Here is a 72,089-nt window from a genome sequence, read left to right as displayed (position 1 = left end):
GACATATGTCTCTCATGTCTGGAAAATAATAATATTAATAATAATAACAGCAACAACATGCCAATAACCTATAGATACCTTTGCAAATCTTATTTAGAGTACATGTTCTTTAACTGAATTTTCCAAATATTCAAATATATTTATTTATTAGTAATAGATAACTTTTGCTTAAGTTATTGTTCCAGAAAGCATGTGAAGCACATTTCGTAAATTTACTCATTTCTCAGAAACCTTATGATGGGGAAATTACTATTTCTCACAAATTACAGATGAGAAAACTGAGGCCTACAGAAGTTCAATAGTCTGCCAATACAGAGCTGTTCTAAATGACGGCACTGGCATTTAAACCCACACTGTGGCTCAGCAGTCCTCCTTAACTGCTTTCCTGTGATTTATAATAACCTGAGGACAATCAGGCAAATCTGTTTTGGAAGTTTGCTTCTGCAATTTACTCTATGTAGAAGACAAATGAATTCAGATTAGATCTTAAAAAATTACATAGGCAATTCCTTGTTATTATGCCATTTTTAGATGAGCTACCAGTATGAATGTAAACAAATGTGTTTCAAGTACACACTTTTAAGTTGAGAAATGATTAGCGAGGTGTAGTGGTACGTACCTGTAGTCGAAGCTACTCAGAGGCTGAGGTGGGAAGATTGCTTGAGCCCAGAAGTTCAAGGCTACAGTGAGCTGTGATCATAACACTGCACTCCAGCCTGGGTGACAGAGTGAGACCCTGTCTCTAAAAAAAAAAAAAAAAACCTATAAAATAAATTAAAATAAAATAAAATAAAAATAAATAAAATAAGAAGTGAAATAACTTTGTCCTCAAACAAAAACCAACATTTGCCTCAGTTATTTATTAGGTATCAGCCTCAATAATGAATTGCTGAGTCGACATTTTCTTTCACATATTGCTGGAATAATTTTGTTACTTACAAAACACTAACTTTGTTACTTTATAAGACATTAGTGATGTCTACTAAAAATTATGACTAATTATGAGAATTAAGACAAGGTTTAGTTTAGCAGGGCCAGGGAAGATTTGACTGGAAGTAAATCTTAGAGTCTTCTTGAAGCCTGACAAATCTCTATTTCCAGAACAAGGCAGTATTACACAGATGCATTGCTCATCATTTATTAAGTGGTAATATATCTATAATATACTCTCTCAAATGAGTTATATTTCATAAGTTTTAAAAAAGGTCTTAAAGGGAAACCCTTTACACTTCATGACAGTATTTCTAGAAATTGTATTTTTGCATTTCCACTGTAAATGATTCTTTTAAATTATTATTTTTTTAATTTTAGAAGGTAAAAAAGTATATAAGACTCATCATAGCCTTCTTGTACATAATGACAACACTTTAATACTGTGCTTAGGGCCATTACAAATAGCAGAATCACTAACAAAAAGCACACTTTAAAAAAAGATATTAAGCAGACCACAAAAAAAGACATGTTTACAGAAAAAATTCAAATTAAAAGACAGAACATCACCTTGTTCAATCTCAGCTGAGAATCTGTGCATTGGGTAACTTACATTTTTCGCAGTTCTGAGCAACTACAGAAATGACTGTGAAAGTGCTCTAAGTACCGTCTTGTGGGTTACAAGAAAGCTTTGGCAAGCAGGCAAATTCACGAATATAGAACCCGCAAATAATGAGGATCAACTATATTTTTCATTTAATTTTAATAATATTAATCATGATAGTTTTTCCAAAGTTTTGATCTTTTTTATCTACATATGCAAAGAAATAGTATTATCCAAAAATTTTGGAATGCTTCTCTTCTATTCAAGTAATTAGAATTGCCTTCTTTTTTTGATGTTACCACTTGCATCTATTAGCAAAATAATATAAAATTCGTTTTATATTCCACACATTTTAATATTTCAAAAACAAAAGTTTACAACACTAAACATTCTTTTTAATGGTATAAAAGGAATAGCCAGATAATCAGGGAAACACTATGTGACTACTGACATTATGTGATTCTAGTAACAGGATCACTGAAAGTTAAAGGAGCACATTAAGAAGCATTTAAATTTTAACTGCTCTGCATGGCATTATTTAAAATAACTCACCAGGGTTTTAGTGTGATTAGACAGGTAAATAGTGGTGTAATCAGGTTTGGCTATATACATAAGTGGAATGAATTTTCACTTAGAACATATGTTGTAAGGGGTAATTGAGGTGTCTATAAATATCTTCTAAAAGAGACTTCCTATATGCCCTGGTGATAGAGTCATGTATTTGATTTATCACATAGAGTCATTGAAAAATGTCCTACAAAGAAATGGCTATCTGGGAAGTTTGACAGCCCAATCTTCACTACCTACCATTAAAACTTTTCCAATATTAGTTTACCATATCAATTACTAGCCACCTGTCAAGGCTCTTAAAAGGTGTGGTATGAAAAAGTTCCTAATGGGTTTCTGATAAAGCAAAGATATCAGAATCATAGAGTGGGGGGAAAAATATTTGCCAAACAGATATTTAACAAAGGATTGATATACAGCATAAATAATAATTCTCACATTTTTAAAAAAGTCAAGTGAGACAATTTAATGAAACAGACGATATACTCAGAAAGACACTTTTCAATCAAATATCAAATAAACATAAAATGTGTTCAACATCACTTATCATCAAGATGATGCAAATTAAAACCACAATGAGATACATTTACATACTCACCAGAAGAGACACATTTTAAAATGTCCACACAGCTAAATGTTGGCAAGAATGAGGCACCACTGGAAATTCCATATAATGCTGGTGGAAATAAATACATTAGCTCAATTTGTTTAGAAAATTTGTAGTTGTACCTACTGATGGTAAAAATATATGCATTGTACATGACCCAGAAATTCCATTATTATAACACAAAAAATGCATAAATATATGCATCAGGAAACATGAAGATAATGTTTATAGCTGTGTTTTTCATTATAACCAAAGAAATGAGAGCAATCCAAAAGTTATTCAGGAGTAGAATGGATTATTTTTTGTACCATACTTATATAATATTATGCTACTCACCAATGAAAAATAACTACTGCTATCCTCTAATATAGATGAATATCACAAACAAACTAAAATCAAAAGAAGTCAGTTACAATATAGCATATACTGTATATTTTCATTTATCTAATATTAAAAAACAGATGTAACCAATATATAGTATTAGAATATGATTAGTTACCTTTGGGACATATTGTTGCTGGGAGGGGCTGGATAGAGGCTATTTGGATAGTGGTTTGTTTCCAATTTCCTTTTCTTTTTGTGCTTTCCTTTCCATTGTGTCTGCTTTATTTAAAAAGCTACTTAAAAGCTAATTAAAATTTTTTATTTTATTTTTATTTATTTTATTATTTTATTAATTTAATTTAATTTTTTAAATTTTATTTTATTAAGTTTAGTAAGTGGGAAATTGTTTATTCATGGTATAATTGTTTAAATTTTAGAAACTTTAAAGAGGGGTAAGCAACCCAGCTCTTGACAATCACATGATATCCCAAATTATATATTCAGTGTAAGATCTTTAAATTGGGTTTCTGTTAAATATTATATCCTTTAAAATAAAAGATGACAGGGTCATCTTCCATCGGATTATTTCCTGCAAGCTAATATCCCATACTATAGCATTTTTTTCTTTAATAATGTTTGTTTGTTTTAGAAAATCTGCCAGATATTTTATGTGCTATTTAGCTAGAATTACACTGGTTATAGACGACCACATGGTCTGTGGTCCGACTCAAGACTCAATCATTCTTGACCCTGATGAAAATTTTCAGAAAGCCAATTATTTAAGGTATAGCACTTTTTAAGAATTATTAACAAAACGCTTATGATTCTAACTTGAACTCTTATTTTTCTGTGCTACATAGCCTGGGTTTTTTTTTTTTTTTTTTTAACTGTTATTACTTTCCTACTATAGATATTAACTACAATTTTAAGTTTTTTTTTTTTTTTTTTTTTTTTTTTGAGATGGAGTCTCGCTGTCGCCCAGGCTGGAGTGCAGTGGCACTATCTCGGCTCACTGCAGGCTCCGCCCCTCCGGGTTCATGCCATTCTCCTGCCTCGGCCTCCCGAGTAGCTGGGAATACAGGCGCCCGCCACCACGCCCGGCTAATTTTTTTGTATTTTTAGTAGAGATGGGGTTTCACTGTGTTAGCCAGGATGGTCTCGATCTCCTGACCTCGTGATCCACCCGCCTCGGCCTTCCAAAGTGCTGGGATTACAGGCGTGAGCCACCGCGCCCGGCCAATTTTAAGTTTTAACAAAAAGTTCTTAGGAATGCTCTTTAGGCAAAGCAAAGCAATATGATGATTAATCCTAACTAAAGTATATTATCTTCTAAACGTGTGTGTGTGTGTGTGTGTGAGAGAGAGAAACACATTGACTCCAGTTTCCAAGAAAGTAGCCTATTACTCAGACTGCTATTTTTAATTTCACATAAGCATGCATGGTTGGGCTTAGCTAATTATAATATAGACCATAAACCTCACTTACCTTAACTTTTTTTAAACATCTTACATCTAACTGGCAATATAGACTAGATATTTTGACATGGTGTTTCTGGACACTTATCTACTTTAGAAAAAAGAACAAAGAAAGAAAAGGCAGGAAATGCTTATAAAAGCCCTTGTCTTCGTGTCTTTGTTTTCTAATTCCACATTAACATATCACAACACATTTTTACAGGCAATCACAGTTAATAGAATTTAGCTACCTATCTAACCATAAAAAAGCCTGTTTTGAATATAGTTAATAGTGTAGACTAACTTAAACAATATTTTAATGTTTTGAATATAGTTTTGAATATAGTTAATAGTGTAGCCTAACTTAAACAATATTTTAGTAGAATAATACAATTATGGTGTTGGCCAGCTGTGGTGGCTCATGCCTGTAATCCCAGTACTTTTGGAGGCTGAGATGGGAAGACCATTTGAGTTCAGGAGTTTCATACTAGCCTGGGAAACACAGTGAGACCTTGTCTCCAGTAAAAATAAAAAAAAAAAATTAATTAGCTGGGTATGGTAGCACATGCCTCAAGTCTCAGCTACTTGGGATGCTGAGATGAGAGAATCACTTGAGGCCAAGAGTTTGAGGTTGCAGTGAGCAGTGATTGCACCACTGCACTCTAGCCTGGGAGACCAGAGCAAGATTCTGTCTCAAAATATATATATATAATTATAGTGTTGTCTGATTTTTGTGCTGTAAAGTGTCTCTTATTTGCTGTGAAATCATGAATTTCTAATGTCCATTGTTTTAATCTATGTTTTATTCCCCTGAATTACACTTTGAAAAAAAGCAATATATACATCCCTTTACTTCACCATTGTTAGGCTATTACTTTGTCATAGGCATGACTTTGCCCTAAGCCTACCTTTGCTGTATTATGACTTCAGCATCTTATGCTACATGGTTGGACAGGCTGACTCACCATATTGTTTTCCACTTCTTTCCTTATTCTTTCTCACAACATAGAAAACTTATACACAGTTCTAGAATATATAGCATATATCCTGACAGCAGAAAAGAAAAAAAAAACATAAGCCAAAATAAACTGTAAAATGCTTACTTGGTCATGTATATAGTCTGGGTAAATGTTACAAAAATAACATATTCTAATAGTGTAAGTATTTATCATTTCTTAATGTCCACATAACAAGTTGAAATGGTTTTATTCATATTTGTAAAATTTCATCACATCTAAATATGAAGGCATACACGTAAATGTGATATGGTTTGGCTGTGTCCCCACCCAAGTCTCATCTTGAATTCCTACATGTTGTAATTCATGTGGAGGGAGGTAATTTAATCATGGAGGCAGGTCTTTCCTGTGCTGTTCTTGTGATAGTGAATAAGTCTCATGAGATCTGATGGTTTTAAAAAGAGGAGTTTCCCTGCACAAGCCCTCTTCTCTTGTGTGTTGCCATGTGAGACATGCCTTTCAACTTCCACCATGATTGTGAGGCCTCCCCAGGCATGTGGAACTTAAGTCCATTAAACCGCTTTCTTTTGTAAATTACCCAGTCTCTGGTATGCCTTTATCAGCAGTGTGAAAATAGACTAATACAGAAAAAGATGAAATACTTGCCACACTCTCCTAAAGTTATTTTTTTTAAATGGATGGTGGGGAATTTTCTTTCCAGGAATAAGAATGAAGTGCTCTTCATATGAAATGATGGTTAGGAACTGTTTAAGGGGACTGAAGAACTCATGTGAAGGAGCAAAATACAACTGAAGGGGTTAGGTGGAAAAAACAGGGCTACAACAACTTCAGTTTCTTCAGGTCATATAATGGTTGATTTATAAGCACACCATCACTTTATTGTCAAAACAGAACTGTGAGAAACATCTTTTAATAATGATTTAAAAGACACAGAGATGACAAGTTTCTCACACAACTATTTAAATGTCAGGGTTGGAAAAGGAACACAGTTTGTCTAGCTTTCTTTCCCTGGTTTTTAACAGCTAAACTGCCTGCCACAGGACACAGACCTCAGTGTAATGCCTGAATACTCGTGTATTCACAGCAAAGATTCCATTTTTAATTGAAGTACAATTTGCATGCAATAAATGTACAAGTTTAATTTTGTTACTTTGATGAATTTTCATATTAACATACATCCATAGAATCACTATCCAAAACAAGATGTAGAATATTTCCATGATCTCCAACATTTTCTTCAAGCCTTTTTTTAGATATTTTTTTTAATCCATCCCTGGAGACAACCATTTTCTATCCCCCAAAATTATTTTTGCCTCCTTTGGACGTCAAATATACAGAATTATACAGTGTGTATTTCTCTGTCTGGCATCTTTCACCCAACATAATGTCTTTCTGAGATTCAGCCAAGCCGTTGTATGTATCAGTAATTTGCATCTCTTACTGATGTGTGATATTGCTTAGCAATGATGGTCTAAATGACTATACCACTATTTGTTTAAACATTTCCCTACTAACTGATATTAGTAATGTTTCCAACTTTTGCTCTTAGGAATAAGACCTTTTGCATGATTTTGTACAATATTTGTGCTTTAAAAATTTTTCTGGTTATGTGTTTAAATTTATTTTATTAAATTATTGAGTATTAGAATTACTGTAATATAAGGGATGTGTATTCAGTTACAAGAAACTACCTAACATTTATCTAAGGTGGTTGTGCCACATTTCACTTCCACCAGCAAAGTATGTGTAGCACAAGGATTGTGTATTAGTATTTTTCTCTTAAGAGCCTTTTTATTTGCACTAGTTACATAACCAGAAAAAAAGCCTGTTTTGAATGTTACTAAAAATGTTACCCAACTTAGACAACATTCTATTAGAATGATATGATATATAATGTTTCTAATTTTATTGCTATAGGAGATAATCTCTTATTTGGTGTGAAATCATGGATCTCTAGTCTTTAAGATTTAAAATTTTCCGCTGGGTGCGGTGGCTAATGCCTGTAATCCCAGCACTTTGGGAGGCCAAGGCAGGCGGATCATGAGGTCAAGAGATCGAGAGAGACCATCCTGGCCAACATGGTGAAACCCCGTCTCTACTAAAAATACAAAAAATAGCTGGGCATGGTGGCGTGCGCTTGTAGTCCTAGCTACTCGGGAGGCTGGCAGGAGAATCACTTGAAACCGGGAGGCAGAGATCGTGCCACTGCACTCCAGCCAGGTGACAGAGAGAGACTCCGTCTAAAACAAAAATTAAAAAAATTAAAATATTCAATAGATAAAAGTAGGATAATCCATATATTAAACAAATATGTTATTCCTCTACTATATTGTGGTACTACAACCTGCTATTTTAAAAATACAGTAGTGTTACTATTGTTCTCATTGTTATTACTACTGTTTAATAGGCACATCTTAGAATGTGAATCCTACTCCACAAAAGTAATTTGTTTCTTTAAAAATTAACTATGAAAAATATTTGTCAATTTGCTTTATTTTCTCAGCTCCAAAGCCCATATTCAGAGATTTTGCCTGATGGGAGAAGCAGACCATTAAACAGATAGCTTCTGATCTGTTCCCTAAAGAACTGATTTCATTTGCTATAGAGTGTGGAAAAAGTTCAAACCTAAGGGAGCTTTCACAAGCAGTGGTGGTTTCAGTAAAAGGCAATTCCGAAAAGATTGGTAAATTTACTGAAGACACAGTTTAAACTGTAGTCAGCTAGTTTGCTGAAGAGAGCTGGGAAAAGTGATAGCCAGAAGAAGCTGTCTGACTTTAGAACTTAAATCATACACTGATCTCAGAAACTACTCCTGCAAAGTAGCCCTTTATAATTGGATTAGGCTATCAAGGAATTTATATATTCAGAAAATTATTGAATACAATAGAATAATTAGCCAGAAATTAGTGGAAATTCTGGGTGTGGTCAGGGAAAGAAAGGAAGAGAGCCCTGCCAAAACCAGTGTTATTTCAGGGTAGCTGTGGGCGTATTCAAAGTCATGTCTCTCTGAGGAGCAACAGTAGAGGTTTAACAGAGGGATGAGGAAAAGACTTAGCTAAAATAATCTAATAATCTTGTAATTTATTTTGAAAAATAAATTAAGTAAAAATGACAAGCCCGGAAGTAGGGAGACAAGAATCCAGAATTCCTACAATATTATGAAAAATATCTTCTTTCCAACAAAACATTTGCAAGACATGAAACAAAGAGGAACATATGACTAATCCACTGGAAAAAAAAATGAACTGCTTGTGAGAGCTAACAGATGTCAGATTTAGTGGAAAAAGGCTTCAAAATAGCCATAATACTTATGTTCAAAGAATTAAAGGAAGTCATAGTTAAATAGGAAAAATAATGTATGAGAATCACATTGCATCACACAGAGAATATCAATAAAGGGATATAAATTATAAAAAAGAACCAAAGGAAATTCTGGAGTTCAAAAGCATAACTGAAATAAAACATTTATTAGAGGAATTGAACAGTAAATTAGAACTGACAGAAAAATCAGTGAACATAAAAATAGATCCATAGAGATTATGCAATCCAAAAAACAGAGAAAATAAAGAATAAGGATAAATGAATATAAACAGGGAATCAGAGGAATGTGGAACCCCATTAGACAAAGCAACATATGCATAATGGGAGTACAAGAAAGGGAGGAAAATAAGGGGAAGATAAAATTTTTCAAGAAATAGTTCGGGGTGAAAACATCTCAAATTTATTGAAAAACACCAGCCCTCACATTAAGGAGGCTCAATAAATTTTAAATGGAATAAATGCAAAGAGATCCACTAATCAATATACAATAGTAAAAATGCTAGAAACCGAATGTGAGAAGAAAATTGTGAAAGCAGCAAGAGAAAAAATGATTCATCACTTACAAGAAACCCTAAGTAAGATTAATAGCTGACGCAGAAAAGATCAAGATATGAAGACAGCAGGGCAAATGTATTCAAAGAGCTCAAAAAAAAAAGAAAAACAGGCTATCAAAAATGTTACATTTGATGAAGCTGTTAAACCTGAAACCAAGATAGAAGTATCTCAAGCTAAAAACACATGAAAAAACTAGGGAATTTGTTGCAAGCATATCTTCCTTAAAATAAATACTGGCCAGGCACAGTGGCTCACGTCTGTGAGCTCAGCACTTTGGGAGGCTGAGGCAGGTGGATCACAAGGTCAGGAGTTTGAGACCAGCCTGGCCAAGATGGTGAAACCCCATCTTTACTAAAATACAAAAATTAGGCAGGCGTGGTGGCAGGTTCCTGTAATCCCAGCTACTAAGGAGGCTGAGGCAGGAGAATCACCTGAACCCGGGAGGCAGAGATTGCAGTGAGCTGAGATCATGCCACTGCACTCTAGCCTGGGTGACAGAGCAAGACTGCACCTCAAAAATATATAAATAAATAATAAATAAATATAAATGGAATTTTGTCAGCGTGAAATCAAGTGACCAGTGACCCTAGAGTATAATTTGAATGCATACAAAAAAGCAAATAATCCCAGTAATTATATAATTACAAAATATAATAGAAATTTAATATTTATTTGTCTTCTCTTTACTGATTTGAAAAGCAGTTGTATAAAATAATATGTATACAACGTAATGTTGAACCTGTAACATATAGTAATGCAATATTTTTTTCCAATAATAACCTAATAATGGTGAGTAGTAGCTAAGCTCCATTAGCCTAAGGAAATAATGCCATATGGTAATTCAAATCCATAAAAACAAATGAAGAGAACCAGAAATAATAGACAGTTGATAAAGAAAAACTATAAATATATAATAGCCTTTATTCTCTCAGTATTATATGTGTAATATGTATCAGACAGAAAATAATATGAAAGACAGAAAAACATAAAAAAGAAACAAGAAAGAAATGCAATGAAAAGGACATAGCAGTAACTTGGTAATATTTAATCTAATCATATCAACAATCACTTTACATGGAAGTGATTTAAATAAGCCACTTTTAAATTTATTTTTATTATTTTAAGTTCCAGGATACATGTGCAGGATGTACAGATTTGTTACATATGTAAACGTGTGACATCTTGGTTTTCTGCATCTATCAACCCATGACCTAGGTATTAAACCGAGCATGAATTAGTTATTTTTCCTGATGCTCTCCTTTCCCCCTACTCTTCCCACTCAAACAGGCCTCCATGTGTGTTGTTTCCCTCTCTGTGTCCATGTGTTCTCACTGTTGAGCTCCCACTTATAAGTGAGAACATGCAGTGTTTGGTTTTCCCCTCCTGTGTTAGTTTGCTGAGGATAATGGCTTTAAGTTCCAACTATGGCCCTACAAAGGGCATGATCTCTTTCCTTCTTATAGTGGCATAGTATTCCATGGTATGTATGTATCACATTTTCTTTATCCATTTGATCATTGATGGGTATTTCGGTTGACTCCATGTCTTTGCTATTGTGAATAGTGCTGCAATAAACATACAGGTGCATGTATCTTTATAATAGAATGATTTATATTCCTTTGGGTATATACCCAGTAATGGGATTACCGGGTCAAACTATATTAATGGTTCTAGGTCTTTGAGGAATCACCACACTTTCTTCCACAATGGTTGCACTAACTTACATTCCCACCAACAGTGTAAAAGTGTTCCTATTTCTCCACAGCCTCACCAGTATCTGTTGTTTCTTGACTTTTTGATAATCTTCATTCTGACTGGCATGAGATGGTACCTCATTGTGGTTTTGATCTGCATTTCTCTAATGACCAGTGATGTTGAGCTTTTTTCATATGTTTGTTGGTCACATGGATGTCTTCTTTTGAGAAGTGTTTGTTCATGTCCTTTGCCCACTTTTTAATGGGATTGTTTTTTCTTGTAAATTTGTTTAAGTTCCTTATAGTTGTTGGATATTAGACCTTTGTCAGATGGATAGATTACAAAAATTTTCTCCCATTCTATAGGTTGTCTGTTCACTCTGATAATAGTTTCTTTTGCTGTGCAGAAGCTCCTTAGTTTAATTAGATCCCATTTGTCAATTTTTGCTATTGTTGCAATTGTTTTTGATGTTTTTGTCATGAAATCTTTGCCCATGAGTACGTCCTGAATGGTATTGGCTAGATTTTCTTCTGGAGATTTTATAGGTTGGGGTTTTACATTTAAGTCTTTAATACGTCTTGAGTTAATTTTTGTATGGTGTATGGAAGGGGTCCAGTTTCCTTTTTCTGCATATGGCTGGCTAGTTCTCCCAGCACTATTTATTAAATAAAGAATCCTTTCCCCATTGTTTGTTTTTGCCAGGTTTGTCGAAGATCAGATGGTTGTATTAACATATGTGCAGTCTTATTTCTGAGTTCTCTATTCTGTTTCATTGGTCTATGTGTCTGTTTTTGTACCAATACCATGCTGTTTTGGTTACTTTAGCCTTGTAGTACAGTATGAAGTTGGGTAGCATAATGCCACCAGCTTTGATTTTTTGCTTAGGATAGATTTGGCTATATGGGCTCTTCTTTGATTCCATATTAATTTTAAAGTAGCTATTCCCATTAAATTACCATTTACATTCTTCACAAAATTAAATAAGACATTTAATACCAGATTGCCAGATTTCATTTTAAAAGACTAGAAGAAACCATATGCTGTCTACAAGAAACTTAATTTTTTTAAAAAAGACATAGGTTAAGGTAATAGGGTGGAGAAAAATGTACAATACAAATACTAATCAAACAAAAGCTGGAATAACTATATTTATTTCAGCAAAAGTAGACTTCACAACAAGGAGGGAATAAAGATTGGCATTGCATAATATAAAGGTGTAAATTCTCCAAGATGTAAGAATCTTAATTGTATGTGTCTAACAAGAGGGTTTCAGGCAATACTTGAGGTAATAATTGATAGATCTTAAAGAAGAAATAGACAAATCAACAATTAGAGTGGGAACCCCAACCTGCCTCTCTCAGTAACCAATAGAACAAATTGGCTTAAGTTCAGTACAGGTGACCCAAATGAAAACCATTAGCCAAATTAACCTGAATGGTATTTTAGGGCAGTCCACTCAACAAGAACAGAAGATATATTCTTCTCAAATCCGCATGGAATTGAACCAATATAGATTATATTCTGAGTTATAAAAAAAACCTTAACAAATTTAAAAGAGCAAAAAGTATACAAAGTATGTTTTCAAACTATAAGAGTTTTAAGCTGGAAATCAATAACAAAATTACCTGGAAAAATTCTGAAATATTTGAAAAGATCATACTGAAATATGCTGAGGCAAAACAAAGCTTAATGTTTTCCAGAAACTGTAAATGAGTTGTCTGACATTTGGAATATTGGAGTTACGACAATGTTAAAAGATTAATGTGAGCTTAGCTGAGAGTGTAAGGTGGGAAGGTGGCAGACATGGAGAGCCTGGGAGGTTTATCATTCTTTAGTAAAGGCAGGCTAGGCTCTAGCATCACCTATAACCCAACTGTAAGCTGCTTAATATAAGATAAATTTATTTCTTATTTATTTAATAACACTGACAAGGTTTTCAGGTATGTTTTTCTTCATGCAGTTATTGATAAACCCTGGTTTCTTCCACATTTTGATTCTTCTTTTCTTTAGTATACCCAGCTAATTGGAAGTGAAAGATTATGGAGAAGCATGCATGGGAAGTTTTGAAAACCAGGGCTGAATGTGTTGCAAGTAACTTCTCCTCAAATTCTATTGTAGAAAATATAGGTAAGTAGCCAAAATACAATAAAATATGTACAATATACTTTAGTTGTGTGGTAGGAAGAGGAAAAGAGAATAGGAGCTCAAATATAAGTGATATCCTCATATTTATGTGAAATGGCTCCTATTGAAAAGCCAAGTAGAACTATGGGAAGAAAATTCTGAAGGAAGAACTTTTTCTTTCCATAGAAGGGAAGGAAAGAAAAATGTTAAAAGGATTGGCAAACACTCCAATCACAAAATGTTATTTCTGGGCTAAAAACATTAGAATGAAAATTAAAGCATCCTCTCAATTTGGAAATTGATAGGACCATATTGAGCTGAACAAGTCACAGCTGCCAGGTAAAAGACAGTTAAGGCAGAGGCTGTATTTAATTCAACTTAGGAGGTAGAGATTTAGAAATACCACGTGTAGCCTCTTTTGTTTAGAAGGTTGATAGAGAAGAAACGAAACTGTTTTTTTGTAGAAGGGAGCTTAAATTTGAAGAAAGGCGTGCATGTGCACATCTGTTCGATTAAAAAGACAATGCCAAGAATGGCTGAAAATACAAAATGGCGGTACTGTTTCTAGTGTGCCAATTTGCTTGTGGAAATCTGACAGGAAGAAATAAATAGTACAGGTTGTACACCGTGGCACTTATTAATTGCCAAACACTTTACACTTACTTTAATAGCCACTAAATAACTATGAGATAAATATTATTATAATGAAATCTTTTTGGAGATGGAAATGTTAAGTAATTTCCATAAGTAAATCTTCACTAATTAAGAATCTGGAATTTAATGCCAAGATATTCTCATTCTGGCAACTTAATTCTTATATGCTATGCTTTAAATGTCTTCAAATATAGTATTCACCTTCCAAATGTATTACATTGATTAGGAGAGAAGTAAAGGACATGGTCAAGGGACAGATAAAGATGCAAGTAACATTCATGTGGTAATAGAAACATGAGATAATTCTTGCACAGTGGTCTAAATTTTACCAATTCAATGGGAACAAAAGTCTCATTATATGAATGAGAGAAAGATGCTGAAATTAGATGCCTTGGTAATGTTATGAATCACTGAACAGTTACTTATGGCAAGAAGAATAGTAATGCGAAGAGGTTCACTGTGCGCTGGTTAGCAGCTTGCCTGAGTCTGGTACAATAGGACACCCACACACAAGTTACATGAAATGGGTTTATTACTTACAGATAGGCAGCAAGGAAAAAGCCTAGACTTCATTGTGAAATGGTCCTGCAAACTCAAGAATGCTAGTCCAGGGCAGATGGAGTCTAAACTATGCATGCCCAACTTGTACCACAGCTGAGGGCCCTGGAAAACAGTCGCCCTTCAACCCCTGGGTTTTATACACTTGGACAAGGAGATATGCTGGGCTAAAACTTTGAATGCCATTCTCTTTTGGGGGGAAGGGGACTGGAACAGAGCCTGGGCTGTTCTAGCCAGTACCTCCCTATCTCCTATCTCAGACATTGCATTTTCAACACATTCTACAGTAATTTTTGAGAACTACAAGCAAAAAAAAAAAAAAAGGAAGGGGGCGGGTAGAGAATGGAGTCAGTCCAAAGCCACTGGGAGAGCTGTCTTGCAAGTAGTTATTTAGTGATTCATTTTAAGATTTAAGGAACGTTGAAATTCCAGATGAATTTAGGAAACATTCATCAAACTCTTATAAATTCGAGTTCCATGATAATCAAAATATATCTTCTTTTAAAACATACTATTATAACAAGATTTTTAAAGTGATTCTTCTTACATAGACTGAGTAAAATTTCTCTTTCAAGCAAGGCTTGAAATAAAAGTTGACAAATGACCTTGACCTGGAATTTTTCAGGAAGAAAACAGACCTCTTAGGTTATAAGATTGTTGGAGTGCTGAGGTTCATTGACATCTCAGTAACATTACTGTTTTGCAATGCTTGTAAAGACTCTTTTAAACATTGAATATCTCCATTTGATTTATGTTTATGTGTGAATTTGAACTAAGTTTTATGATATTCAGGAAAAAACTTGTTTCTTGCCATTTCATCCAATGACCATAAAATTCTCTTATATTTACTAGATATTCAATACTAGTATATTGAAATAAAAAAGTGTCCAATTGTAAAAGGTTTGAGATCATTTTTTAAGTGTCAGTAACATAAACATACTTGATCTCTGTGTATAAGAATTTTCCTATACAGATGATTATCAGATCTTTTGTAGTTCTTTCATTTGTAGTAGAAGCATTTACAGGTTAACTTACATTACCTGTAGATTTACCAGATAATCACTCACTGGAGAATGAACTGTAACATGAGTGAGCAATTAAAAATGGTATTGATGAATGCATGGTATTCATGATTGCATGGTAGTGGAGTAAAATGTATATACTTTTTATGCAAAAAGATTAAGAGTTGTCATGATGAGACTGTCATTGTAGAAGAAGATATGCCAGTTATTCTTATCTACAAATTAAAAAATATTGTATGCATATCTACTGTGTTTGAATAGAATATCTTCCCTTAGTAGAGGGATACTAAATTTCAGAGACATGAGATTTATAGTTTTCAAATTGGCTTATAAAATCACAAGAATGTACACTTATAAACAGAAACCGACAGCTTAATAAGGCCTCGGGTCTCAGTACGTGTACCAAAGCACCCTGGGGTACTTCAGCATAGTCACAGGGGCACAACATGATATACTAAATGCTCCTGGGGAACATGGAAATGCTTAACATCTGTAGGAAAGCTTCTGAAATATTTGCTCAAGGAAGTTCAGATTCCATGTTAGTGCTACATTTCTTTTCCAATGTCATTCATATCTTTGTGAAATTGGGTTTTTAGCAATTTTTGTGATAAAAAGCAAGAACTATGTGAAAGCTAATGTGGAAAGAGAAATGAGGGTTTAGTGTCCAGTCTGAGTACTAACAGTGTCCACTTCCAACAATACATCAAATTGTTACCAGGGATGGGGGCCAGGGGGTGTCCTTGCTCCCAGAGCTCCCAAGATGGTGGCAGGTCGCTTCCAAAATGGTGGCAGGCACTTCCAAGATGGTGGCAAGCCTTGTGTTCTCTGATCTAGGGTTCTTGGCCTCACAGATTCCAAGGAATGGAATCTTGGGCCATGAGGTGGGTGTTATAGCTCTATTAGAAGCTGTGGGTCACAGAAGAGAACTGTGGAACCCAGTGACTAGTGTTCAGTTCGATTAGGATGAACCCGGGCACTTAGCCGTGCAGGAACAATGGCAAGCCTTTAGCCAGATCAGGAGTGGCAAAGGGTGCCTCACTAGATCAGGAGCACAGCGGAAACCCTGCTGGATCCAGAGGGATGGAAGCCAGTAGAGGGTCTGTGACAGCGGCAAATGGCAGTGGTGGATGGCAAGCGAAAGCTCAGCTCACACCATAACAAACACAGACCAGAAGAGTGTGCAGTTGCAAGATTTAATAGAATGAAAACAGAGCTCCCATACTAGGGGAGGGGACTCCAAGAGGGTAGCCATTGCCGGCTCAAATGCCTGGGTTTATATCCTGATCATTGTCCCTCCAGCTGTGCTCTCAGGCAATAGATGATTGGCTATTTCTTTACCTCCTGTTTTGCCTAATTAGCATTTTAGTGAGCTCTCTTTACTACCTGATTGGTCGGGTGTGAGCTAAGTTGCAAGCCCCGTGTTTAAAGGTGGAAGCAGTCACCTTCCCAGCTAGGCTTAGGGATTCTTAGTTGGCCTAGGAAATCCAGCTAGTCCTGTCTCTCAAAATTACTAAGTAATTGAGATTATTTAACAATATTTAACAATATTTTTTCTTTAAATTCATGCATTTTTTAACAAATAACTACTGAGTTGTTAAAGCACAAATATACATTAAGTAGTATGAACCTAATTCTTTAATAAGCAGGACTCGAGGTATTTCTTTTCACCTGGAGGCATAGTGAAAAAATTACTGAAATATGAAGAATGTTGGAAACTGAGAAAGTTTGGAAACTTCTGCAATAATAAGGTATTGTTATTAAAATTTATGGTAGCTTTAGGTATCAGCATGAAGATTATTGATATTGTTGAAATATTTTTCGTACTGAAACTACCGTGTACCATTATCCCTGCTCTTAAATTATCAAATAATAAGGCAAATAGATATCAGCATATTTCATACATTAATAAACACAATGGCAATATGTGGCTTCCAGAATAAATTATTACCTTAGCTGATGTAAATTGAAGTTAAAATCACCCCTTCAATACATGTTTCAGGGCCACTAAAAAAGTAAGAGACTGTATTCTGGGTTTTACAAGACCTCTCTGTTATGATGAGTTCAGTAATCTAGTAGCAGAGATTTTTTTTTTTTAATTTTGTAACTTAATGGTAAGCCACTCTTTAGGTCGAGTGTTTGTACTCAATTTTTCCTTAAGTTTTAGTCACTAGATAGAAAAACTGGATTACTTTCTGTTTATTCTGCATCATTACTTTGGACACCATGACTTTGTCCATCTCAACCTTATTGAAAATGTCTGTATAATAGGATATCCATGTTTGTTGGACACCATTGTGGAGTCTTTTATGCACAGTTTACATCTTCTGATATAATTAGGTTGTTCTAGTCATGCTGTACTGATTTTAGGATGTTTACAATTGATTAAATCCAAAGTTCAGTGGACTTTGCTATGTGTTTGCATGACAGGCAGACACATAGAGATGGTGTTCCCATGTAAGAAGAATGGAAACACCAGTGATGTTGATGCTTCTCTAGTAGCTTTGGCTTCTTCCTCCAGCACTTCTATCCCTTGGTGAATGCCTTTCCCAATAAAACAAAGAATCTTTACTAATCTGTTATATCAAGACCCAGATAAGTGATGACAAATCTGGAAATAAGTAATTTCTTTTGCTTCAAATATTGAAAGTTTGATCCTAATTGGAATTGAATTACTTCTTAGTTGCAAAGTGATGATTTCATAGTTAGAACATTATTTCATCTATTTGGTAAACCATAATACAAACTGAAATGTGGTTATCTTTTCGTTGTGTCAATTTGGCTCTTCCATAGTGTCCAGTTATTCAATCAAACACTAACTTTGGTGCTGCTGTGAAGATTTCTCTTTTTTGCATATGTTATTAAACTCCATAATTAGTTGATTTTAAATAAGGAAATTTTTGACATCTTGTGTTTTGTTAATGATAGGGCATTTTTGTGAAAACATAAACCATATTTTCTTCATGCTTGCCCATAGAATACACCATTTAATCTTTTATCCTGTTCTTCTATTCTTCTAACATGAAATACAATATAAATATCCTTGCTTTCCCATGATGTTTGGGGTTTGTTTTTCCAGGAAGGAGGGCAGTTATTAAGTTTGTATGTCAGACTCAAGAGGGGAAGAAGCTAAATTAGATGAGAAACTGAAGTTGTTCAATTTTATCACAAACATAACCAATCTATGGAGTCAATATTGAGATAACGAGAAAAAAAGTTGTTTTAAGTTAAGAGGAAAAAAAAGGTGGAAAGAAGGGCTAGGGACTGAGGTGACATTCTGTTTTTTCTTCCATTAAGACATGTTCCTTTGATGTAAAAGTGCAATTGACTTTAGCCATTCTGAATTAGATGACTAAGACCTAGTTAAAATTCATTTTTAGCCAACACTTCTGAGCTGTAGTGCAACCAGTTATGTCAGGTATGTTTCAGGGCCACCAAAAAGGTAAGAGACTATATTCTGGATTTTATAAGACCTCTCTGTTATGTTGAGTTCAATAATCTAGTGGCAGATTTTTTTTCTTTTTTTTTTTGTTTCTCTTTTAATGTTTTTAAAGTTCTTGTAGAAATGAAAATTGAGAATTACATTCTAATTTGAACATACTTCAAATAAATTAGTTTCTAAAAATACCTTCAGTATATGAAGCTAAATTAAGCAGAAACTTATTAATTTCTTATTATTAGTAAATATATAACATGAATTAGAAAATGAGAACATATTCTTATTCTTACTTTTATAATAATATTACTATTAGTTTGTTTACTATCTTGAACCCCAAAATTTCTAGTGCTAAGTTGGGACAAGGGTATACACTATCAAAATTTTAAAGATTAAATTATTTCATATTTTATTGATACTTCAAAGTTCTCTCTTTCCAGTACCCTTTTATACAACGATGTGTTACTCTGCTTGGGTTGTCATAATAAAATGTCATGGACTGGGCAGTTTAAACAAAAGAAATCTATTATCTTAGAGTTATGGAGGCTGGGTATCTTTTTTTATTTTTTATTTTAAATTCAGCATACATGTGCAGGTTTGTTATATAGGTAAACTTGTATTATGGGGGTTTGTTGTACAGATTAATCACCCAGGTATTAAGCCTCATACCCATTATTATTTTTTCTGCTCCTCTGCCTCCTCCCAACCTCTAACCTCCAAAAGTCCCCAGTGCGTGTTGTTCCTCTCTATGTCCATGTGTTCTCATAATTTAGCTCCCACTTATAACTAAGAACATGCAATATTTGGTTTTCTGTTCTTGTGTTAGTTTGCTAAGAATAATGGCCTTCATCTCCATCTATATGTTCTCATTCTTTTTTATGCTGCATAGTATTCCATGGCATATATGTACTACATTTTATTTATCCAGTCTATCATTGATCGGTATTTAGGTTGGTTTCATGTCTTTGTTATTATGAATAGTGCTACAATGAACATACATGTGCATGTGTCTTTATAATGGAACACAGCCAACAATCATATGAAGAAAAGTTCAATATCACTGATCATTATAGAAATGCAAATCAAAACCCCAGTGAAATACCATCTCACACCAGTCAGAATGGTTATTATTAAAAAGTCAAAAAATAACGGATGCTGATGAGGTTGTGGAGAAAAAGGAAGGCTTACACTGTTGGTGGGAATGTAAATTACTTCATTGTGGAAGACAGTGTGGTGATTGCTCAAAGATCTAAGGACAGAAATACCATTCAACCCAGCAATCCCATTATGGGTATACACCCAAAGAAATATAAATTGTTCTATTATAGAGATTGGATACCTTAAGATCAAGGTGCTGGCATGGTTGGTTTCTAGTGAAACCTCTCTTCCTGTCTTGAACATAGCTGTCTTCTTGTGTTCCCACACAGCCTTTTCTGTGTGCTCATGAACTCCTGGTGTCAGGTTTTCTTAGGAAGATATCAGTTCTGTTGGATTAGATCCCCATCTTTATGGTGCATTAAACCTTAATGGCTCTATTTCTGAATACAGTAACATTGGGATATAGAGCTTCAACATATGACTCTTACAGGGGACAAAATTCAGTCTGTATCAGACATATTTCATTAGATTGTTAATTTTTTCTCTATAGTATTTTGAACAAAGGTTTAAAGAAAATAGAATTAAATATTCTGAGAGCAAAAGAAGTCCAGTAATAATTTTCCAAGAATAAAGTTATTATTTTAAATACAGAGCTTTGCATTTAAGTTTCATATAATAATTCCTTGACATTAAAATATGCAATAGAATGGGAAAATTTAAAGTCCAATAAAATTTTATCTAAAGCAATTAAGTTGCTTTTTACATTTATTTTAGAGAAAATATTTTAATTGTATTCAAAATAACATTTTGTTTTTTACTGACAATACTGTTTTCATAGTTAAAATTTAAGGAATATAGAAGTTTTTATTCAGAATTAAGCACAAACACATACACACACACATACACCTTAATTCTTACTTTATATTTTATTAGTGACCTACATTGTTGAAATTGTGCATGTGGAACTGGATGAAACAGAAATAGAATGTATTACTTTAAAGTCAGATGAAAGAGTGCAGTACTGGAGAAGTATAATATATAAGTTATATTGATATAGCTGAATATTTAATCTATAGGCAAATGAAAATACTAAACTGAAAATCTCAGACAGCGAATGTATACTCAGCCTTAGATTCTAAGTGACACATCCACACTATAATGCTTTATATTTATTCAAGCAGAGATAAGTATAAATTTAATTACCCAGCTGAAAATACCCAGTCTCTAAGTATTAAGTAAAAATGTCAAAGGCAGTTTGCTTTAACTGTCTTTAGAACTTTAAGGTACACATTAAGAAAACACAAAGAAGCTGAGGCATATTGGTAAAAACATAATCAGAATTTATAGAGCAGAAGATGTTTGAGAAAAAGCCCTTGTATCTGTCCCTTTCTGTTGTTCCTAAACCTAGCTGAGTATCTACGTGTGTTGGTGGGGGGTGGGGTGGGGTGTGCACATACATGCAAGTAGGCATGCAAGGGGAAATATTAAAGAAACCTGAGACACATTTGGAGATCTTTGAGCAAAAGAACTGCTGTTTGGCTATCAAGGTTCAGAGAAAGTAGTATATTACATAACTTACAACTCATATCAGAAAAGGAACATTAAAAATACTGAGATAATTGATGAAGAAAACAGTAACCCAGGGAGCAAGAAAGATGAACAGCACTTGACCATCATAATCAGTGATTTTAGTTGAACCAGTAACCTCACCTTTTTGGTGAGGTTTGGTGCTGGGAAATAATAAATGCTCAAATGCCCAAGGTGAGCTAGGAACTGCTACATAATTATGGTCAGTGTGCCCTATATACATACTAGGATGCTATATAATTTCTTTCCTCTCCCCTCTCCATATCCAAAACTTATAATATCCATAGAGAAAAGGGAGGGAGAACAGAAAGAGAAATAATAATTTTGAAATTACTTAATTTAAAGCTCAAATTGACTTCAGGTGATGACTTTAAATGATTAATTCTAAAACTAGAAAATTACTACAAATGGGAAGAGTATCTATTTTCTGTTACTTAGCAGAAATGATGACGTGTGGCCTAAGTAAAACAAGTTAAAGACAAATAAATTTACATATTTATATGTCTGCTTAATAATTGGAATTTTCTACCAGCTACAGAAATGTACTTTTCATTCAAAAAGAAAGAAAAACAAAACATATGATTGACAGAAGTATTAAAAATCTCTAAGATATATTGTATGATGAGTAGGAAAGAACAAGTTGGAGAAATGATAGTGGCAGGAGGCAGGCCAATTTCTAGGCAGACAGGGGTGGGTTCCCAGGAAAACTCACTTCAGGCTGGAGACAGCCTTAAGCCTGAAAACCAGGCTGCCAGTTCCAGGTGGAATCCACCACCAGGAGTGAGAACTTCCTTTATGTCTTTCAGCCAGCCTTTATGTCTTTATGTTTTCCAGGCCTGCCCGTGGATCAATCAGCATGTACTTCCTCTTGCCCGTGGACCAGTCAGCCCACACTTCTTCCATTCTGAGCCCATAAACACCCTGGACTGAGCCACATATTGGGGCTGCCTGCCTATGGATAGAATCTACTCATTTCTGCTGACAGCTGTTCTGCCATTCAATAAAACTCCTCCACCTTGTGCACTCTTCAATTGTCGAGGTAACCTCATTCTTCCCGGATGAGGGACAAGAATTCAGCACCCAGGTGAATGGCGGGTGCAAAAAGGAGTGTAACACGTTCTCGGCAGGTTCGCTGCTGGGGGTGATGCCATGCTCCTGTTTGCTGGACCGCAGGAGTGAAGATCAGTGACCCTTCTGGGGCCCCAGACCTGTAACTCTATCACTCTCCCGTCCTCTGCCAGTATCAGGCGGCCACCTCACATGTGATGTAAAGTGACAGCAGGGCTAGGCCAGCCCGAGCGCCAAGGGCTGGTGGGAAGTGGCAGCACTAAGCGAGCTGAAACAGGCTCCCCGCCATTCACTGAGCTGTGGGTAGTGGGAACAAGAGAGCTGTAGAGCACTCCCCACCTTGGGGCTCCAGGGTTGCTGGTATCTCTTTCTCGGGAGCCACCACATTCTCTTCGTCCAAATGCTGCCACCCACAGTGAAAGCTGCTTGTGGTACGCTTGGTCCAGCTACTGGTCCAGCTGTAGCCTCGCAAGGAGCCAATGCCTGTGCCAACACCTGGAGCAGCCCGCCTCACCACAGCAGCCAGCACGCCTGGCTGTGTGCAGTGGCTGGCCCTTGCACTCACTTGCTCACACACCCCTCACCACTCTGCGCCTGGCTTACCCTCAGCAGGCATGGGATCTAGGCCAGTAGCACGAGCCAAGTGCAGCCTGCTGGGCTGAGTGGGTGAAATGAGCCCAGCAGGCACGAGCAAAACTCAAGCAGAGTTGCCGCCAGCCACAGGAGTTTCCGGCTGGTGAAGTGACACCCAAAAGATCCTGTGACAGAAGGCGTCTATGATAAACACATTCCCAGCAGTAGGAATCACATTTTTCAAAAATATGGTATTATGAAGGTTTATGACAATTTCAAACTAAAATAAGATAAATGTAAAAAAAGTGTGTGAGGCATGTTGAGAGAAGAAATCTTAGAGATAGGTGGGATGGAGAACATGACAAATCTTCAATATTTTGGTTTTTACTTTACAAAGATTTTTGAACTGTTAAAATAAAGATGTACAATTGATATTAATGGATTTTAAAATGACTTTCTGTATACAGTAGGTAGAGTAATTTAAAAGAGGGAAGAAATAGATGTAAGATATCTGTTGCAATAGTCCTTGAGAGAGATTATGATAATTTTGACTAAGACGATGATAATGGGGAGTCGATGTCACTAAAATAATAGAAATATTAAAAAAGTGAAAACAACAGGATTTGTTTAGAATTGGTGATGTAGGTGAGGAATAATGTGTCAAGACTTTTTTTATTTCTATTTTGCACAAATAATTGTTACTTTTATTAAGAATAATATTTGAAAGCTATAATCATGACTTTTCAAACAAATTTAAAAGAAACACATGCCAAAGCTTTTAATATTACAACCTGGTTTATTTTATTTTAGGTATTAGGGGAACTTTTAAGAAGTTACAACTACCTGTAGCTTAAAGGTGCATAACAAATATATAGGCAATCAGGAATGGAATGCTGAAATGAATTTGTTCAATGGATGTATAAGTGGTTTATTTCATAGTAAGGAATGGAAATCAACTGAGTTTCTACCAGACAAAATTTATTTATGACTATGGATAAAAATAATGTGAATTGCTCTCAGTCATCTATTACTCGGAGACTTGTCAATAGATCAAAGACAAGGAAATGCAATATAATGCCATAAAATTCACAGAATTCACAGATAGATATGCCAGAAAGTATTTGATTTTTCATTAAGACATCCAGCAATCTTTTGGTCTGTTTGAAAATTTTTCTCAGTATTTGAGAATAACTGTGAGTAGTAGACATTGATCAGTATTTCAATATTTGCATGATGATTTGAAGGTGAAGTGACCTTGAGAAATTACAGTAAAGATATGATGTAATGAGTTGGATATGTCAGTCTGGAAATCGTATCAAACTAATTTCACATAGAGGTGGTAATTGAATAAGGTCACCAAGGGACAAAAAATAGATTAAGAAGTGAGAAGTTCTTCACCTGAGCCTTGAAAAACACCAATATTTAATAACATTGTAAAAGAGCCTGCAAAAAGAAGCAGAAAGAGTGCTGGTGTTTTGCATTGAAAGGCATCAGAAATGAAGAAAGTCTAATCAGCATTATTAATCAGTATGCTAATGTTAAGTATAATAATGACAAATACTATTGCATTTATTAGGTAGGTTAAAGTTTAGAATGTTTGCCATAAAAATGTACATTTCGAACACAATAATGGACCAAATCTCTCTCCACATAAAATTGTGAGAAAACAAAACACAACTCTCTTTCTCACAACTTACTGGAAGGGTGCCCTTAGAATAGGACCAGATTTTAATTTCAGTAAGTAGAGGTATGGGGAAATGTTGAGATTGCACTGAGTTTGCTAAATTTGGAATAACAATTGCAGAAGGCACACTAGGAGGATTTGAGAGGTGGGTAATTTTAAGATTGTTACATACTTACACCTTAGTAAGTTTCTATTTCCTTTTCCCGACAGGGGAATTACACTGGAATTCAATTTTGTGTCTGATTACTCATGAATGTAAAAAACGATGATGATTTACTTTGGAATATGTATTCTATACCAAGAAGTCAGAGAACAAAACATGTTTCTTTTAAAATATTCCTTCTTATCAACTCAGCTCCATTATAGTACACAATTTGTTATCCAATATGGATTAATAATGGGAGTTTTAATTGCATATTCTGATTCACAAAAGAGTATAAGTCCAGAAATATATGAACTACCAATGTTTAAGGAATTCAAGCAGGGTATTAGTGTACTGCAGACAAACAAATTTGGACAAAATTTTATCTCTGTTGATTCGAAAGAATCGTGAAATCTCTTAGGGTCAAAATCTTTACCATTTCTCAGCACTGAATTGATGAAGCATACAAGTACTATCTGTCAGTATTTGTCATTGATATTTTGTTGAGTATTTAGTATATTAAGAAAACACAAATTGATTCCACTACTCTGAGCAATGAAATATCCCCTTATAAAACATAGATGGTTAGAAATACTGCCTGGAGAAAAGAATCTGCATTACATTTTCACAATAATTTATGAAAACATAACAGGATAATCATCCTAATGCTAATTCATATTCTCATGGATGATTATCTGGCTCTATTTTAAATAAAAAGTAAGAAACATTACTGAATATTTGATTTAGTAAAATGGATTTATAATGCTTTGCCAGAAATTATCTTCTAATTTTATTTAAATTTTCTGGATATGGAAACAGTGATGGTTCTTTGGTTGATGAGGCCTTATTTGTTTAGAAATGAGCAACGGCACCCCCACAGGGTCACAGAGAAGCTTTTATCAGTAGCAGCCTTTAGGCCACAGTTTGCAATCAGTGAATATTTATATTAGTAGCAATTGCACCAGACAGTAATTATCTTATCACGGAGGAAAAGGTTAAAAAGAAGCTTCTCCATTGGACACCCACTGTGTGGATAATTAAGTATCTCCATGGCTTCTTTCATTACTGCATTCAATAATAGTTAAATACTAGGGAATCTAGCCATAATCAGACATGATTTGATGAGACATAGAGACAGATAGGAGCAAACAATTTTTGTCTCTAGTTTTACTTGCTAAATTCCTTAATTTGATAGATATTGGTAAACATTTTTATAATATACTCTAGGTACCCACTGTTGTCCAATGAACAAAGTTATTAAGGGGAAGCATTTAATTTCATCTTGTCACATTCTAGAAAATACATTAAGATACCTAAAGCTATTTTTTAAAAGGGTGTTGAAAGTTATTTGTGAGTATAATCTTAAAAGGCAATTTATTTCTGACATATTTAGGTGATATTTACATTATTATTTTGTCAGATTGATGGAATAAACTCTTCTGTATGAATTCATCCCTTGAAGCCAATGAAGGTCTTTCAAAACGGTTACACATATTCTCTCCTTGAGGTTATTAAAATAAAATTTATTTAACAAAATATTAATACAGTTTATTAAATGTCACCTGAGAAGCACTGACACACAATGCATTTAATTGGACTAAAATTAATTTAGTAAAAATTTTAAAAATGCCCATAGCACTTTTAAATTATGCATACTAATAATGGGCTTGATGATTCAATTTTGGGCAAAAAGTACTGCCTTAGAACATAGATCATGTCAATTCTTCCCTTTTCTCTTCCTTAAACTCTCACTTCAGATCTCATGATTCTATAATCTGAGAACATGAAGTAGGCACAGATAGTGCCTGGTCATGCATTAATTTATTACTTCAACAAAACATTGAACAGCTGCTATACTCCAGACACTCCTCTAGGCATAAAGTCAGCCTTGGAAGCTTTAAAAAATAATAATATAATTTTTTACTGAGAGAAATTAGGGCACTGCATATCAATGGTTAGAAAATATTCACTACACTTCCTAATGTCAGCATACTCAATACTAGCAGTCTAAAGTATATGATTTTTCAAGCAACAACATTGCATTTTACATAGCAAGAGTTTTGCAGATTAACAGATTAGGCTTTTATCCATATTAATGAGACAGCATTTTATATAATAAATATTTATTGACCTCCAGAATTTTGCTGCTCATGTTACAGTGAACAATATAGACACAAATTGCTTACATGCCTGTGGTCTCCAGTTTTATAAGTAAAGAGACCAGAAAACCAAAAACCGGAGAAAGAGCAAGATAATTTGGGGGTGAGCCATCAATGTGAAGAAGAGAGCTGGGAAAGTGGGGTATCAGGGAAGCTTTAATAGGACAAACTCTTTGGAAGGCAGAATGGTAAATTAGGTAAAAAGCTGGGGATAATTTGAATTAGATGAGGATAAAGAAATGACAAGTGAGTTAGGCATATAAAGTTTGTTATTAACCTTGACAAGAACAATTTCAGATAAAAACAGAGTTTGAATTCTTAATTGTAACTGAGATGCAGACCCAGAGTAAACAATTTCTTTTAAGACAGGTTGATGAAATAAGAAAGTGAGAAATAGAGATGATGCTTTGACGCTTTATTTTTAAAGTTGGAAAATGCTTGAGTGAAATTCTTAATATAAGGTATGTGAATAGAATTCACAAGGTTTATGGAATTGAATGAGGGAAAATTTTCATGCTAATTTTCACTAATTTCTAATTAAATTTAACATTTATTTCAATTATTGATATAGAGAACAACTTTTAAGGAATTTAGCCATATCTGTCATTTCATCTGCAGTAGAAATCACAGTCATTTTCAAATAATGTAATAGTTACCCTAGATATTATTTACACTCATTTCCACTCAGAAATTATTGTTACAAATCATGCCACTAATTATTACTTAGTAAAGTGCATGCATTACAATATCTAAACTTTGTTATTAATAACATTTTAAATAATATTTTCACTTTGAAATACAGTTGATTCTTGAACAATGCTGGGGTTAGGGTAACATAGCCCCTGCACAGTTGAAAAATCAACTATAACTTTTGACTACCCCAAAAGCTAAGTACTAATAGCCTACTGTTCACCAGAAGCCTTACAATAACATAAATAGTCAACTAACACACATTTTTTCTGGTGTGTGTATTACATACCATGCACTTATGACAAAATAAGCTAGAGAAAAAATATGTTATTAAGAAAATCATAAGAGAAAATATGTTTACAGTACTATACTGTATTTATTGATACCGTAAGTCTATATCATCTGTTTACATGATGAATCCTCTGCAATCACTGCAATCATAGCTGCAGACCTCAGTCTATGGAACATATCCAGCAATTCAACTTTTTCTTATGTCATGGCTTTTCTATGCTTCTTGGGAGCACTTCCAGCATCATTAGTGGCAGTTTGTATGGGTCCCATGCTGTTATTCAAGGTTTACGGTATTGCACCAAACATGATGAAAAACACACAAAAACCACAAGAGATCATTTTTCACTGTGATACGCAATTTACTGGAGAGATGAACTGCTCACATGGAGATGATTAGCGTCACATGGCGTTTTAAGCGGATACTTGCAACACTTGAGCTCACCTCAATAACAACGAGAGGTAGCTGCAAAATTATTACAGTAGTACAGTATGCAATTCAGGAAATTTTATGTAGTTATAATTTAATATGGCATCTTAATTTTTTTTACATTTCTCTCTACTGCAAATGCAGCTATATATGATCTGTGATTATGTGCATCAGTTTTGATATATTTTTAACTTTTAATAATAGATTTTATAAATTTATAGTAGTAAAAGATAAAATAGACTAGCAGCTATATGTATTTTTGCATTCATAACATATTTTTTCTTATTTTTAAAAAATTTCTATTCTATGCAGTTCGAGTTTTTCAAATTGTCAAAAATCTCCAATAAATGGTTCCCATATATTTATAGAAAAAATCTGCATTTAAATGGGCCCACACATTTCAAACTTGTGTTGTTCAAAGGTCAGCTGTAATTTATTTTTATACAAATTTGCACAAACAATTTAGTGGTTCCCTCAACCATTTTTCCTTAATGCAACGTTTTACCTTACCACTGTACTATTGTCAAAACCAAACAAAAACAAAAACAAAACACTAGTACACGACTATTAACTAAATTCTTAATAATGATTTCAAGTTTTTACACAGACATTCATTTTCTGTTCCATGATCCAAGTCAACAGGACACATTAGTCATCTTATTTCCTTAGCTTCCTCTGGTCTGTAACAGTTTTCAGTCTTTCATGGCTTTTTATTATTTATGATTGGAGGAGTACTTCTGATCAGATATTCTGTATACTATTTCTCTAAATTTGGGATTGTCTGGTATTTTTCTGGCATTATGCTATGCTTCATATGCTATGCTCATAATTTTCTGTTGCAGCCTAAAATCAGCTATCTCTTTAAGAAGTCCTGATTTCTTTTATTGGAGAATGGTACTTAGAAAACAAAGTCTGAGCCTGGGGTGTGTTAATTGTTATTAGGAAATCACTGTTTCTTTACTGTCTCATAAGACAGACCTAAGGTATATTTATATATATACTAACCCATGTCTGTATATATAGCTATTATTATTTCTGTATCTTTCCCTTTGTGCATACATTAATTAGGCCTGTTTCATCCTTTCCCACTTGCTCCCACTAACTTCATGTTAGTATGATGTTTCCCCTGTAATCCGATGGTTTTATTTTATGCAATTAATTTTTTTCAGAAGAGATCCATGGGCTTCACTGGACTATCAAAAATACCAACATACAAAAGATTAATAAATTCTGGCATTAGAACATGTTTTTATGCTGATGTGAAAAATCTAATGAAAAACAGCAAACGATTTTTAAAATATGATAAAGAGATGGATCTATGCAAAGGCAAAGATTTGGAAAAAGCAATAGATAATGTGATCTAGAGCATTAAGTGGATGAGTTAAAGTGAAACAAGGTCTTTTTTACATTATAGCAAATATAAAGGCAAAGGACTTGGATAAAGTTGAAAAGATTTTTATGAAGGAAAATACAATGTGAAGTTAATGGGAGTAGGATTGGGTAGCTACGTTGGAAATTTGATAAGAGTAGATAATTTGAAATTAGTTTCTGGGGAAAGAAATCTTAAAATAAAAATACATATTTGAATTATCATGTTAATGTCGAGAGCCTATTAATTTAAAGAGAACTAAGTCAAAATTATTTGTGTTTTTTTTTGTTTGTTCACTTTACAAAATCCAACTGCTTATGTGAAAGATAGATTAAAACAGATTAGGGATTTTTGAGGTAAGTATACTGGAAAGAAGGCCAAGGCAGTTGAGTCCATTTAAAAGAATGAATTTAAATATATTCCAATGGAAAAGATTAATAAAAAGAAATAAAGTGAGATCATCAATGTCCTGGCAAAAAGTGAAGAACTGAGTATGTTGGATTGGGAATCTCAATGAAGATAAAAAATTGATTCACTTGAAGTAATAGCATAATGGAATATTGGACTATGATGGAATTAGAATGATGGAATATGATGGAATATTGAAGATAGAGACTGGAAAAGCTGAAATCAATAATTTGTAGTTGAGCAGTTTCTGATTAGATGTGAAGAATTAACGCAACTAAGATGATAAAGTCCTGTCTTTAAACTTTTTATTTCCTGAAAATAATAAGCAGGATCAGGATAAATAAATAAATTAGGATCCATTATTAGAAATTTTCAGAATGATGGCAAATGTCAAGAAGAAGAAACTTTGTTTCCAACGTAATAAGCTTGGCCTTTTAGTATTGGTTTGATAACAGAGATGTAAGAATTTAATTTTCCAAGTGGTAATAAAAAACCTGAGAATAACTTCCCCTTCTGAAAACATTAATAAAGACAGATAAAGAGAAAGCAATAGATGGGAAGAATCAATATTGTTAAAATTCCCATACTATCAGAGCAATCTGGAAATTCAATGCAATCCCAATAAAAATTTTAATGATTTTTTCACATAAATAGATAAAACAATCCTAAATTTGTATTGAACAACAAAAGATGCTAAATAATCAAAGCAATACTGAGCAAGTAAAACAATGCTGCAGACATCATACTATTTGATTTTAAAATAAACTACAAAATATAGTAATCAAAGCAGCATTGTACTGGCATAAAAAGGACAAAAAGACCAATGGAAGAGAATAGAGAGCCCAGAAGTAAATCCATACATTTAAGACCAATTTATTTTCCACAAAAATGCCAATAATATACAATGGGTAAATGATAGTATTTTCAATAAATGATATTGGAAAAACTTGATATCCACATGAAGAATAATGAACCTAGACCTCATGTCATATCATATACAAAATTCAACTCAAAATGGATTAAAAACTTAAACATAAGACTTCAAACTATAAAAAACTATTACAAGAAAATACAGAGGAAAATCTCTGTCATTGGTCTGGCTAATGATGTTTTGAATATGTACCCAAAAGCAAAGACAACAAAGGCAAAAATAGACAAATGGGATTATATTAATCTCACTGGCAAATGATAAGAAAAATAACCTGTAAGTATTTCCAATGTAATGGAATTGGCCTGTTAGTACTGGTTTTATGACAGAGATGTAAGAAGACATTTTCTTCCAAGTAGTAAAGAAGCTAAAAAGACTGCTGATGGATGGGTAAAGAAAATATTGTCTAAGTACAAAATGAAATGACATTCAGCCTTAAGAAATAAGGAAATCCTCTCATTTGTGACAAAAACGGATGAACTTGGAGGACATTATGTTCAGTGAAATAAGGCAGACACAGAAATATAAATAAGATCTCATTTATTTTTGTAATCTTAAAAAGTTGAACTCATAGAAACAAAGTCTAATGGTATTTACCTTATGCTGAGGATTTAGGGCACTGGGGCAAGGAGATTTTGGTGAAGGGATATGAAATTTTAGTTAGATAGAAAAAAACTTCAAAGATCTACTGTACATGACTATGTTAATAACAATATATTGACTATAGTTAATTATAATGATGATGACTATAGTTAATAACAATATATTTCATACTTGAAAATGATAAGAAAGTAAATTTTATATTCTCACCAAAAAATATGTGAGGTAACGTATATGTTAATTAGCATGATTTAGCCATTTCACAATATATACATATATCAAATTGTACACCATAAATATATACAATATTTATTTATTAGTTTAAATACATAAATACACAAATAAATGAAATAAAATATCTTGTTTTAAAAATATGACCTTTACAATTTTAGTAGAGAAGTCTAAATATAGTGGTAAAGGCAACAATTGATTTCTAAGAAGTCTGGAGACCTTTGATATAAATAGCACGCAAAGCTCTGCTTAACAAACCTGCTGATGCAAATTTTAAAAGTGTTGAGGTTAATTCAATTATTCTTTGAAAAAATTTGTAAATATGTAAATTTTATGGCATCATAGATTTTTGCTTAAGGAAGATGAAGAGTACAAATCAAGCTTCTTATGTAGAAACTAATGCAGTATACTTTTCCAAATGAAGTTTTTGATGATTAATGCCCTTTACTGAGGAAAATGTATATTTTAATATATTAATTATACTAAATATGTATACATTATATAATATTTTAGTAAATAATAGGCTCATATTTTATTTAAAAGTCTTATTTGGAAGGTCAACTGAAATTTAAAGTTCCAGCCAAGAAAAGTATAAAAAACTACATGTGTAAAATGACAAATGATTTTTTTAACCTAAGCAGTAGGGCTCCTGAGGGGAAATCAGTAAGCAAAAAGATGATAGATAGATGATAGATAGATAGATAGATAGATAGATAGATAGATAGATAGACAGATATAGAAAAAATATTAATTAATAGAAACAGGTGGTTGAAAAGTTAGAAAGAAATGAAACAATTATCAAACAGAATTTGTTTGCTAATTTTTTAGAAAAATAGTGTGTCTACAATATTTCCAAACACAAAATAACAACTTCTATTTACTATTTTCAGATTGTTATCTTGTTGTAATTTTCAATGTTATACACCATTTTCATAACTGAGAAAAATATTTTGAGTAAAACACAAATAAATATAACAAGTTAACATTAAGAGGCAATATGACTACCAAGTTACATTTATTTACCTGACCATATAAAATTAAAACTTACCTTTTAACAGCATTAATGAGAGTTTTCACTATTTGTAAGCTTCAGCCATTCAGTGGTAATTAGCATGGAGGTGTTATTCACTCTTGTCCTAATACAGATTTCCTTTTAACCTCTCTTAAAGGTCTTGCCATTTTTTGCTTCATTACTTTGCTTTATTGAACATTATATGACATGGCAAGCAATTAAGTAATGATTGTATAGGAAATTAAATCAGCAAAAGTGCATTAATGGTCAAGTTTAAATATATAAAACCAACAAAATTGAAGTAATGGTGGCAGTTCTATATTTAACTTATCTTATTTTGTCCAGGTATTGTAGAATGTAAAATGTGTTAAATTATTCATGCTTTGAAGATCATAAAAATACTTCTTCACAGTGAATTTAGTTGATGGCAATACTTAAAGTCCTGTCATGAAAGGGTCATATTGTCATTATTTAGTAATATAGCCAGGGTTAGTTTTTATTTGTTTGCCTTATTCTTGGGGATAAATTGTAAATGGACAAAAATACCTGAGTGTATATGCAGTGTTCATTGAATTATCTACTTTCAACATATAAAATTGAATACTTGAATGTTATATCACTGTTCATTGTATTTTGGTTTTTGCTTTTCATTTTACAGAATACTTGGTTTAGTGAAAATAATACTGGAAAATAAATCAGGACGAGAGATAAAATATTTTTATTGCTTATTTAAATTATTTTATATAATAAAAATGAATGGATAATTTTCTAAAATACAAGTTATGAGTACTTATTCACAAAGAAAATAAACCTGAAGGGACTATAATTTTTTTAAGTTTATAAGATATTATTTACATAAATGCCTCAGCCCAGGATGGACACAGGTGGCTCAGGCCTGTAATCCCAGCATTCTGGGAGGCCAAAGTGGGAGGATCACTTGAGCTGGGAGTTTGAGACCAGCCCAGGTAACATGGTGACACTCTGTCTCCATAAAAAATTTTAAAAATTAAAAATTAGTCTGGCATCCTGGCATGCACTTGTGGTTCCACCTACTCAGGAGGCTGAGGTGGGAGGATAGCTGGAGCCCAGGAGGTCAAAGCTACAATGAACTCTGTTTGCACCACTGCCCTGTAGCCTGGATAAAAGAGTAAGACCTTATCTCAAAAAAAAAAAAAAAGGATCTAAACCCAGATGGCTTCTTCAATATCTATTCAAACATTCTAATGTAATAAAATTATCTGCCTAAAAATGGATCATACAATATATATAAAATGGAAAATACTAAATACATTTTGATTCTGGCATATAAAATCTGTTATCAAAATCAGGTCAAACAGAAAAACAAACAATAATACAAAAAGTATAGAATAGTTACAAGTGATAGGTAGGACTTCTATCTGCTAGATAAATTTTTGGGTAAATACTGACAAGGCATGAAAATGAACCACTTTATTAATGAACTATAAGTATTAATCCAATCTGTTTTCCACTCCTTTAAATAGTAATTTTATATTTTCTCTTTTCTTCTCAAACTTCCAACATGTCCTCACCCTTTCTTAGCTAATGACAATTATATTTTACTGAGAAAACTGAAGAAATTGAATTTTTACAAACATTCACCACTCCTTTGCCACTTCGTCTGTTCCCATATCCTCTATATTTGTGATATCATAGATGACATAGTTTTGTTCCTTGCTAGGTTAAAATACCTGTTTTTCAGACAATTCTGTTAAAGGACATTGCTTTAGTAATTCTTTCTTTTCTTTGTTATTATTTTGTTTTACTCTCTTCTAATTAAAATCCATCTTTGGTATCCTACTCCACTCAGCAAATGAAGTCTACCTTGTGTGATGTGGCTCCCTTGCCACTATTAGTTCTATGACATTCTGTGACATCATCTCCCACTACTCCCTGCTCTCATTCACCTTATTCCAGCCATTCTGGCTTTTTTGCTTTCTTCTTGGAACATTCTAGGCGTTCTCTTACCTTAATCCCATTTGGTGTTTCTTCTGCCTGAAATGCTTTGCTCTACATAGCTGCACATTTGAATACTTCCCATCTGAATTTTGGGTGACAGTGAATTCTTGACAAATTAATGTATTTCAACTTTGTAGCATGAATCTAATGTCATCTGGAAAACGTAGGCTAGAATAGATAAAAGATTAAAAATATGAGAAATTTTGCCTAATAAATGTTGAAATCTATTATTAAGTATCAATAATTAAATTAATGTAGCCTAAACAGACCATTGTATACAATATATGATACCTTAGTGTAGAAAAAATGATGTCATCTCAAATCAGTAGGAACAAATGTTCAAAGAAGCTACATTAATGGCTTGATTTTTCATAAAATAAAAATTTGCTTAAACCTGTGCCTCAGCATGCCCATGAAGATATTCATTAAATGGGCTAAAGAAAGTTAAATTTAAAATAAAAATCAGATTAAACACAAAATGACATAAAGTAAAATTATCACTGACGACATTTCCAAGTCTTCAAAGGAAGAGACCTCTTCAAGCTTAAACAATGAAATAATTCATTAAAGGAAAACCTAAAATATTTGAATATATACAATTAAATTAAGAGATTCTCTATGTCAAAAAAAAATAGAGCAGAACAAACTGCTGAAAAGAAGTTATATAGATAATCAGGTTTATATTTAGAGCTAAGAAAAATATAACTTACACCAACAATAATTTATAAAAGAACTTAAAATGGTATTTCACATAAATTGGGTATTATATCATGGCTAATGTATATGAAGAAATAACACTCAGAAATGAAAAAAATACAGAGCACACAAATTAGATAAAATTTTAATTATAAAATTAATGATTTAATTAACAATGCATAACATTTCTTATAGGTGGGATATGTTAATTATGCTACATTTAAGGTGGGACTGTGTTTTGCTATATTTTAGCATTTTCAGTCAACAGTTCACTCTCTGAAGAGAAGCACTTCCAGAATGGTGGCATAAAGAGTTTTCAGACTTTCTTTCTATTGAGTCAATCATAATTGTTGAAAATTCTATATAAACACACACACACACGCATATACACACACAACAATTTACTATCTCTGGAAATCGTCCTAAGGATACATAGGATACGAGAAAACATTTGTTAAGGAAAATGTGGTCATCATTTTAGGAACAGCGACAGCCTGTGGCATTTGAGCCCTGATCTGCCCCTCACTCTTCCCAGCTCAGCATGATGGAAGCCCTATTCCAAGTGGGCGCAATCATGAAGACAGGGTTTCCCTTTCCCTCCGCCTCCCAGTCTAAGGCAATGGCTTCTCTTCAGGAGTGGCAGGCTGCTCTCATATCTCCATCTCTGTTCAAAGAAACCCAATTCCAGGTAAGTGCTGTTATTTGGGGCTCTTTATTTCCATAATCTAGTCCCTAATCATATGGCAGAAACTCTACCCTGTACAAGGCTGGCTGAGAATACAGTGCTATGATTGGGTTCACCCTAGCTTGATTACAGGGAAATTGTACATTGAAAGAGGTAGGTGAATAAGATTAGAGGCTATTGCCCACCTAGCACTCTGCTTGTAGAGCAGATACGTTTCTTTGAGAGAAATGGGCTGCTGTCCTTGCCTCCAGCTCTGGAGCTGCAACATAGAGCTTCCATCCATGGGGAGAGGCAGGCCATGAAAACATATGGCACTTTGGCTCTCCCTAAGGGAACTCACTTTACTGGGACAAATATTTAAAAAAGAGTGTTGCCAGTTTTAGTCAAACAATACAATTTTAAATAATGGATATTTTGGCAAGAAGAAATTAAGAGGAGGCTGATAGCTTCTTGAGAACAACAGCTAAATTTCAAACCAGCTAATAATTTATCAGAGAGAATAAGGGAAAGAGTCAGAAATAAGAAGAGCCCTGCTGGGGTCAGAGAAAGCCTCAAAGGCTGGCCTCCATGACAATCTCTCCAAAGGGGCCTACATTTTATTGTTAGAAATGTGGATCAGTTTGTACCTTAGTGTATTGTTAAGAACAGTAGAGAAATAAGATTGCACTTAGTAGATGCTAAGAGCTGGATATAATGCTAATAAAGGGATAAAATCTAGAAAGCATACAGAGAGATCAGGGAAAGAGACCCCCAAAAAGAGCTCAGGGAAAGCCACTGTCATGGGGGCTGGGAAGAGGGATTCAGATTAACCGTGATTATGCTCCAGTCTGTAGCCTCTGAATAGTGACATCAGAGGCTGTATATCAAGGGGAAAATAGACTTTACTAAAATAGTTTAGAAAAGTTGGTAAACAAATAGGCAAAGAAGCAAAAAATATCAACAAGCTCTGGAGGTAGGAGACTCAGTGTCCAAAGTTGCTATATTATCTAAAATGTCCAAATACACACACACACACACACACACACACACACACGACAGGTGAAAATAAACAGGAAAGTATAATCAAAACATGAAGATTGGAGTAGTGGGGAGCAGCCAAAATATTCTGGCTTCGTGGTTGCTTAGCAGAAAGAATTGTAATATATTTGAGAATAACAGTTCAAAAGAGGCAGGTAGGAGACAAGCGTATTTGAGTAGGAAATAAACCACCTGTTAACTTGGACACATTAGAAAAAATGAAGAGAAAAATAATAAATAAGAAGGCTAATATAACAAATGCTACAAATATATGCTTGCTTTTCTCTGGTTTTTTTATTTGTTCATTCACTTTACCTCTTTGAAATTGAGCCTTTAAAACAAATCTGACAATTATTGTTTCTTCATATTTATAAACACAGCAAAACAAAAAACAAGGTAATGTAAAATTTTGTAAGAACTTTGTTTTGGAGGAATTTACTTTAGTTGGATGAGCAAACAGGATGTTTTGAGAGTGAAGAGCATGTAAAAATTATCTAAAATTACTTTGAAGTATTTATTATGCCCAAAACAGCTTTATGTTATTAGAAAAAATTTTAAAGCTATTTTCAAAAATATTTTCTGAAAATAGCAAATGTCTGTGCTAAAGAAAATTTAAAGATCCTTTATAAACTATATAAATATTAAAATTGACATGCAAACTAATAATCTCTGTTTTTAAATGTATTTTAGTTAGGATCTTATGTCTCAAATACCATGTCACTGGTCTTTTTGTAAAAAAAAGAAAAAAAAGGATTTTCATATATAATGCTATTTTTAAAATATAAAATTGTCATCAAAGTGTTACCCAAACACTGGGGGTTTGGTCTAGGTCCTGCTGCTCACTGCACAGAAAGCCAGTCACTAATATGAAAAAGTCAATCACTGAGACAGAAAGCCAATCACTGAGTATGGCCAAAGAAGATGGCTTTAATCAGGTGCTGCAGCACAGCCCAGGAGATGGGAGCTAGCGTCAACTCTATCTCCCTGACTGACTAAAACTAGGGCTTTAGTGGCAGGGAAGAAATTTAACAATGTGTAAGAAAACAAGAACTAGGGAAGGGCAAAAGGCATCTGGTGCTGTGATCTGTTTTGAGTTTTTGATACTTTTTTTGAGAGGCCTGAGGTCCTTTCTAGGTGAAAGAACTCAGATGAAACAAATACAGTTTTCAAGCTTTAACCGCAAAAGGGTCAATTTCTATGTTTATCCAAAAGCAACTGTCTACAGGAGTCTTGGGCCCGTTTCAAAAGTTGATGTTTGTCTATCAAATTTGAACATTTTGACACCTTCAATTGATCCTCTTCTGTAGATCACAGAATTTTTAAATTGACAATATATTCTTCATATTAGCACTGAAATTTTTGGTTATCTTAGCAAATTCTGTTATTTGAAGGATTGTCTCAATCCTCATATTTTTGTTATATTGAATTATACAAATATGTTGAGGTATGTTCTTTCTCTCCCCAGTTAGCACTTCATATTAGCACTGAAATTTTTGGTTATGTTAGCAAATGCTGTTATTTGAAGGATTGTCTTAATCCTCATATTTTTGTTATATTGAATTATATAAATATGTTGAGGTATGTTGTTTCTCTCCCCAGTTATTTGAGGGGTTTTATCATGAAGAGATGTTGAATTCTATCAAATGCTTTTTCAGCCTCAATTTAAATGATCATAAGGTTTTGTCCTTCCTTCTGTTGATATGATATATTACATTGATTGATTTATGTATGTTAAACCATCCTTGTATCCCTGAGATAAATCCCATTTGGTCATAATGAAAGACTTTTATAGGGTGTTATTGAATTTTGTTTGCTAGTGTTTCGTTGAGTTTTGCATCAATATTCGTCAGAGATCTTGGACTGTAGTTTTCTTTTTTTGATGTGTCTTTGTTTGGTTTTAGTACCAGGGTAATACTGTCCTCACAGAATAAGTTTGAAAGTTTTCCCCCATTCTCTATTTTTCAGAATAGTTTGAGTAGAATTGGTATTAGCTCTTCTTTAAATGTTTGCTGGAATTCAGCAGTGAAATCATCAGGTCCTGGGATTATTTTTAGGCGAAAATTCCTAAGGAATTTTTTTACTTGTTTCTAGATTTTCCAATTTGTTGCCATATAGTTGCTCTGAGTAGCCACTAATGATCCTTTGAATTTTTGCAATATCAGTTGTAATGTCTCTTTTTCAAGCCTTATTTGCATCTTCTCTCTTTTTTTTCTTAGTCTAGTTAAAGGTTTGTCAACATTTTTAACTTTTCAAAAAAAAATCTTTTTTTTATTTTTTATTTCAATTTTATTTCTGCTTTGATGGTTATTATTTCTTTTCTTCTACTAATTTTTGGTTTGGTTTGCCCTTGGTTTTCTAGTTCTTTAAGATGCATCATTATATTGTTCATTTGAAGTTTACATCTTTTTTGATGTAGGCACTTAGACCTATAAACTTCCCTCAACGTACTGCTTTCGCTGTATCCCATGGATATTGATACATTATGATTCTATTATCACTTGTTTAAAGAAATTTTTCAGTTTCCTTCTTATTTCTTCATTGACCCACTTGTTATCCAGAAGCATATTCTTTAATTTGCATGTGTTTGTATAGTTTCTAAAATTTATAGTTATAATTTATAGTTTTACTCCATTGTGGTCAGAAAAGATGCTTTATATTATTTCAATATTTTTGAATGTTTTAAGACTTGTTTAGTGACCTAACATATGGTCTTTCCTTGAGAATGGCCTATGTGCAGAGGGAAAACATGTGTATTCTTCAGCAGTTGTATATGTATGTTCTGTAAATAACTATTAGATCCATTTGGTCTATATACTGCAGATTAAGTCCAATGTTTTTGTAATTTACCTTCTGGACGATCTGTCAGTGCTGAAAGTGGGGTGTTGAAATCTCCACCTATTATTGTATTGGGGTTTATCTCTCACTTTAGCTCTAATAATATTTGCTTTATATATCTGGGTACTCCAGTGTTGGGTTCATATATATTTAAAATTGTTATACCATCTGGCTGAATTGACACTTTTATCATTATATAGTGACCTTTGTCTCTTTTTAGTTTTTGTCTTGAAATCTGTTCTGTCTGATATAAGTACCATTTATCCAATACCTGTACCCCCATTGTATAAGTCTCATGACTCCTGCTTTCTTTTATTTTTATTCCATCCACATGGAACATCTTCTTCCATCCCTTTCGGTCTATGTGTATCTTTATAGTTGAAGTATGTTTCTTGTGAACAACAGACCAATGGATCTTTTCTTCCATTCTGCCAGTCTATGTCTTTTGATTGGAGCATTTCATTCATTTATATTTAATGCTATTATTGAAAAGTAAGGACTTACTCCTGCCATTTTGCTATTTGTTTTCTTGTTGTTTTATGGTCTTCTCTTCCTTCTTTCTTTCCTGTCTTTCTTCATCTAGAGAAGGTGATTTTCTCTGGAGACATGATTTAATTTTTGCTGTTTATTTGTGTATCCATTGTATGTGTTTTTGTTTGAGGTTACCATGAAGCTTGAAAATATTATCTTACAACCTATTATTTTAACCTTATAACAACTTAACAGGGTTTGCATAAACAAGCAAAAAGAAAAACCCCAAATTAATAAAAACTCCATGCCTTAACTTTGTTCTCTGCTTAATTTTTTGTTGTATGTATTTATATCTTATTGTAGTGACTATGTTTTGAAATATTGCTGTAGTTATTATTTTTGATTTGGTTATCTTTTAGTCTTTCTACTTAGGCCTAAGAGTAGTTTACACACCACAGTTACAGTGTTATAATACTCTGTGTTTTTCTGTGTACTCACTATTACCAGTGAGTTTTGTACCTTCACGTGATTATTGTTACTCATTAGTGTCCTTTTATTTCTGATTGAAATACTTCCTTTAGCATTTTTTTTTTTTTTGTAGGACAGGCCTGGCATTAATGAAATCAATTTTTGTTTTATCTGGGAAAGTCTTCATTTCTCCTTCATTTTTGAAGGATATTCTTTGCCAGATATACTACTCCAGGGTAAAAGTTACCTTCTTTCAGCAATTTAAATACCTCATGGCACTCCCTCGTGGCCTGTATGGTTTCCACTGAAAAGTATGCTTCCAGATGCATCAGAGCTCCCTTTTATGTTATTTGTTTCTTTTCTCTTGCTGTTTCTAGGATCTTTCCTTTATCCTTGAACTTTGACAGTTTGACTATTAAGTTTCTTGAGATAGTTTCCTTTGGGAAAAATCTGCTTGGTGTTCTATAACCTTCTTGTACTTGGATATTGACATCTTTCTCTAGGTTTGGGAAGTGATATGCCTTGGCTCTGTCTCCACCAAAATCTCAACTTGAATTTTATCTCCCAAACTTCCCACCCAAGGGGGAGGTAATTGAATCATGGGGGCCAGTCTTTCCTGTGCTATTCTCATGATAGTGAATAAGTCTCATGAGATGTGAAGAGTTGCTCAGGGTTTTCTGCTTTAGCTTTTTAATCGTTTTTATATTGCCACCACCATGTAAGAAGTGATTTTCACCTTAAGCCATGAATCTGAGGCCTTCCCAGCCATGTGGAACTGTAAGTCCAATTAAATCTCTTTTTCTTCCCAGTCTGAGGTATGTCTCTATCAGCAGCATGAAAAATGGATTAATACATTTCATTGGTACCAGCAGAATGGGATGCTGCTGAAGATATTTCGAAGAATGTGGAAGCAACTTTGGAACTGGGTAACAGGCAGAGGTTGGAACAGTTTGGACGGCTCAGAAGAAGACATGAAAATGTGGAAAAGTTTGGAACCCCCTAGAGACTTATTGAATGGCTTTGACAAAAATGCTAATAGTGATATGAACAATAAGATCTAGCCTAAGGTGATCTCAGATGGAGATCAGGAACCTGTTGGGAACTGGAGCAAAGGTGACTCTTGTTATGTTTTAGCAAAAAGACTAATGGCATTTTGCCCCTGCCCTAGAGATTTGTGGAACTTTGAACTTGAGAGAGATGATTTAGGGTATCTGGTGGAAGAAATTTCTAAGTGACAAAGCATTCAAGAAGTGACTTTGGTGTTGTTAAAAGCATTCAGTTTTAAAAGGGAAACAGAGCATAAAAGTTCAGAAAATTTGCAGCCTGATGACGCAATAGAAAAGAAAAACCCCTTTTACAAGGGGAAACTCAAGCCAGCTGCAGAAATTTGCATATAAGTATCAAGAAGCCTAATGTTAATCCCCAAGACCATGAGGAAAATGCTCCAGGCCATGTCAGAGGACTTCACAACAGCCCCTCCCATTACAGGCCTGAAGCCCAGAAGGAAAAAGTGGTTTCATGGGCTGGGCCTAGGTCCCCATGCTGTGTGCAGCCCAGGGACTTGGTTTTCTGTGTCCCAACTGTGCCAGTCATGGCTAAAAGGAGCCAACATAGAGCTCAGGCTATGGCTTCAGACGGTGGAAGCCCTGAGACTTGGCAGCTTCTACGTGGTGTTGAGCCTGCAGGTGTACAGAAGTTAAGAATTGAGGTTTGGGAACCTCTGCTTAGAGGTCAGAAGATAATGGAAATGCCTAAATGCCCAGGCAAAAGTTTTCTCCAGGGGTGGAGCCCTCATGGAGAACCTCTGCTAGGGCAGTGTAGAAGGGAAATGTGGGTCCAGAGCTCCAACACAGAGTCCCTACTGGGGCACCATCTAGTGTAGATGTGAGAAGAGGGCCACCTCCTCCAGACCCCAGAATGGTAGATCCACTGATAGCTTGGACCATGTACCTGGAAAAGCCCCAGGAACTGAACACCAGCCTGTGGGAGGGAGATTGTAACCTGCAAAGCCACAGAGGCAGAGCTGCCCAAGACCATGGGAACCCACCTTTTGCATCAGCATAACCTGGATGTTAGACCTGGAGTCAAAGGAAATCATTTTGGAGTTTAAAATTTGACTGGCTTGCTGGATTTCAGACATGCATGTCTTTATTATCAGTGTGAAAATGGACTAATACAGGGAGTTTTCTGTTATTATGTCTTTGAATAACTTTCTAACCCTATCTCTTTCTCTATCTCCTCTTTAAGGCCAATAAGAGATATGCCCTTTTGAGGCTATTTTCTAGATCTTGTAGTCATGCTTCATTGTTTTTATTCTGTTTCCTCTTGCCTCCTCTGACTGTGCATTTTCAAATAATCTGTCTTCAGGTTCACTAATTCTTTCTTCTGCTTGATCAATTCTGCTATTAAAGGATTCTGGTGCATTCTTCAGTATGCCAATTACATTTTTTTAGCTCCAGACTTTCTGCTTGATTCTTTTTAATTATTTTAATCTCTTTGTTAAATTTATCTGATAAAATTCTGAATTTCTTCTCTGTATTATCTTGAATTTCTTTGAGTTTCCTTAACATAGCTATTTTGAATTATCAGTCTGAAGTGTCACGTATCTCTGTTTCTCCACAATTGTTCGCTGGTGCCTTATTTAGTTCATTTGATGAGGTCATGTTTTTCTTGATTGTGTTTATGCTAGGAGATGTTATTCAGTGTCTGGGCATTGAGGAGTTAGGTATTTATTTTTGTTTTCACTGTCTGGGCTTATTTTAGCTATCCTTCTTGGGGAGACTTTCCAGCTATTTAAAAGGATTTAGATATTGTGATCTGAGCTGTATCTGCTTTAGAAGGCAGCTCAAGCCCAATAACTCTGTGGTTCTTGTAGACTTCATGACTCTGAGCACCACCTTAATAGTCTTGGACTAGATTTGGGAGAATTCTCTGGATTACCAGGCTGAGACCCTTATTCTCTTTTCTTACTTTCTCCGAAACATGCAAAGTCTCTCTCTCTCTCTCTGTTCTGAGCCATGTAATGCTAGGAGTGGAGAGACATAAGCACCCCTGTGGCCACTATTACTATGACTGCACTGAGTTAAACCTGAAGTCAGCACTGCATTTGGTCTCACCCAAGGCCTACACTGTAACACCTTCCTAGCTACTATTTATGTTTGTTCTAGGCCCTTGGGTTCTTTAACCAGTGAATGGCAAAGCCATTTGGGCCTGTGTCTTTCTCTTCAGCATGGTGAGCTCCCCCAGGCCCTGGGTTGGCCCAGAAGTGCCTTCCAGGAGTCAGAGGCTAGAGTAACAAACCTTAGAAGTCTACCTGGTAATATATTGTATTGTGGCTGAGCTGGCAGCCAAACCACAAGACTCAGTTCTTCCTACTCTTCCCTTCCCTTTCCAAAGGCAGAGATGTTTCACCCAATAGCCACCACTACTCCAGGCCATGAGGAGTACTGTGAGACTACCACAGATGTTCTCTTACTGCCCAAGGTCTCTTAAGTCATCTTTGTCATGCATGCTGCCTGGCCTAGGATTCACCCTTTAGGGCAGTGGACTCTCCTCTGGCCCAAGGCAGGTCCAAAAATGCCATCCAGGAATCAAGTCCTGGAATTAGGGACCCCAAGAGCCTGTTTGGTGCTCTAACTCCTGTGGCTATGCTGGAACCTGAGGTGCAAGACAAAATCTCCTTACTTTTTCCTCTACTTTTCTCAAGGAGTTTCACCTTACAGCCATGACAGCAGGTAATGTGCTGAGTCTCACTTGAAGCTAGCAAGTCTCAAAGGCTCACCTAAAGTCCTTGATGTAGTACCTGAGTATCGTTTCTGATTATTCAGGTTCCATTGGCTCTTCAGTTAACAGGTAATAAATGCTGCCAGAACTTGGTCCTTTCCTTCGAGGCAGTGGCCTTCCTTCTGGCCAGGGGTGTGTCTAGAAATGTCATTTGGGAATTAGGATCTGAAGCAGCAACTTCACGACTCTGAGCAGTGCCCTCTCCTGCTGTGGCTGAGCTGGTATCCAAGATACCAATGTCCTTCCCACTCTTCCCTCTCCTCTCCTCAAGCAGAAGGAAGGTATCTCTTTTGGAGCCTCGAGCTGTGCAGCCTGCGGTTAGGGGAGTAGTGATGCCATCACTCCCTTGGCTGCTCCAGTGGATGTCTCAGTATGCTGTGTGCCCCCTCAGTCCACTGTCTCTAGGCCTAATTCATCCCTAAGATTCGCCTAATATTTGCAGTCCTTACGGCCTAGACTGCCTTTCAAGTTACTTGGAGACAAAGAGTGCTGTATCCCTTGGTGGCAAGGTTTGCAGGCACTCAAGTTTGGACCACAGGGATCAGTGATTCCCTTTCTTTTAAGGCTGGTGTTAATGCTCCCTCCATGGGCAGGTGTTAGCTGGGGTTGGTCCTGGTTTCCCTTCTGCTCTACCAGGACAGCACTAAGTTCAAAGCCTCTGAACTGCCGTGTTCTCCCACCTCTAGCACTCAGAGGCTCTCTCTACACCCACACCACTACTGCAGAGGGTGTGGGAGGGTTGGCATCAGTGATTCAAGACTGTTTTTTCTGTTTCTTCAGTGCCTCTTTCAGCGACATGAAGTTAAAACCAGGTCCTATGAGTGCTCACCTACTTTTTGGTTCTTAGGAAGTTAGTTTTTTCTGTGTAGATAGTTCTTACCTTGGTGTCCTTGCAGTGAGAGAAGATTGGTGGAGCTTTCTATTCTGCCATCTTGCTCTGCCTCCCCTCCCTAGAATTTCTTTTTGAATAGGAAAATACTGTTTTTAACACTATATTGTGGTTTATAAAACATTGTGGTCATATCGACAATAGTAAAATAAATTCATTTTTATATTAATTGTTAACTTTTTAGCTGAACTTACAATAAATGCCACAAGAATGTCTGTTATTTCACTTTTGGGAAATGTCCATTCAAAAGTCTTTGATTATTTGAACTGGATTTTTTAAATATAATTTTTTATTATTGCAATTAATTTATTTTCTCTTTGAAGAATCAAGCAACAGTGATATGGGTGTGAGGTGGTGAGGCACAACATCAGAGAAAAATTCTAGGCCTATAACTAATTCTTATAAAATTAATGATGAAAGATAACACTTCTCTGAGTCATTTCACAGCATGGGCACTGCAAGGCACACAAACGCAAAATCAGTCATTACAATAAAAGTGATTGATCCATGGATTTATATGACCAGTAATCCAAGACTGTCTATTCCACCTGGTGTCATACCTGGCAAGTAGCTTTAAAATAAGCAGTTATTTCAGCAATATTAAAGAGACAAATAGTCATAAAAAACTGCATTTGACAAGTGAAATATCTGATTGCTTTATACAGCCATTAGACTTTCAAAAGTAACAGAAAAATGCCTTTGTTTTTTTTTTAAGATATTTAGTGAAAAGTCTCAAAAAGCAAAATTTTTAGATGCAGAGCTAAATGACTAGAAAAGGAAATGCCATTCAGCTCCTGATAAACTAATAATGCCAGCATGTAAATTATATGTACTAAATGCTGACACAAGATGTAAAATGAGAAATTGAAAAGGTTCCACTCACAAAAGTAATATACATAAATGTATTGATGATATGTCACTTGAGGCTGAAGGGATTTCATATAATAAACAACATCTTCTCGATCTAGGTGGATGATTCAACAGATTTCCCCCATAAATGCCATGCTGAAGTGTTTATCTGATTTGTAAATGGTGGTGAAATTAAATACAACTTAGTCTGCAACAAATAACTGCCTGAGACAAGCAAACGCCAAGATATATTTAATGGTTTGTCTTCCTATGTAAAAATAAAATGTCTGCTTTGGAATTACTGTGTTTGCATCTATAATGATGTTTACCTTGATGAGTGGTTTTGCTTCCCTTATAAGAAACAAAGCAGAAGAAAATCTGATTTAATAGACTGCATCTTTCACAGTGAGATGTTAGTGTCAAAGATTCTTGTAGTTGAGAGAGGAGGGGCAGAGCAAGGTGGTGAAATAGGTCTCTCTAGCAATTGTCCCCCAGAAGAAATATCAATTTGAACAGCTATCTATACAGAAAATACCTTCACAAGAGCCAAGAAAGCCAAGTGAGAGATCACAGTACCTGGTTGTAGCACAATAATAAGAAACGATGCCTTGAAGAACCAGGAAGGAAAATTTTACATTACCTACATCACCCCTTTCCCAATCTCAGGCAGCAAAGCAGAGAGAAAGATAACAGCTGATTATGAAAAAGAAAAAAAAAGTGAGCACAGGGCTCTACCTTGGACTCCAACACTGGGCCTGCCACACACATGAAAAAACAATTCGGCTCCTGGTAGACCCCCACTTCCCCAAACTCCAAGACATACCAGTAATGAACGATCTGAAAAATAAATCAAGAAAACAATCCCATTTACAATAGCTACCAAAAAAATGGTACCTAGGAGGAGTAAACATAACCAAGGACATGAAAAACTGCTACACTGAAAACTATAAAACATCAATGAAAGAACATCGATGGAAGGATATCTCAAGTATCTGAATTGGAAGAAAAAATATTATTAAAATGCCCATACTCTAAACCCTAAAATAAACTACAGACATTGAGCAATAATAATGCATCAGTGTAGGTTCATCAATTACAACTAATAGACCACTCTGGTGGGAGAAGTTGAGAGTAGGGGCCAGAGTAGGTGGGACTATGAGTGTGTGGAAGCAGCTGGCACTATACATGGTGACTCTCTTTGTTTTCTGCTCACTTTTATGAACCTATAACTGCTCTAAAAATAAAACTTATGACTATTATCATTTTTAAATAAAAAAAGAGTAAGACTATAACAGCCAAGAGACGCCTAAGGAGACATCACAACTAAATTTAATATGGTTTCCTGGACAAGATCCTAGAACAGAAAAATGTCATTGAGTAAAAACTAAAGAAATATATATTAAATAAAGTACAGATTTTAGCTAGTACCAGTGTATCAATATTGATTCATTAATTGTGTTCAATACACTCCAAAATATAAGCTATTAATATCAGGAGAAATTAAATTATCTAATCATCATAATAATTTTAACAGGTAGATATTATTGTTTATCCCAATCCAAGCTATGCAAAAGCTGAGGGGTAAAAGAGTAAGGTATTTGTTCAAGCACTCACAGCTAATTTGACAGGAAAATCAAGATTTGTATTCAACAACCTGGGTTAAAAACAAAAATAAAAAACACTAAAAGAAGATTTAAAATCAAAAATTATAAAGGCGATAGAAAAATAAGTAACAAATTAGCAGGAAGTATTTCAACACATAAAACCAAAAAGTGAAGAAAAAGAAAAACTAACGTCCTCAATAAAAAGAAAATTAGAAAAGAAAAAAATGACGGGTGTCTTGCTGAAAACATGAGTGATCATTAAGTATATGAAAATACTTTAAAAATTAAAATGTCTTGTATGAAATGTTAAGTGTTCAATATTAGCAGGGTAATAGAAATATATGGCAGGGAAAAAATTGTATATTATGTAATTAATACATGTTAATAATATATTGCATTTGTTTCTTAGCATTTTCCTTTTGATTCCATCATTACATTTAGGAATAATAATCATTATTGTTTTATTTTATCCTCTTCTATTTTGTCTGTGAACTTTTTAGGGGGCAGATATCCTATTTTACCTTAAATATTAGCATCCATCATAGTAATCTGTTTTCAAAAATATAAATGTCTGTTAAGTGGACAAATAAATACTAATTTTCTTCTTTTCATTGGACATTCATGTTTATAGTGTAATCAGCATAGCAGGCATTCATCATACACATCTTTGTTTTATCCATCTAGCATTTTAAAATTTGATTTCCTATTATCATCGTAATGTCATCCAGGAATTTATTTCTTCATTTCACCAAAACTTACATGATTTCAATAGTATCTCAATTTTAAATTAGTTCAAAGAATGTGAAGCACTTTAATTTAGGTTCATTTAATTTATGTTAAAAAATGTAATTGTTATCCCAGTTTAATTGAAAAGACCAGGAGATGGAGAGATACAAAGTGGTTATCCAAGTTTATATCACTTGCAAATGGTAAAGTCATAATCCCAATCCAGAACTTCAAATTTTTTAACTTTTTTTGATTACAGCATAGCTGCCTGCTTATGTTGTAACTTATGTTGTAATATCCAACTTTGAAGTTCTATGACATTGATTAGTGGGATGTTCTTTAATAAATGGTGAAACAGAATTATCATCTATCATAATACTATTTTCTATTTATTTACAAATGAAATAAATAGAGAAATAATTAATGATTTTACACCAACCTTACAGGCAGGAAGTTTCTTAAAAAACATTTCTGAGATTTGTAATTATAAAATGAAAAGACTATGACCTTACTCTGAAAGTGTTAGATCCATCAGACATCTAAAGAAATTCTACATACACAGAATATTTGATATTTAGCAGTGTATAAGATGAGACAAGAGATCACTCTGTCAAATATAAAATAAGCAGAAAAATGCAATAAAGTACATATATAAACAAACTTAAAACAGAGCTACTACATAGGGACAGATGCCATTGTAGCAGATTAGTAGTGTCCCAAGTAACTGCACTCTTTTCTATTTTTATAATTTTATACATACCTGTATAAAACAGTAAATATTAGAATTAATATTTATGCTGTTTCAAATAAATAATTTCAATGTACCTTATTACTTATGATTTAAAATATTGAGTTGTTTTATGCAACTGATGTCTTCCAAGTCTTTGCACATACAGGAGGAAAAAATGGGACCTAGTTGCTCTCAGTGTGTCCTTCTCTCAATATCTATGGTTCTGTAAACATGAAAATACTGTCTACAAGCTTTCACAGATTCAAATTACTATCTCTATGCAAGTAAATATTTATTTACACAAAAGAAACAACTAAAATAAAAACTACACAATTCTCTGAACTCATAAGGTTTGTAATCTCATGTGTCTCTGAAGTTCAAGAATCATTCTTACTCCAGAAAACAAAAATTGGATTGACTAAGGGTAAAAGTTTTTTAAAATAATTAAGTGAAGCATTCTCATTCTGCACACCAAAAAGCCATTTTTAATAAGATAATTTGAGTTTATTGTCTTCTTTTTTTCAGATTTCTATCTCCTGCTCTCACAGTGTAATTTCTGAAAAATGCTCAGAGTGGGGCTTTAATATTTACATTTAACAAATGATTTAATATCAATGTTTTTTTTTGCCCAGAGTGTAGATAAGGGAAAAAAACCTTTAATATAAATTTTATTCTACAAGTCTACATAGGAAAAAAATAACTCATTTTAGTGGTATGATAACATTTTTCTTAACTTCATTACACAATAAGCTTAAAATGTTGCAAAGCAGTGGTGGAGAGATTTTGTTTGACTTTACTATTTTTGGAAACTATATTTCATTTATACATGTGCTTGATTTTTCCATGTGCAGAGTGAGTGACAGGAGGAAATAATCCCCAAACCCATTAACACTCTGATCTCTAACACCGTATGTTTCACAGTAATTTCGTGCCCATTCTTTAGGGTATTTGTTGTGATATAATTAAATGGATTTGGGGAAATAAGGACACTAACTTCTGATGGGTGAACAGATTGAAAAGGCAAAAATTGAGAGCATGGGTCAAGTTTGTGTCAATAGTTATGTGACTCTTTTATCATATTAAAATTTACTCTATAAAAGTCAATAAAATATTTGCTCATATATCAAAATTAGAAAATGCAGTTACTTAGGAGACAAAGTTAGCCTTAGATTTTAGGACTTTGTAGAAACCCTTTATATTAATATTACTTGTATATATTTCAAATTTGACTTCAACATTCAGACCAAAAAAAGTATAAATATTGTAAAGTATTTTATTTGTGCAGATGAGAGCCTATTACATTGAAAAATAGGAGGTAGAATTAGAGATTGAAATACTGGAGGCTATTTTATGAATTTACTAAAATCTGTTTGAATCTGAGATAAAAACAAGTTCAACATCAAGATTTGAGAATTTATAACATATAAATCATAACAGAAATTTTTAGAATATTCTTTCAGTTTCTACTTATAAATTAACATTTATTTTTAAACCATATATATATATATGCATGTATGTACATGTGTATATGCTTGTGTGTGTGTGCGTTTAAAGAGTTGTTTTCATGGGGGTTTTATTATCTTTGTTAAGAAAATACAAATTTCTGAGAGCTACATAATCAATCCAGAACCACCACATACTCATCTAATTCTTTTTTTAGTAGTGATGGGCCATAAATCCCCCTGGCTCTATGGGTTGATGTGGAAATCGGACCTGCCTCTTCATAGCAAGTGCCTGTCAAGAATGAGTATCTAAAATGAGCTGTCAAAGAAAAATTGCACTAATGCAGTTAAATAGGCAAGGAAGATTGTGTTCAAAACTATGATAAGGGTCAAGGCTGTTGCAATAGAAGAAAAACTGAACTTGATTCCACTGAAACAAAAGGTGGGAAAATTTTTAAACTCTGAGATGAGCTAATGAAAAAATCCAAGAGGACAGAACATTAATGGGAGAAGTGGATCAATGTGATTAGGTGATCTGTGTTTGATAATTGCCCCGTATTGCTGTTAGGATCCCACCCTCCCACAGACACTGGTAGACAGGAGCTCTAGCTATTTCAATGATTACACTTCAAATGAATGGTTTCAGGGTCCTTGAGAAAGAATTTGTTCTTGGTTTGTAAAACTGGCAAGGGGCTGAGAGAAGATTTACATATGAAAGGGGCAGAGAAAAATCTGCAATTACAAGTTTTTTTTAAGTGAATACTCCAGGAAAAGGGCGATCAGGGGCATAAAGTCAGGAAGAAGTCTTCTAAAGGTTAATCAAGAGGAGAGGAATGTTAAGGTCATCTTAGCTAGTACTCAAAGAAGAAAAGTATGCCTAAATACTTTCAGTAAGGTATGGTAAATTAATGATCAGGAATAAAAGGACAAATGATAGATATATGAGTGTAAAAATGACAGGAACAGGAAAGCAGAGCAGAAAATGGAAGACTGCTCAAATACATTTAAAAAAATCACAATTTCAGGTGGATCTATATAATCTCAAATAGTACAGAAATATTGACAGGACAAGACTATTTAGAAGCTCTAAATATAATGTACAAATATACAAATAATAGTCTTAAAAGTCGGCTTTAACTTTTGACTTAAAATGTAGAAGTAATTAATACTCTGGACTTTTTCTGGTAGTTCCATTTCCAGAATTTTGGCTTAATATCTAAGAGTTGAATTCTAAACTTCATACCAAAATAGGGTACGGGGAAAAAAAAGTGGTTCTCTTAAGTCAACTAAGAGTATAAATATATAAATTCTAATGTAGAAATTGGGATTTAGTCCCATATTTTAAGTATATAATTATGAAACACCAAACTACTTATAACACTGAATTTTGACTAGGGATTTCTAGGCACAAAATGCATTATCCAGTTAACTGAGCAATGAACTAACAGGACTGCCAAGTTATATTAGGCAATTTCACAGTACTGAAAGGGCAATTTAAAATTTCACTGCTTAAACTGAATTATAAATTATAACTAAAAAGTGTTAGCCTATCCATTTCAAGGTCTTTTTACTATCAAATCATTGTTTTTCACACATTAAAGATAAATGTGAATAAAATTGACCTATATTCAAGAAACTGTAATTTGTAAAATATGTGTCTATAAGATCATGTTTCTATCTACAAGTATCTGTAAAAGTGATATAAAAAGACATGGTTACATATTTGCACAAAATAAATAATAAAGTTAAAAAAGATTTAGGGACCTTATATGTTAAGTACTCAACAATGATGGTTTAATCTTATTGATGTAAATGCAGTGAAATCTTACACTTTCCAGGATTGCCTTAGCCAAGCTTTCATAAAAGAGAGGCTAAGAGAATACTTACCTAATAAGACACAGGGTGTATTGTGGTGGTTGGGAGGGCACCTCCAAAAAGCAAAAATTAGGGGAAAAAAGAGAAGCAAGGCAGCAAAAAAGGAGCACATGTCACAGCATCACAATGTGACAGATGATTGCTTAGTCATACAAAATATCACCAGAGACTATTGAAATCACTCAGTCTCAAACAGTCCATTGTGGATCGGAGAGTGGGGTGAGGGGTGGGGAGATAGCAAACAATTTGCCTGCTGGCTTCTTTCTGCTTTCTGCCTTTCACTGAGGTAAGAAAATTCACCCTTAGGGCACTGACTCCCTGTACTGTGACTTGGTGACAGACCAAAGAATCAATGCCAATCTTGTCTGGTCAGTGCTAAGACATAATAAGTGGTTTTTCTTCTCATTTGGTATTGATAGTGGAACTCCTTGGGTCTGTGGTTCCTGTAGTACAGTGACCTATGAATTAATAAGACAAATTCTGTCTCCAATTCCAACATTTACTATATTCTGTATATAAGGATGAAACAAGGAAAGGATAATGGCAACAAACATTGATGTTTGGAAGGAAATATTGACAGATTCACAGCAGTGACTGGTCTGGAATAATAATTAAATTCCTCTGAATATACACTGTCTGCTCACTTTGCTCTGGCAGTGAGAAAAATTCATTCAAATAATCACATTTTGCTCTCTGGAAAAGGGGAGCGACCTTGCCTATTATTCTCTTGTCTGTGATCTGGTTTTTGCCTTAAGCTGTCTAAAAATGTACTCATGAAAGAGGGAAACAGAAAGACATTGTTGAGACTAGGAGGGTCTGTCATAATAATCTCTGCTTCCACTTTTGCAAACTTCAAGTCTTTTCTCCCAATAGGAGCCACAGTAATCTATTTAATAGATATCGTATCTTGTCATTCATCTAAATAAATCAGCATTTTCAATGGTTTCCCATTGGTTATTGAATAACATTGTAGGAAATAGCACACCACACAAAGCACACTTTTAATTTGATATTGACTTGTGGGTCATTTTCCAAATCTCTTCTCTTTTCATTCTGACATTCACTACCCTCTAGTAGCTTACATTCCTTTAGTGCCTTTAACGCTGGAGCTATTTCATGGTTTGGAGGTTTTGTTCTGTCTAAAAGCTTCTTGTCTCTACTTGGTGTTTCCACATAACTGATAGCTTCTCATTTTTCAGGCCTCAACTTATATTCTTTTCTCAGAAACATTTTTTTCTGGCCGTGTTAGCTAGTAGCAACTCTAGTCACAATGTAATAATTCTCCATTACTGAATTGCATTAGTTTCCTCTAGAGCATTTACTGTGATTTTTAAAATTAAACTTCAAACATGTTTCTAATCTCCTCTCACCTTCTATTTATAATTGTTGCTTTCGGAACATTTCATGCAAAATAGGAAAATTCACATACACACACATATGTGTGTCAGTATGAAATATAAATATTAAAGAATAAATACATCTTTTTGATGAGATTTGATTCATAGGGTATTACGTTTTTGAATCTATGTGATTAGCAATATTTGGAACTGTAGGAGAAAATTCTGAAAACAAATCAACTGGAAACAAAAGATTTTGTTAGCTGATTTGTTTTGTTATATTTTGCCATTACATAATAGAGAGAACTTTGAATATTCTACATTTTTCTTTCTTTTTTTTCTTTTTTTTTTTTTTGAGACAGAGTTTCACTCTGTCACCAGGCTGGAATGCAGTGGTGTGATCTTGGCTCACTGCAACCTTCACCTCCTGGGTTCAAGGGATTCTCCTGCCTCAGCCTCCCAAGTAGCTGGGATTACAGGCATGCACCTCCATGCCCAGCTAATTTTTGTATTTTTAGTAGAGATGGGATTTCACCATATTGGCCAGGATGGTCTTGATCTCCTTGTAACACCTAAGGTTCTTGCCTAGCCACACTAAAAAATTAGTATTGCAGCTGACGGTGGCAACACGGACCAAGAGAAAGCAAAAGGTGTGGGCCTAATTGAGCAGAGTGAAAGTGTTACCGAGGGGTCCTTGCTCCCAGAGCTCCCAAGATTGTGTCAGGCCACTTTCAAGACGGCAGTGGGCCACTTCCAAGATGGTAGCAAGCCTTTTACTCTGACCTGGAGTTCTTGGCTTCACAGATTCCAAGGAATGGAATCTTGGGCCATGCAGTGAATGTTATAGCTCTATTAGAAGACATGGGTCACAGAAGAGAACCGTAGAACCCAGTGACTAGTGTTTGGCTGAATTAGGATGAACCCAGCCACTTAGCCGTGCAGGAACAATGGAAAGCCTTTAGCTGGATCGGAACTGGCAATGGGCGCCTCACTGGATCAGGAGCACAGCTGACACCATGCTGGATCTGGAGGGAGGGAAGTCAGCGGCGGGTCTGCAACAGCGGCCAACAGCACTGGTGGATGGCAAGCAAAAGCTCAGCTAGAGCCATAACAAACATGGACCAGAACAGTGTGAAGTTGCAAGATTTAATAGAGTGAAAACAGAGCTCCAATACTAAGGGAGGGGTCCCAAAGAGGGTAGCCATTGCCGGCTCGAATGCGTGGGTTTATATCCCAATCATTGCTGCTCCCGCTGTGCTCTCAGGCAATAGATGATTGGCTATTTCTTTATATCCTGTTTTTGCCTAATTAGCATTTTAGTGAGCTCTCTTTACTACCTGATTGGTCTGGTGTGAGCTAAGTTGCAAGCCCCGTGTTTAAAGGTGGATAGGGTCACCTTCCCAGCTAGGCTTAGGGATTCTTAGTTGGCCTAGGAAATCCAGCTAGTCCTGTCTCTCAAAAGTACAAAGCTTCCACAGTGTGGAAGGGGTCCTGAACGGGTAGCCATAGTTGGATTATATGATTGCCTTTTAAACTCTTTAAGGCATGAAATTTGTGCGGCAGGAAGATGTTACCAGAGTGAGAAACAAAGGCAGTAAATTATTTTGTGACATGTCCTAGATTTTGAGGAAAACTGGAATTGCAACTTAGGTTTTATCTACTTTATGACCTTGCAGCAGCATGGCAAAGGAGACAGGATCTTACAGGACTTTACAAAGTATATTTACAAGGAATTGAAATTGGGAGTGTAGATAAGGTCCCCTGGTTACAGAAAAAAGGGCAGTTAACATTCCTTTTACCTTAGTTTTGGGGGAGGGCGCAAGGAGAGAGGGAGAGAGGACACAGGCAAACTTACAGCAAAATTTTTGCTATTTATAGCTTTCTTGGGGAAGAAAACACATGCACAAATCCTGGTGTTAGGAATAGTTTAAGCATATATCTTCAATATTATCCATCCAGGACCAAAGTAGGAAATGAGAGAGTTTCACAGCTTTCTGAGCCTACTGGACCCAGGAAGCCCAGCTGGCACCTCCTCTCACCCTGACCTTGTGATCCGCCTACCTTGGCCTCCCAAAGCGCTGGGATTACAGGTGTGAGCCACCACGACCAGTCTCTACTTTTTAATAAATAGAAGAAGTATACTACATGCACAGTGTTTGCAACTTAAATTATAATGTAAATAAAAGATTTTATACTTCAAAATATTTGAAATTTTTCTGGGACCTATTTGAAATCCAAATAATCAGGAAATAATTAAGAAAAAAATGACTCCTGCCCTTGGAACTAAAAATAAAACACATGGAAAAGTAATCTATTTATGTAAGACAGTACAATGTGAGTTTGCTAAAAATCTTCCCTTGGAAAATAGAGCCAAATTTAGTATTTTTGAAAGCCAAGGTCTTTTTCAGTGGTCATTTGCACATCTATAATGTCAGCATTGATTTATACTCATGAATTGAATCATGAATAATTACCATGTCAGTTTTAAATCACCTTTGTTTAATCTTAAAAGATTGTCATCAGTGTTTCCTGTTGTCATTAAGCATCTGGACATAGATTCTCAAGCACCCTCTTACAATATTTATGTCCAGTTATGCATCACTCAACAATGGAGACACATCATAATAAATTTGTCATTAGGCAATTTTGTCACCTTGTGAACATCACGGAGATGGTATAACCTAGGCTATTACTCCTAGTTTACAAACCTCTACCGAATGTTACTGTACTCAATATTGTAGGCAACTGTAACATAGTGGTATGTATTTGTGTATCTAAACATATATAAACTCAGAAAAGGTCCAATGAAAAATATAATATTAGAATCTTTTAGGACCAATGTTATATAGTCTTGTCATTCACCAAAATATGACTGTTTGTATGGACTTATGACTGCACAACTGTATGGACTTATTTTGATGGTGCCATAGTAGTGTTAGTCGGCCGCTTGTATATGGAATTGAAAATAATTTTCCTCCTACTGAGCCTTTTGCAGTGCAAATCCCTGTGCTGTAAACAGTTGTATAAAATATAAAATTCTGAACATTTTCATCAACATATGAAAATCTACCCTGTAGTGAATCGCCATTGATATATCCATAATATACTCCAATGTATGTATAGGAGATTCTCTCTGCCTATTTGCTAAGGGTGGAGTGTGACTTTGAATTAAATCCACTCTCATTTGTATATTATGTTGGTGTTTACTACTTATTATAGACACTGCCATTTAAAAGTGAATTGCATTCAGCCCAGACATTCAGGATCATATTTATTATCTATATCTGTGTCAATCTGTTCTATGCATAGAGAAGTTAGTAAATGATATTGAATCTATCTTCTTGGTATTAACTGTGTAAAAAAAACACATAAAGCTTGACTCTGAGGGCCTTTTATAGCTTAAGATAAGCTAATTTCAGAATTTATATTATTTAAATATTTGTTTTTTACAAAATTATATATTTTACAAATGCTTTCCATCTATGAAAAAGACTTCAGAAATGATTCATTATTTCCAAATATTATATTTTAGCAGTCTTTGAAACAATATGACCCTATTTTGGCTAAAGAACCTTTGTCATGTTCTTCCTAAACTGTGGAAATCTTTGTAAAATTGGCAAACAATTAGTATATCATTTATTTATGTGTGTGTATGTATTTGTTAATTGAATACTTTCATGCTACACTTATTTTTATAGACATAAACTCTTACACCAATGTCACAGAATTTGTAGAAATAAGTGAGTGCAGACAACTTGTAGGCTATCTACAATCAGTAAAATCATCAACGTTTCTTTTCAAGTTCATTTTATTTAATCACTTAGTCTAGGAACTAAAATGTCACTATCTCAAAAATTGTAGATCCAGTAATTTTAATATGAGGCAAAGGCTAGAGCTTAGTTAAATTATATTAACCCAGCCCTTTTATTTGTAGGTATATTAACAAAAATTCAGTACTTAGGGCATGGTACGATCCGAATTTCCACCTCCACACAAATTCATGTGTTGGAAACTCAATCCCCAGTGCAACGGTGTTGGGAAGTGAGGCCTAATGGGGGGTGTTTAGGTCACTAGGACTCTATTTTTCATGAATGAATTAGTGTCATTATTAAAATAGCTTGTGAAAATGGGTTTGCTTTCTTCTGTTCTTCTGCTATGTGAAGCAACAACATTAATCTACTATTTGCCCTTCCACCTTTCACCTTGTGAGGATGCAGTAAAAAGGCCTTCATCAGATAGAGGCAATTTGTTCTTGGACTTGCCAGCTTACAAAACTATGATAAATATCTATTGTTTTTGTAAATTACCCAGTCTCAAGTATTTTGTTATGGCAGCACAAAACAGACTAAGACAGTGCATATGCTACTCAGTAGATGATAAATGAACTATATTTTCTGTAATGCATCTTATGTCAAAACAGATTTCATTTCTTAGTAAATAGAAAATAAGTGAAGAAACAATAATTATTTCTGCATCAAGTCTATTTCTATGAGTGTGGGTATTGGTGGAGTTCAATTTAAAGCAATCATTATATTTCAAGTATGTTAGCCATATTGTAGAAATAATATTAGTAATTTATTCTTTTGATTATAGTTATTACTATTGTTAATATCATTATTACTATTATAAATTCTGCCATTCAGTTAATTTTTTTAGATGAAACAAAAGATAAACTTATTTCTTCTGACGCTGTTCATAAGCCCAAGATATTTCCATTTGAAATATACTCAAGATATCTTTCCAAGTTCTTTTGGAAATAAAAATGTTACTATTTTCCTGAAGATATTACAGTATGTTTCTTTTACCTCAATCTGTTTAAATGTGTGAAATAGCCAGAAATAAAATCTAGGCAGATGTTTATTTTTCTTCAGCATGATAATGTTCTTAAACACTTGGATTCTGCAGGTATTTATAGTGATTGACACTTAGAATATTTTTTAATTCTGTAAATTGTAAATTGAATTTAGCCCATTCTCCTAATTGCATTCTTTTCCAATTTCTGTTAGATGCATGTTGAAGCATCAGAATCTGTCCTACAGGCCTTACACAAAATTTATGAATTTGTTATAAATTTTGTTCTCTTTGTTTTATGGTTTTTGTGAGCAATTAGATATGGTGTTCCATCTCACGGATTATCTTTCCAACTGTAGTCAGGAAAGAGTTTATCTCATGTATTAATTTCCATGACTCTATTTTTTATTCTACGCTTGCTACATTTTATTTAAAAATTTTATTTTCTATTATATGTTTATGTATCTTTCTTTTCTACTATCTTCCTAATTGTAAAGAAAGATATACTTTGGTTAATCATTGAGGTGTCTGATTATCAAACCACAGTCACCAAAATCAAAAATCTTAAGTAGGATTCAAATTTGTTAATAATCTAAAAGATACAAGTAATTGTCAGACAACTCTCCAGGTTTTTCATGTTACATTAAAATGAATCTGGTTGAGATTTAATATATGAAATTCTAAATGACACATGTGGTGCATCCTTTACACAGAAAGACCTATTTCAGTTATAAAATATGTCTGATTTGTATTCTGATAATTACATAAGTGGTATTAATGTTTTAGTTTGCCTCATCAAGTCATAAATTTGAGGTTTTTAGACTATAAACAACCTAGTTTATAGGTTGGAAAGGACAGGTATATCCTACTAAAAATATTTGATTAAAACTCATTCTTCATTATTTAATGAGATTTGGCCAGATCATTAGTTTTTTGTTTTTCTTCTCTCCAGAAGAACCTAGAGGAGGGAAAATGTAAGCCAAGCTTTCATTCCCAATTACATTTAGCCTCCTAAACATGTAATTGTAAAGTCTTTATCAGACATTTTGATTAAATTAGTTTCAATAGGACTTTATTTATATTTAGTTTGTATGTGTGTGTGTTTAAAATTAGATTTGCTTACGTGCTTTGAAAGTTTGATTATTGCCTCAGTTTGACTAAGAAAATATTGTTATTTTTTCTTTGTATCTTTTTTGCCATGTCTCTCTGTGCCATTTTTTCGTCTTTCTAGTGTACGTGTCTGTAGTCATAAATCATTAGTTTTCAGCTTGATAAAGAATTTTTAGGCCCTTTTTCAAAATCAGGAACACGAGTCTCAATTTCTATTGTTATACCTCATCTTTTGCCCCATTCACTGTTTTTGTTTGTTTGCTTTGGCTTGGTTTCTGATCTACTAATGTGTGTGTGTGTGTGTGTGTGTGTGTGTGTGTGTAATCTAGCTTTGTAATTTTTAAAGTTTTTATTTCTAAATTTTATCTATTTAGAATGTATATTTTCAGTAAAAGAAGCTAATCAAAGCAAGAAATTATGGAGCTAACTAGCCTGGAATATAATGTTTACTTAAATTTATATAATTAAACAAACTCACTTAAAATTTATACCTGACTTACCATAGTGGAATGTGATAGCAATACAACTATTTGGATCACATAGTTGAATCATTTACTCAATTACACAAATAATTTTAAGTATATTTATTTACATAAAATAAAAATAATCAGAAAAATAATTTTGAAAATAAAAAACATATTGTATTATAGTTTAATTTTCAATTTATATTATAATTTTAGTATTTTGTATTTAGCATTATATTTTAATTAAAGCCTAGATCAGCAAAGTCAATTTATTTCATAAGTGAAATGAGACTAGCTCAAATTTATTGAGATGGATATATGTTCATGCTAAAGAAATAATAGGTTTTGAGTAAATATATGACATCCTAGAAATTATGACAAGAGTATACAAATCAAAGTTCCTAAGGTATTGGCATCTATTTTTAAAAACACCAACTTTTACAATTGTATTCAAATTAATATTAATTATTTTGGTAGGAAGTTTTATAAGCACATAATTATTATCAGTATATTTATCATTAGGATTTGGTATTAATTGTCATTTACTGAGTGTTTACTATGTGCCATGTACTAAGTTAAGTGTTTTACATATTATTTACTTTCACTTCTTACAACATTCAATTAAATTAGGCTTTATTTGTGATCCACTTTTCAAAACAGAAAATTGAGGATTCTAGTAGGATCACATAAATCACAAGTGGCAAGACTGAATTCAATATTAAACCCCAAGCTACTGGAACTATTATCTTTTAAATAATATTTAATGATACTCTTCTATGATTTAAAAAAATGTTTCAGCAACTATAGAATGATTTCTAAATTTAAGAGAAACCAAATAATTATATGAATATAAATACAAAGTTCTTTTTTCAAGTGCTTAATATATCATAGTAAACCACATAAAATTAAGTCAAGGAGACAGATCTGTGTTTAGAATAACTCCTTTGTGCTTAAGTGAGCAAAGTATCAAATATATGTTATTGCATCCATTTTAATTATTTCTCAGTATAGAAATAGAAAGTGAATGTAGAAAATTCAAGCCCATTTTATTTATTAAGGCTAAAGAAGAGTAACTGACAACAATATATACATTTGTTTCTGAAGCGTTGGAGCTTAGAACACAATACTTCAAAATGGAGGCTTCAGCACCAACCTCAGAAACAAAAGTTTTTCTCTGACTTTTTCCTGCCTTCCTGTCCTCAGTCCCATTTTCCTCCAAGGCTAGCCTGGAAACTAGAATCCCTTTTCTTCAAGGCAAGTAATGAAAACCAGAATCTCTTTTCCTCAAAGCCAGCCATAAAACCTAAAAATATTACTCTGTTTCTTCAATCTTATCTGTATAAGAACTGGCCACAAAAAAATTTATCTGACCTACCTTGTTTGTAGGTCATAAGAACACCATTCCAGAGAGGATCCTGCCCAATGCCCACAAGGAAGGAAGGCATGCTCACAGAGGCCAAGAAGAATCTAGACAGACAGGTCTTCCTGGGTGCACACTCAGTCTGCTAATATAAGATTATACTCTATTGGTCCACTTATATTGCTACACGTCTGTCAGTACTTTGTTGAATTTAAGCATAAAAAATGAACACATTTCCCTGTATCTTTGGGTCTTCTAAAGGCTCCCATGTATACATGCTAAATAAATTTGTATGCCTCTTCTCCTATAATCAATCTGCCTCATGTCAGTGATTTTTCAGTGAACCTTCGGGAGACCAAGGGCCTCAGCCCCCACATAAGTTTCAAATTTTATGAGTATATTTCAGATGTATTTTTGATAATATAGCAAGGTATAACTCTTAAAATACACTTTGATCCATGAGTTGAAAAAAATCAACAAAAATGCTTTTAAAACCTGGAAAATATGAAAATCAACTTAAATTAGCATGTTTACCTTTCACAAGAAAGACGGTTGTTTTTATTTTCTTGCACTATATTTTTCTCTTCTCATTCGCAGCTTTAGTAAGGTAATGAAAAAAATAAATATATAAAGTTGTAGTTAATTCATAAGAATTAAACTCTATTGAACTATATATATTGTATCATGTTACATTAAGACTACAATCTTTTCAAAGAGTTTATAGTAAATTATTTTCTGTATGTGACCTATAGGTTATAATGCAATAATGCACACTAAGAAGTTTATATTCAATGTGCATGGTGTTATTGTGAGTACAGAAATCTCATTTATCTTATTCTCACTGTATGCTCAGAATCTACTAAGAAAACTATCATATAAAGTGTACATAATAAATATGCATTGTGTTAATATATCTTGTATTCAAAAGTAAATTTTTAACTGCAAGCATCAATGTATGCCATCTTGGAAAATAATGATGGTAAAAATGAGAAAAACGTTTTGTGAAAAACAATCATATTTCAGCAAGATTTTAATAACAGTTGGATAATATATATATCAAATGAAAGGTAAAATGTAATTATTCTTATATCAATTAAATATTATACATTAGTGAATGTGCCTTTTGTTGATGGTGTTAAGTGTGAGGTTAATAAAAGCTTACTCTGTTATTTATAATGTGATTAAAACAGACCATTTAATAAACTTGTATTTATGGATACAATAAGTCAGATTTGGCATAAGTAACTTTAACCATATTACATCACTATTATGTGATGAAGTAGCATTTTATGTGGGTCATCTGCCCTCCAAAACCTAAACTCACCATGGATAAACAGGGTCTCACTCTGTCACCCAGGTTGGAGTGCAGTGGCACTATCATGGTTCAGGTAGTCTTGACTTCCTGGGCTCAAGTGATCTTCCTACTTAAGCCTCCCAAAGTTCTGGAATTACAGACATATGTCACCCACCTGGCCAAGCATTAGTTCTTACTACTTACCATATTATTTGTTAGACTCTGACATTATTGACTGATAGAGGTGTGTCCAGAATTGGTGGGTTCTTGGTGTCACTGACTTCAAGAATGAAGCTGCGGACCCTCGTGGTGAGTGTTACAGTTCTAAAGGTGGCGTGTCCTGAGTTTGTTCCTTCTGATGTTCGGATGTGTTCAGAGTTTGTTCCTTCTGGTGGGTTCGTGGTCTCGCTGGCTCAGGAGTGAAGCTGCAGACCTTCACGGTGAGTGTTACAGCTCTTAAGGTGGCACGTCTAGAGTTGTTCGTTCCTCCCGGTGGGCTCGTGGTCTCGCTGGCTTCAGGAGTGAAACTGCAGACCTTCGCGGTGAGTGTTATAGCTCATAAAAGCAGTGTGGACCCAAAGAGTGAGCAGTAGCGAGATTTATTGTAAAGAGCGAAAGAACAAAGCTTCCACAATGTAGAAGGGGACCCCAGTAGGTTGCCACTGCTGGCTCCGGCAGCCTGCTTTTATTCTCTTATCTGGACCCACCCACGTCCTGCTGATTGGTAGAGCCCAGTGGTCTGTTTTGACAGGGCGCTGATTGGTGCATTTACCATCCCTGAGCTAGACATAAAAGTTCTCCACGTCCCCATCAGATCAGTTAGATACAGAGTATGGACACAAAGGTTCTCCAAGGCCCCACCAGAGCAGCCAGACACAGAGTGTCCATTGGTGCATCCACAAATGTTCTCCAAGGCCCCACCAGAGCAGCCAGACACAGAGTGTCCATTGGTGCATCCACAAATCTCGAGCTAGACACAGGGTGCTGATTGGTGTGTTTGCAATCCCTGAGCTAGACCTAAAGGTTCTCCACATCTCCACCAGACTCAGGAGCCCAGCTGGCTTTACCCAGTGGATTCCGCACCGGGGCTGCAGGTGGAGCTGCCTGCCAGTCCTGCGCCGTGCGCCTGCACTCCTCAGCCCTTGGGTGGTTGATGGGACTGGGCGCTGTGGAGCAGGGGGTGGCGCTCGTCAGGGAGGCTTGGGCCGCACAGGAGCCCATGGAGGGGGTGGGAGGCTCAGGCATGGCGGGCTGCAGGTCCCCAGCCTTGCCCCACGGGAAGGCAGCTAAGGTCGGGTGAGAAATTGAGCGCCGTGCCGGTGGATTGACACTGCTGGGGGACCCAGTACACCCTCCGCAGCCAGTGGCCCGAGTGCTAAGCCCCTCATTGCCCGGGGCCGCCAGGGCCGGCTGGCTGCTCTGAGTGAGGGGCCTGCCAAGCCCACGCCCACCCGGAACTCCAGCTGGCCAGCAAGCACCGCGCGCAGCCCCGGTTCCCTCTCGCGCCTCTCCCTCCGCACCTCCCTGCAAGCTGAGGGAGCCGGCTCCCGCCTTGGCCAGCCCAGAAAGGGACTCCCACAGTGCAGCGGTGGGCTGAAGGGCTCCTCAAGTGCCACCAAAGAGGGAGCCCAGGCAGAGGACTTGCGGAGAGCAAGCGAGGGCTGTGAGGACTGCCAGCACGCTGTCACTTCTCAGAGGTAGATAAAGATAAACTTTATGAAAGAAATGGTTCTGACAGACTCACAGCCGCTAAATTCCTTAGTAACTTGACTAACAAAAGAGAATACTTTTAGTTATCAGTCACGGTATTCATGCAGTTAAAACTGTTTCAGTAGGAATAAAAATTATGTTGCACCACTCATTCGACACTTGGTTTCATCATCAAAATAATACATAAGATTTAGTGAAACTGTGAATCTTTGTATAACTGACACCGTTCAGAATTTAATAAATTATAATCATTGGTATATTTGACAAATATAATTTCAGAGGTCAGAGTAGTCCATACTTACTGGCCAAACTGTGTGTGTGTGTGTGTGTGTGTGTGTGTGTGTGTATGTGTTTTTTTGTTTTTGTTTTGTTTTGTTTTTTGAGATGGAGTCTTGCTCTGTCGCTGAGGCAGGAGTGCAGCGGCGCCATCTCTGCTCACTGTAAGCTCTGCCTCCCCAGTTCAAGATATTCTCCTGCCTCAGCCTCCTGAGTAGCTGGGATTACAGGCGCCCGCAACCACATCTGGCTAATTGTTTGTATTTTTAATACAGACGGGGTTTCACCATGTTAGCCAGGATGGTCTTGATCTCCTGACCTCATGATCTGCCAGCCTCAGCCTCCCAAAGTGCTGGGATTACAGGTGTGAGCCACCGTGCCCAGCCTATGTATGTGTTTAATTAAAGAACATTTATCATGAGGGCAAAATAGAATACCTTACAGTATATATCTTATCAGATATTTATAAAATGAATAATACAAGCTATACTAATGTGTTACATGACAACTAGGAAGAGTTTAAGACTCGCTTGGCCCATTTCTCTTGACGTTAAATTGAATAAATTAAGCAGTAAAGGTTTTGTATAAAAATGATTAGTAATTGCTGCAGACAGACTTCCCCATGAGAAGCCTGTTAGGGTGATTCATTATTTATATACTTAAAAAGTAGGACAATGAAGTCTGATTTCTGTCCCTTAGGCGCTCACTTTCTACTGAATAAACAACAGAGAACAATTGGTTTATAACAAAATCCTGGCATAAATGTAGTATTTCCTGATAATATGCTAAGAGCTTTATGCAGGCCAAAAATTACTTATTTTGTAAGGTAAAATTATAAATTTTATTCCTATCCAATTTCTAACATGTTATTAGAGAAACAATTTAAGAATGTAAGGTCTAGGAATATTCTTGTCAAATAAAAAATTGAAAAGCTGCAGAATGAGGAAACACTGGAATTAATAATTAGGTGTCTAAACAAAACAGCCTGTCTTTTTTTGGAGCAATTGTATTATTGTTTCAACTGTTAAGATACACAGTGTTATGACTTAAAAAAAAGACATTTAAGATAAAAACAGCCTGGAATTTTTATGCAAACAAATTGATTTTACTTTTTCAAGAGTTGTCATTAGGAATGAAATGGGTATTTGAGATTTGGATAGGATATGATCCTTAAAATAAGTATGTATAATAGGCAAAGCTGATGAATCCTAAGAGGTGAAAGAAATGACATTAAATTCAACAAATATTCCAATTATGTTCTAATAACATTATGTTTGAGGTGATTGAATTTTTTAATTTATTATATTTTTTGCCACGTGTCTCCCAATATGTAATACTGTATTTACCAGGGCAAAAGCATTCTAGGAAATTTTAAAACGCATATATGCACAAGTCAAAAGTAGGATAGAGAGCAGAGTGTGCAGGGCAATGTTCAGTACTCTGGCTTTAGGTACACACAGTGGGAGAAAAGCTCCTACGAGGAAACCAATGGAAATCATTACCAAGGGGCTTTCAATAACCCACTAACATTTAGAAAAGCAAAATCTGAGGTAATAATTCACTTTCTCTCAGGCACTGTATCTATCCGTAGACAATATGTGCTCCAAGGAGGTCTGTGATTAGCCCCTCTTCATTTCCATATGCATTACAGTCACAAAAGAAAGAGTACTTAACGAAGATATATCATGTTAGTATATATCTATGATAAGAGAGATTTGAAAATATTGCATAATGTACTGAATGATGATATAGATATGGCTCTGTCTGAAATGCCTTAAATTTTTGAATGTCATATTATGAAATTATAAATTTATAAAGGAAGAAATAATAATTATGTAATCTATCACAATTTACAAAATGCTTTTTCAAATATTAGTTCTGCAATTTTCTATTTCTAATAGTGGTTAAAGACTAAAAACCACCACACAATTCTTCCCTTTCACTGTCCTATGTTTTCATTCCAATGAAATTAATTTAAAATAATATCCAGATCAGATTAGGAAAAAACTAGTGGGATACAACATGAAATGTGGGTATGTTTGCAAGTGTTACTGCTGGTATTTCTTGCGTAATGGTGAGGCATATGCTGTGCATGAAAATTGAATACTAGTATATTAAAATGACCTCTTTATTTTCTTCTGTCTTGCTCTTCCAAAACCTTTTTCTTTGTTTCTTTTCCCCATAAGTAGTCGGGGAATAATTTATTCCAGTTTCTAATAACTGAAATACTGTTTTATGTCGTTTTTTGTCAAAATTTAAATGTATTTGATATGGTCTGGCTCCATGTCCCCACCCAAATCTCATCTCAAAGTGTAATGCCCATAACCCCCACATGTCAAGAGAGGAACAAGTTAGAAGGTGATTGGACCATGAGGGTAGTTTTCTTCATGCTGTTCTTGTGATAGTTAGTAAATGAGTTCTCACAAGATATGATGGTTTTATAAGTGTTTGACAGTTCCTCCTTCACAAGCTGTCTTTCCTGCCAGCTTGGGAAGAAGGCACTTGCTTCTCCTTGGGCTTCCCCAATGAGGGTAAGTTTCTGGAGGCCTCTCCAGCCATGTGGAACTGTGAGTCAATTAAACCTCTTTCCTTTATGAATTACCCAGTCTCAGATAGTAAGTATCTTTATAGCAGTGTAAAAATGGACTAATACAGTAAATTGGTACTGTAGAGAGTGAGACATTGCTCTAAAGATAACCTGAAAATGTGGAAGCAACTTTGGAACTGGGGACCAGGCACAGGTTGGAACAGTTTGGAGAACTCAGAAGAAGACGGGAAGATATGAAAAAGTTTGGAGTTTCCTAGAGACTTGTTGAATTGTTTGGACCAAAATGCTGATAGCATTTTGAAGTCTAGGCTGAGGTAGTCTCAGATGGAGATGAGAAACTTATTGGTAACTGGAGCAAAGGTCACTCTTGCTATACTTTAGCAAAGAGACTGGTGGCATTTTGCCCCTGCTCTAGAGATCTGTGGAACTTTAAACTTGAGAGTGATCATCTGAAATTAAAACTTATGTTTAAAAATGAAGCACAGCATAAAAGTTCAGAAAATTGCAGCCTAACAATGTGGTAGAAAAAAATATATATTTTCTAGGGAGAAATTCAAGCTTGCTGCAGAAATTTGCATCAGTAACAAGGAGGTGAATGTTAATATGCAAGACAATAGGGAAAAGGTCTCCAGGGCATGTCAGAGACTTTCACAGCAGCCCTTCCCATCACAGGCCCAGAGATTAGAAGGGAAAAATGGTTTCCTGGGCCTGGCTCAGGGCCCAGCTGCTTTGTTCAGAACTCAGTTCCCTGTGTCCCAGCCACTGCAGCTTCAGCCATGGCTAAAAGAGGCCAAGGTACAGTTCCAGACATTGCTTCAGAGGATGCAATCCCCAAGCCTTGACAGCTGCCACATGGTGTTGGGTCTATGGGTGTGCAGAAGTCAAGAACTGAGGTTTGAGAACCTCTGCCTAGATTTCAGAGGATATATGAAAATGCCTGGATATCCAGGCACAGGTCTGCTGCAGGGGCAGAGCTCTCATGGAGAACCTGTGCTAGGGCAGTGAAGAAAGGAAATGTGGGGTTGGAGCCCTTACACAGAATCCCCGCTAGGGCACTGCCTAGTGGAGATGTAAGAATAGTGCCGCTGTCCTGCAGAACCTAGAATGGTAGATCCACTGACAGCTTGAACCATGCCCCTGGAAAAGTCACAGGCACTCAGCGCCAGTCTGTGAAAGGGCTGCTCAAGGCTGTGGGAGCCCACCCCTTGCATCAGCATGCCCTGGATGTGAGACAAGGAGTCAAAGGAGATCATTTCGGAGCTTTAAGATTTAATGACTGCCCCTCTGGATTCCGAACTTGCATGGGACCTGCAGCCTCTTTGTTTTGGCCAATTTCTCCCATTTGGAATGGGAGCATTTATCCAATGCCTATATTATCCAATGCCATTTATCCAGTGCCCATATTTTCCAATGCCATTATATCTTGGAAGTAACTAACTTGCTTTTGATTTTACAGGCTCCTAGGCAGAAAGGACTTGCCTTGTATCAGATGAGACATTGGACTTGGACTTTTGGGTTAATGCTAGAGGGAGTTAAGACTTTGGGGGACTATTGGGAAGGCATGATTGGTTTTGAAATGTAAAAAAGACATGAGATATTGGAGAGGCCATGGTCAGAATGATATGGTCTTGCTCTGTGTCCCCACCCAAATTTCATCTCTACGTGTAAACTCATAATCCCCATGTATCAAGAGAGGGACCTGGTGGGGGATGATTGGATCATGGGAGTGGTTCCCCCATGCTGTTCTTGTGATAGTGAGTGAATTCTCATGAGATCTGATGGTTTTATCAGGAAATCTCCATAAATAGACATCCCCAGAAGCTGTTTTACTGATGCAAGAATAGTGAAAGAAACAAGATTTTTCTAGATGTCTACAAACTGTCATAGTCTCACTTGCATACTTTTTCTTTTACTTTTTTTTTTTTTTTTTTTTGAGAGAGTCTTGCTCTGCCACCAGGCTGGAGTGCAGTGACATGATCTCTGCTCACTGCAACCTCTGCCTCCCGAGTTCAAGCGATTCTCCTGCCTCAACCTCCTGAGTAGCTGGGATTACAGGTGGGTGCCACCATACCTGCCTAATTTTTTGTACTTTTAGTAGAGACGAGGTTTCACCGTGTTGCCCAGGCTGGTTTCGAACTCCCGACCTCAGGTGATCTGCCCACCTCAGCCTCCCAAAGTGCTGGGATTACAGGTGTGAGCCACTGTGCCCGGCCTGCATACTTTTTCTTTTTGTTTTATTTTTCAACTTTGTGGTTCCTATACACTTTTTTAATGCTTCTTGTTTCTCACATGTATGTTTATATACTTTATCTAACATATTCCTTTTACTGATAATAACATCCTTAGATTTGTGATTTATTGAAACTTTAATCATTCAATGTTTATAATTTTGCTTTTAAAGTTATTTAAACTTTAAAATTGTTTTATTCTATTGCTAATAAGAGCATCAATGGTATTTGATAGAAACTATTAATTCTGTAGATCACTTTGGAGAGTATAGGCATTTTAATAATTTATTGCTTTTAAAGTTAATATAGTCTATGGGTCTGGACAAATGTGTAACAATTTAGACTATAATGTATCCACTATTGTAGTAACTTGCAAAAATAGTTTTCCTGCCCTAAACACCTTTGTGCTTTGTCTATTCATCTCTCTCTCTCTCTCTCTGTGAAGCCGTGGAAATTACTGATCTTTTCACCGTATCTATAGTTTTGCCTTTCCAGAGACAAAGGATATCATATAGCTGGAATTGTGCAGTACATAGTCTTTTCGGAGTTTTACTTACATTTAGTAATATGCATTTAAGTTTCCTATGTGTCATTTCATGGTTTGACTGCTTACTGCTTTTTACCACTGAATAATATTTCATTATCTGGATGGATCATATTTATTCACCTACGCAAGGACATAATGGTTGCTTCCAAGTTTTGGCAATTATGATAAGCCTTCTGTAAACACCTACATGAAGGTTTTTGTGTGGTTGCTGGAACATATGGAAAGAGTATGTTTAGTTTTGTAAAAAACCACCAAACTGTTTGTCAAAGTAGCTGTCCCATTTTGTATTCTCACCAGCAAAGAGAGTTACTGCTGCTCCACATCCTCACCAGCATTTGCTAACACTGTTGTGGATCTTGGCCATTCCAATAGGTGTGTATTCATATGTCATTATTGCTTTAGTTAATTTGAAGTTCCCTTATAACGTATGATGTTAAGCTTCTTTTCATATGCTTATTTGGCATTATTTGTATGTCTTCTTTGCTGAGACATCTGTTCAGTTTTTTTTTCTCTATTTTTAAATTCCTGTTCATTTTCCTATTGTAAAGTTTTAAGTGTTTTGGGGATATTTTGGATAACAGTTTATTATTAGACATGCCTTTTGCAAATTCTTTTTTCCACTCTGGTTTGTCTTGTAATTTCTCTTGACTGTTTTCTTTGAATACATTGCTATATTCTCTGTCCTAATCGTTTCATCCGAATTTTTGCATATGTATATTATAAATGGCATTGGCATGTAATATGATTTATCTCTGTTATTTTTGTCCAATTTCATTACAATTTAAGTTTGTTTTTTCCATCTTTTTCTGTTATTTTAGAAAATTATCTGTGATTGAGATTAAAGTCATATATTTGTGTATATGAATGTGCTCATATACAAATCAGTTGCTCTCTCTCTGCTAGATTGGAAGCTACATATTGCATAACTGCTTTAATATTAATTTAGATTTTATACTGTATTTTATAAAAACACCATTAGTCATGTTCATCTTAATGAAACATTAATCAATACATTTACCTTATTTCTGAATAATCCAAGGACTTTAGAATGTATTAACTCTGACTCCACCATGTGTATGCAATCGTAATACTTTATTTTAGTTCTAAAATTACAAGTTAAATGAGTGGTTAAATAAAAGAATGAATGAATGTATACTCTTCTCTCAATCTTCCTTCAAAATTCTGAATCCCTTTGGTGCATATATATTATCTTGTTTATTTCTTTATCCCAGCAACTAGCAGAATGCTTCTAGTCGAAGTAAACGCTGATAAATGCTTTTGAAGA

General features: G+C 34.8%; 1 long non-coding RNA gene across 1 annotated transcript; it reads left to right on the top strand.

The window, feature by feature from the left end:
- The first annotated feature begins 17,033 nt into the window (after window positions 1-17,033).
- LOC129463941 (uncharacterized) lies at window positions 17,034-22,536 on the top strand. Its single transcript, XR_008651357.1, has 2 exons — window positions 17,034-17,140; window positions 22,345-22,536. It is a non-coding gene; the product is annotated as an uncharacterized lncRNA (long non-coding RNA).
- Window positions 22,537-72,089: the final 49,553 nt, after the last annotated feature.

This window comes from Symphalangus syndactylus, chromosome 15 (genome assembly GCF_028878055.3).
Source record: "Symphalangus syndactylus isolate Jambi chromosome 15, NHGRI_mSymSyn1-v2.1_pri, whole genome shotgun sequence".
Lineage (NCBI taxonomy): Eukaryota > Metazoa > Chordata > Mammalia > Primates > Hylobatidae > Symphalangus > Symphalangus syndactylus.
Note: the sequence above shows the minus strand (reverse complement) of the source record. Positions and strands in the feature narration are given on the sequence as shown.